General features: G+C 40.6%; 1 long non-coding RNA gene across 1 annotated transcript; it reads left to right on the top strand.

Moving 5' to 3' along the window:
- Positions 1–42887: 42887 nt before the first annotated feature.
- LOC146581741 (uncharacterized) lies at positions 42888–59906 on the top strand. The gene is made up of 3 exons (XR_014893827.1): positions 42888–43001; positions 59172–59361; positions 59811–59906. It is a non-coding gene; the product is annotated as an uncharacterized LOC146581741 (long non-coding RNA).
- Positions 59907–72089: the final 12183 nt, after the last annotated feature.

Below are 72089 nucleotides of genomic sequence, written 5' to 3'. Positions count from 1 at the left end.
TCTGCTGAAGTGAGAGCAGTACATAATCAACTGGAAGAAGTGGGAAAGGAGGTAAATGAGTTCTTGGCTGAATTGATATGCAAATGAGAGACATTTACATGACCTGCTCATACCAAGCGAGAAGAAGACTTACACCACAAACAGACACTTTGTCCAAGAATTTTTCTGGGTCACTTCAGTGATTAAACACAGACAAGCTGCTCAGCTGCAAGAGGAATCACTTTAATATCTTTGTGTTTGTCACATCTACAAGCATGCATCCATTCATGTACAGTAACAAGGATTTGTAAAGGTTGCGGTTATCGTGACCAGGTGTTCCACCTTATATGGAACCGCTCAGTGTGTTTTTCTGCTGCTTCTTGCTCCACATTTTGATGTTGCAGATTCTGCCACTGTAATTTTGCTATACTGATATTTTTCATTTTGATATACTAATATGAACAAGGAACAAAGAGGGTGGAGTGCTTCATTACAGCCTGCATCCAAACCTGTATGGGTGCAACTTACAGACAAAAGTGCGTGCTGAGTAGAGCTCAGTAACAAACGAATAAACCATTAGAACTGAAGGGTTATGTTAGCTATTGATGAAGACATGTTTATTTCTATTGTGAAGTTGGTCCACGTGGACATTAGAGGAACTGCAGTTTTAGACAAACTATGACTCAATGTAAGTACGGGACAGTTATTCTGTTATTAGAAAAGAATATGGATACGTTAGTGCAACCTAACAATCATAAAACCATGAGAATAATTTTCACTAATAGTTTGACATGAATGGAATCCACCACTGATAAAGTACGCAGACATTAAACACAGCACCATCGCTGCTTGATGAGATCTCCGCCTGAACTTGAGGATTTGTTTGTAGCAAAGTAAAAAATCCTTCTGGCCTTGTTTGAACACTCTTGAGTGTAATATGATTCCTTATCAGAAAACAAGGCCCATTGCTGGGAGAGTGGCTGTAGCTATTTAGCATCCCCAGAGAAAGAATCTACTTTTTGTTTGTGACATCAAGATTTTCACTTGGCACTAATAGCACCGCTAATCAGAGCCTGCATTTCTGTCCCAAAGCCCCCTTCTGGGTTAATCAAGCCTTGTGCAGATTATGTTTTCATAAACTCTCTGACTGTTACAGCATGTTTGACAAATTATCAAATTAAATATTACAAATGTATCCAAGAAAGGTCTTATGGAGAGTTTTTTTGTTTATTTTTTTTTCTTGAAGGCTTTGTTCAAATGAAATATAGACAAGATCTAAAACACTAATTTGGGAGGTTAGTGTCGGTTTTTGAACAGAAAAGGTTGCTTGTACTACAACATCTTTTAGACTCCAGTCACACAGGCCTAGAGATCGGTCAGTGACCTCCATCTCCTACCACCTGATCACCACCAGTTGCTAAGGAACCCGTCATTTCTGGCAACATTCTGCTAGCTAGCTAGAAATAATGTGACCGTTTTTGGTCCAGCACCTTTCTTTGTGACTGATTACATGCAGCGACAGTCGGCAACTACTCACCAACTGGTTGAAGATTTTCCCTAGCAACCAGATGTTGTGACCAAGGTCTTAGCAATAAACCACCCACAGTTCAGGCTACCTCAAGTATGCAAAGGTAACCTTTCCAGGCGACCTATTCTGCTTCCGTTTTGTTATATTTATATAATGTCATGTGCCGTAGGAGTGCATGGGTGGTGCCCCTGTTTGTGAGAGGATTTCCAGGTTTTCATCCCCCAGGGTGGGGCCTTCAGCGCCTCACCTGTTCCTTGTTTCCAGGGCAATCAGCAGGGTCCTTAAGCCAGCACAGCCTACCACGCTCCGCCAGTTTGTCCTGCTACCATTGGTGGTAGGTACGACTCCTTGTGTTCCTCGTTCTTGCTCGTCTGTCTCGTGTGTAACTTTGCCATGTAGATTCTTCAAATCCATCTCTTGTTGTTGTCAGGGTTCCTGGGTCGGTGACCCAGTGTTTTCAGTTTTGTTCATGTTCAGTTTATTTTGCCACTTCCATGTTCTCACTTCCTGCTTTTCCTGTGTCAGCTCGTCTCGTGTCATTAGCCAGATTATGTTCAGCTGTGTACTCACCGGTCTCTCATTATCATCCTCATCAGTCTGTGTATTTAAGCCCTCTGTTTCTACTCGTTCACTGTCGTGTCATTGATGTTATGTTGTCGTTTCCGCCTGCGTTCAGTCAGCCAGCCATTCAGTCAGTCAGTCCTTTGTTCATTCAGTCAGCCGTCCAGCCAGCCATTTCCTACCTCTGTTCTGTTTGTTCACTCCATCGGCAATAAACACCCACCTTCACCTACCTACCTGTGAGTCCAGCATTTGGGTCCTCCTCCTCTCATCCACGACACAAATCTGGACAGTTGTGCTACTCAGCAGCGCTGGTCTGGTTTTGTGGAACTACACCAATCAGTCTATTAACCAAAGGTTTCCTACTCACCTGGTTCATCCTGCCTGTGTGTCTCTCTTAGATCTCTCCTCCCTCTGGGCCCCTCCGTGCGAGCTGGTTTTCACTTGCTACGGCTCCTGTTAACATTCTTAATTGAAACCCATGTTCTAGTCTGAGTTTTGCTCCCTTCTATAAATAAACCTTGTAAATAGTTCATAAACTTTTTTGAGTCTGCTTTTGGGTCCAAACCTCTCTCGAGCCTCCAGTCTGTGACACATAGGTGCGTTAGGTTTGTAGTTGTAGTTGTAGTTTTTAGATAGTGAATAATTCTTGTTGTATTTTTGCCTCTGTACACCACCACTGAGAATTTCAATTCAAATAATGACAATCCAAGAATAAAAAAAATAATATGGAAATGGTCATTTGCAAATCAGTCCCACTTTACCAAAACAGTTCCTCATTGGTTTGTTGAACGACACTAAACATTTGTAAATCCAATATCATAACCATTTATTTGATAGTTTCCTATATTCAGTTTGAAATTTTACAGGCTAAACCTACTCTATGATGTTTAGAACATTATAACATTTAGTTGTGGATGAAGTATAATCCCAGCTCAACAACTTGTATTAATAATAATAATAAGTGGATGACATACAGTCATAGGACTAATAATGGCCACTGTTCTGCTCTAGTTTTACTTTTAATACAGTTGGGCAGGAGTGCAGACTTATAAGCAACATGTACTTAGAGTGGCCATTATGGATAGCAGGTCTAGCAAAGCCTTTATTGTTGTTTGTTTTTACTGTATTCCATAAATATACCATCTATAATTCATCAGAAGAAGAAAAAACTATTTTGGTGTTTTAAAGGTCTAAAGGGATGTCTGAATAAATATTTAGCTAATAGATGTATATGCATAAACACGCCTACGCACCAGCTCACTATATGCATATTTGTTTAAGCACATAACACTCAAAGCTCTGAACGTTATTCTCAAAGCCTTCTGCTCCACCTGCAACAGTTTCTGCAGTAAATCTTCTCATAGACAGGTTACCTTACATAAATATCCCAGATAAGGCTCACAGAAAAGGAAAGTGTTTTATGCCATAAAAATCCTGAGACAAAAAGAAAAGTCTATAAAAATGAGGGTTGGGTGACCTGAGATAGTTTATTCTCACACACAGTCATCTGAGCACACTTACTGCTAAGTCTGGAGTTCTAATTAAAATCTAGAGCTGTTCATAGTTTTTGCTGTATAGGAGAGGAAGCTGCTTTTTATACAGCGAAAAAAAGTTCCCAAAAAGTCAAACTGAGCCCGACTTCCTCTTGTGTCACCTTTGCAGTTTTTCCAAGGTGGTGAAGCGCAGGTTAAAAAGTTAAAAACAGCACAACAAACAGTCGTCACTGGTGCAGCTAATTAGCAGGTTCCCCCCAAAAAAGGGCTGATATTGAATGAGACGAATGGCTGCCTGCGGGACTGGGGTGATAGATGGATGACACCAACTCCCTGCGGCAATGGCAGACGCTGAGTTGAGCGGGGAGGGGGGTGCTGCTGTAATCCTGAGGACAGCGGGATGGTAAACAGGTCTGTAGGACAGCCTCTGGATCTGCAGCTGTAAGTCCCCGCTGAGTCGGATATATGGAGCACGGAGTGGCTCTGAATCGTTTGACTTTTGGGTATTCGTGATTTACCTTCAAAGTAATGAAAGGACTTTTGTATAAGATGGTATTACCAGATCACTTCGCTGTTTCCTGCACCAACCTCATTGTGACCATATACAGCTAGCGAATGTGCAGATATACAATGAAAGTTAAGGGCCAAAGAAAATCTAACACCTGAAACTCAATTTTAAATATTAGAAGAACATTGAACCTTATGCAAATGTTAAGAATGCACATATCACTAAACCGGTCATTAATGCTGACTTCATGCATTGCACAGAGTCTGCATGTTGCCTTGAACAGCTCTAAGAATTTCAATCACAACAAAATGATTGTGACTTGTTCAATCTACAGAAACACTGCTGAACAAAGAAGTGTGGAAGTCAGCAATTTTAGCCATGCCAACAATGCACGTCAAAATTCTCATAGGACCAGGTGATGCCTGCTCGGGGTAAAGCTTTGAGAACTGTGTGACGTCATAGTTGTGAAATTTGAATTGCTTGGAATCCATAAATATTTCCATATTGCTTCCACTGTGTGATGCCGCAGTTTTCAATAATCTTTTACTTTAGCATTATGTTTCACTTTTTTGGTTATACTTGTTATTAATGGTGAAAGTATTTTCCAAACCCTCTGACTCTCATCACCTTGTGTCAAATACTGTCATCCTGTCAGAAGCTGCTGGCATCACAGAGATAAGCAGCAGGTGTCCCTTGGCACTGGCTCCTTACAGACTGGGTGCAGCACATTTGAGCGCAGAGATAACTGTAGCTCTTTGAAAGAGGACTAAGTCTGCATGGCAGGAGACTGCAGATCGTAGTCTGTTTGAGAGCTTTGTGCTCTTATTTCACTGTTTTGCACTTGCTTCTTGCTTTTCCTTTTTCTTGGTGGTTAGGTTTAGACCTTTACCTCACAGTCTAATTCTATGGTTTCGCCATCATATTAAGCCTGCACAGTGAAAAGTGATGTTTAGTGCATTCAAATGTGACAGCAAGGAGACTTTTTCAAGCTGACAAACTGGAAGTGAGACCACTTTTAGAGGTAACCTTTCTATACATGAAAGTGGCAGTTTGTGAAATGTTTTTTCTTTTTCTTTAAGAAAATAGTTTCATTTTACTTTAAGTCTAAAAACATTTCTGTTACACCTCAGCATGATGGGGCGTATTTAGCTTCTTCCATGTTCTTTCACAATTTCAGCAAGAGCAAAGTATTTTGAAATAGGTCAGTCATGCAGAGTTAGCCATTTGTTAACTGCAGCACGACGACTTGTCTTCGTTAAATAAGACAAAACGTGAAGTGGAGGAGAGCAGAGCAGCGACATGAAATGATTGTTGTCTATTTCAAAAGACAAACTTCCATTTTGATTGCATCATAACAAACTGGTGCATCCGCTTTCTCATTTGAAAGTGTGATCAGAGAGGAAACACACATGTCTAAGCTCCTCATTAAAAATGGAGCTGTCAAATAAATATATGAAGGGGAGGTACTCAATCATTAGGCAATAAACACAATGTTAAATCCACACACACACACACACTGAGTCAGTCTTGGGGGGGTCTTTCCTCAGCAACCTCTGACTGTAAAGCTCTTTTCATGGTGGTGAAGCTGAGAGCGGCAGGGTGGAGGTTTGGTTCATCCTCCCGTGGAATTGGATTATTTCTGGATGGGGAGAAAATTCCCTTTCCTCCCTCCTCCACCCACAGCCCCCTCCTCTCCGCAGAGACGGACACGTGCAGTTCATCATGGAGATACACCCGCGCTCTGCTGGCGTCTGTGGGCAGGAGGGGAAATTCAGCTTGTGCTATGACCTCTTTGTGATACCTGCAGGTTTGAAAAATCCGAGGTAGTAAAGAAAAGAAAGGTGTTGAGGATTTATACACACCCAGAAGCCTTCTATTCTTCTAGCCTTCAACTATAAGGAAAGAAAGACGAAAATACAAGCTCACTCAATGAATTAAACTGGGAATTTGTTTCATATTGTAACCCAGAGCTCTCAGCATTTTCTGCTTGTTGCCATAATTTTACACACTGCATCAGGTCACATCTGCAAGGTGAGCATTTACAGTTGACTTCAAGTATTCCTCGCCCTGGTTTTTTTAATTACTTATCAGAACATTACTTATGTCGACTAGCCTGGAAACAGCTCAGAAGCTGGAGTTTTCGTCTTTCGTGTGGTAGATTCATAAATAGTCGTCCATGAGAAAATCCATGAACGTACTAAGACTAAATATTGAATAACGTCAGACAAAAGTAGCACCATGTGTCAGTGTCTGCAGCTTTGCTGCTGTTAGGGATCATTTTATTGTTTTGTAGCCACATGCTAAATAGCCACATTTGACATCACCTTTAAAGGAAAGTGTTGTAGATTTTGGGAGCTACAGATTTTGTCTAAATGGTACAGTTTGCATTCCAACCAGGTGAAAATCTAGAAAAATAAGGAGACATTAACTGAAATGAAACCTCAGATGGGTCAATAGTGACTGGATGTTAATGATTAGCGCTAGAACTAAAGGAGGGGTCACACCTTTTGACCCCATGGTATTTAAAAAATTGTGAATCTCTTAAATTAAAACCCCATCATCTCATATTTCATGGCTTTTCCTAAAATGAGCTTATTCATCAAATACTGAATTTGGGTGTGTGTGGGATCAAATACATACATACACACACACATATATATATATATATATATATAAATGAGCCCTTATAGAACTGCTGAGGACATCATTTTGACCCCACACAAATTAGTGTAAAAACCACTACTACAGCACACTGCAAACATTTTAACTGAAGGCTGACGTTTTTCCTGGGAAGTCCAAGTATCTTCAAGCAAGACCGTGCTAAACCGCATAATGCATCTATTCCAAACAGCATGGCAGCTAAAAAGTTTACATTTCTTCTGGACTAAAAAGCTGAAATAAGGCTTTTTTGTCACTGGTCATTTTGGGACAGCGTAATCTGTCTGTGGACTGGTGTGTAATAAAAAGACAAATAATACAGAAACGATCACCATCAGTTTTTCATGGGAAACTGGTCTCACTGACTGATAGAGCTGTGCAGGAAAGTGTGACTTTATCATGGTGGAAGCAAGACAGTAAGACAAAATTCATGACAAAGTTTTCCAAATATCTTCTTTTGCTGCTGGTTCAGTGAATTTTGATCAGAGATGTGATGAATGAGGAGTTTTGGCATGTCCATGTCTGCCATCGGGTGAACAAGGGCAACGTGGTGGTTGTTGAAATGGTTTTGTGAGCTTTTAGCTGAGATTCTGATGTATTTGTGGATACCACACGTGTCTATATTTAAATAACAGATCTGCACAGCTGCAAACATGGACCTGTGAACTTTTAAAGAAATGTTGCTGTCATAAAATTCAAAATAAGCTAATATTTTCCTAAAAATGGTCAACTTTCTCAGTTTGAACATTTGACAAGTTTTCTATGTTCTATTGTTAATAAAATATCGTTTTATGTTATATGCATATCATGACGTTGAGTTTTTATTCAGATTTTATATTTCATCCAAAGGTATTTGGAATTAAGGGCGTTCAGCATATGAATGAAAACGCAGTCAACTTTTATGTACCGTATCCTCTTTTAGATCATCGCTTAGATTCTCATTCAGGGCTCTATATGGATCAGTCCCTCAGCATTTGACACGGCAATTTGATACTCGCTGGCAAACATAAAAAGAAAAGAAAGAAAGAAGAAGAAGAAGTATCCAATATCCAGCAGAGAAACACATATTAGCTCAGGTTTGGTCATATTAGTGTTAAAAGCTTCACAAAGTGATGGCTCAGGCTTTTAAATCAAATATCCTTAGCATTTCAAATGTTCTTCGTACTAGAATTATCATTTATAGCTTTATGATCTAACTGAGCGCACATCACCATATCTGATATTGGAAATGCTGTTGTGTAAACAGCAGGCAAAACCTTCCTCTCAGCAGAGTAATGAGCTGGGAAAAAAGAAACTCCTGAAGCCTTCCTCCTGTTGTGTATTCAGAGCACGTTGGAGTAAAATAAGTCAGACAAGTGTAAAATGTCACTGTACAGCTTTAATCTGAGGCTGAAAATGATCCTAACAAATGTCAGCATCAGCTAACCTTCATGCTGAGTGGAAACTGCCATCTGATCAATTACATCCTCAGGCCTGCTGACCTTTCCCATCATTTGTTTAAAGGAGAATGCCATTTGATTAGCCCTAATTGGTCTGCTTTAGCTGGCTATCGTTACGTCGCTGTCGTTAACGAGAACGTCCTTCGCCTTCTTTATGCTGCGACTTGAACCAACAGGTGAAGATTGATTTCGGAGAAATGACCTTAAATGACTCCATCTGATTGGTCAATTCAGAGTATAATCAAAGTCAAACATGAGAGGAAACTGCGGCGCGTTGAGTAAGTTCAATGCTGTTTATGAATGTGGGTCCCCACAAGCGAAAAATTATCATTTACAATTTCATTTAATTATATTAAACTAATTTCAGCATATTGTGGAGCTGTTATTGTATTATTAGATTAGTTCTTATTTTTATGTAAATTATTGTTTTTATGAAGTTTAGTTTCAGTGAGTTTGCAAAAGCAGATTTTTTGTTCAGGTTCAGTTTTTGCTGTTTAAAAATGTTTGCTTTCAAGTTCACATGTGCAAACGTTTTTTATTGTTTTTTTATTGATATAATTATAATATGCTTGTTATTGTGCAGGGGCGAGTTTAAGAAGTTCAGAATAGATATTATAACACAAACAACTAACTCATTTTCCAGTCTCAGTAAAAAAAGATGAAGAACTTCCCTGATACAACAAATCTGTGATTCACCAATGTTTTCAGACATAAATTTGTTACATTATGAACAACTTGTTCCTCAGAAAACCTGTAATGAGTAATTGTGAGAAATGAATTAAATGTGTAACAGTATCAAATCACATGCAACTTTTTCACACTTGATCTGTTTTATGGTTTTTAATTCGGTGAGTTTCTCTTCTCTTGACTTTTTTCATCTTTTGCTACTCTGTAACTCAAAATGTTTTTTTGTTTTGTTTTTTCATATTGACTTTGATGTTCAGACTTGTCCCACAGTGACTGTCTCACATGAAACTGTATTTAGACTCTTTGTTATTTGTATTTATACTTCTGCTTCATCACTGTTTTCTCCACTTCACCTCCAGGTAGACATGTTGGAGCTTTCAGAATGTAACTAACAGACATAAAATGGCAACAACTAGACTGGCTGGTGCATGCATTTCATGGATCTGACACAAATTTAGAATTTTGTGTGAGCACTCGTTTTTTTGAGCACATTTTGAGTACATTTCTACTTTTGTAAATGGGGGAATAAACTTTCTAGTCTAGACTTTCCCAGCAACCAAGTTTTCAAATGTTTGCTGGCTTTGCCCCAAAATAAGAATTCACTAGCTGGGCCCCCGTCCTCATTTTAGGTTTGACAGCATTTTAGTAGGTAAAGTTAAAGCTTTGACATAAATTGAGCTGCGGTTTGGGGAAGGCCTCGAAGGGGACTGGCAGATTCCCATGCACTAAATAGAAATGAAGAAGTTAAAGAATTGTGAACAAGGAGGGAGGGTGGGGCACGTAAACGAGAATGAACATCTTGCAGAACTGGGGGAACCTAGATGACAACCGGAAGGAGCGTGTTTGGAGGCGTGGTCCTGCTCCTGAAATTCCGATACATAATCTCCATTTAAAAAGAGTTTTTCCTCTTTTTATATGGAGGGGTCGGTGCGTTGGTGGTTCTTGGTGTCCGGGGCTGGGCGCTCAGGTATGTACCAGCTCACTCCCGGTGACTACTTGGCGGGGCCTGGTGCCTGTTGCTCGGTCAGGCCTCTTCCGGGGCAAAGGGGGTCCTCGGGCCTCCGGCTTCTGGGCCTGCGGCTCAGTTCACTCTGGCACAGCTGGCAGCTGGCAGAGCCGGCGGGCACGCCACTGCAGCCCCCTCTGGCTTCTGCTCCGTGGCTACTGGGTGACCGACCCCTCATCTGGGGCTCTCCTCAGCTCTTCCCAGGAGGGTGGCACGGATGCTTCTCCAGTGGTCCCCTTGGGCTCTCTCTCTCTGGGGCCTCTGGATGTCTGGGGCCTGGATCTCCTCTATGCCTGCTTCATGCCCTGGGGGACAGGGCTATGGCTCTCTACATCCTCTAGCAGACCGTTACATGGGGAAACCTTTTGAATACAAGTGCGCTGATCCACACAGGTGTGCACACGGGTGTTCACTGTTCATAGACATAAACTACACCTTTATTGGCTGCTATTTCCAAGCACATTATGCGCTGTCGGTCCTACGTGCTGCACAACAACATTCAACATTTCGTATTTACTGCTGTTTACACTTAGCTAGATTAACGTGATGGTGTTGTGTTTAGTATGTTGCTCTGTTTTTTTTGCTTGTTTTCTCTTCTTTTTCTCTCAATAGGTGATCCAGGAGATTTTTTTTTCTTCTTTCTCTTTTTAAGTGCCCTTTCTCACTGTCCCTCTTCCCTTCTGTTTTTCTTTTCCTCCATCTTTCTTTCTCCCTTTCCTATCCCTCAGTCATGTCTGTCCTGTCTGTAACAACTGAAAATAAAATAAATAATAACAACAAAGGTTGATCAAATGGACCAATACGGCTGATCATTCTGTAGATGCGGTTGGAGTGAGTCTGGGGGTCGTCCAGGGAGAAGCCGGAGGACAGCAGTGCAGTTTCGAACAGCAGGATGATGAGGTCCTTCACAGCCTTGTCGTTCTTGTCAGCCTAAGCCTTCTGCCTGAGGATTTACTTTGCCATTTGGCAAAGTAAATCCACTGGGTATCCTTGTTGGTCTTCAGACAACAATTCTGACGGCTGAAAAACCAAAGGGGACAGGCAAAAAAAAAAAAAAAAGAAAAGAGTTTTTCCTCCCTGGCATGGACAGTTACACAACTTTCCCACTTTGTTACCCACTCAACATGATCAACTTCTCATGATCAATAAACACCTAATTCACCGAATGCACACAGTAAGCCAAGAAAAAAAGACACCTGCCTACACCTTTATTAGATCGATAGTTAGATGGATAACTTGGTTCTTGGCTCTTTTATAGTGTAGTAAGTGCCATGTCTGCCCCTTTTATAAGGTCTCTACTTCAGCAAATACAAAATCGGTGACACAGAACTAAAATCTAAACCAGGATCATCTTGGTCCGGAATGTCCTGCTTCCCACACTTGTCAGCTTTCTACTGTCTACAAACTGTTAAAAGCAAAAAACATTCCTCCAAATGCTCGAAAACGTCACGTACGTCTCATGTGTCCTCTGCAATGAATGAATCCTACTGAAATACAAGCAAGAACCTCTGTGGGTTTACAGTGTCATGATGAAATTGGTTGAAAGACAACAAATTTACCCTTGTTTGTCCAACTGCCACGCACGATATCTCAAACGCTGATAGGATTAAGACTTTCATTTTTCTTCATTGTAGCGCAGTAATGCTATTCTGCGTTGTCTCCAGATGCTTCTCTTCAGAAATGTCGTGAAACAAGCTGACTTCATTTGGAAACAGGTTGAAATACTCGAGTGCAGAATAAATGAATGAGCCAAAATGTTTGCTTGTTTTATTAAACAAGAATTTTACAGTCTACGTTGGAAAAATTGACATGTTGAGATAAGGAATATGATTTGGTAAGATGCACATTTTCTCGCAGTGTCCCAGAGATCTGTGTTTGACAAATTTAGGGAGTTGATGCATCTCATTTCAGCTGAATTCCAACATCTAAAATGACTCTGATTGGCCCAGTGGGGAACACCAAATACAAGCTCAAAACAAGCGTCATATTTGTCAGTGATTGGCCCTGGTGGTGCTGGTGAGGGGTGGGCTTGTGCTCGCTGCAGCTTGGTTTTCACTACAGCTTTTTTAAAGCCACCACGCTGCAGTTCATCCACATGTCGCCAAAATAGAAATTATTCATGTGTTGTGACATGAAATGTTCATGTATGCCCACAAAAGGTTCTGCATGTGATGGCACAGATGCCAAAAGCAGGGGTAAGAAAAGAGGGGTTCTTTACTTTGTACATAAAATCAAAAATATAACAGGGCCCTTTCACTCTGAAAAGGGAAAGGAAATGTCACTTTATGGAGGGAAATGTGCAACTGCCAAAAGGAGAAAGTACACGCTCCTTAAATGGAAAAGAAAAAGGTGTGAACTGAAAGACGAGCAGGCTGACATTTGCAAGTATTTATTATTATTTAGAAATAGATCAGAGACGATAGTAAGAGAAGAGGAACGGAAGCCTAAAAGTAAAGTAAATTATTATGAACAAGGGCCGTAAGGTGCCAGAGAATAAAGTAAAAGGCTAAAAATAGGAAGCAGGAAGGAGTAACTGAGAAACACTATCAGTATACCCAGATGGAAGAAGATCCCATTCTCTCTCTCTCTCTCTGAGGGTAAATGTTTAAATTTTATGTACATGCTCAATGTCAGCTCTGAGGTCACGAGGGCTAAAAATAAAATCTAAAGTCAAACACAACTGCATGAAAAAAAAAATCAAGAGTTTCCTCCAAGATGTCTGCATACTTATTTACACTAAATGCTATTCATTGTCTGCTGTGTGTTTTATAACGTCACTCAGCGCTGGGGTCAGGACCAAAGTATTTGTCCCGTAATCTGTCTGCAATCTACTTCAAGCAGTCAACTCTGTGTCATACACACTAATGTGATTCTCTGTGATCATCTCAAATACTACATACGACCTCCCGAACTACCAGTAAAGCTGCTACATTTCCTCCCATCTCTCATTTTGATGCATTGCAGCCTCCCGTTTAAACTTCTCCAGCACCTCAACATCCAGCTGCATGCTTCAGGAGGACCATACACAGTGTAACAGGTAAACATAGATACCATGATAACACTGACAACATCCATGACAACAGTTTCATTTTGAAGCCTCGTATTTTGCCATCTTGGTTTTACATATGAGATGTGACAAGGAGGGGTGAACCTCCTGCTCACTGCACAATGATTTTTCAGTTACATGTTGTATTTGAAAAATATGATCATAACCAAGACTTATGTAACCCAGGTCCCACGTAGCTATGGTAAAGCTAGAGTATATAGTACAATGAGACTGGGCCTGGGTTCGTAGTGCTACTAATAATGATAACTGATAACAAAAAATACTGTAAATGTGACTACATGGATTATAAATAAAGATTATCCACACAAAATACCTCTTTCTTAGGTGCCAACTGTTATTTCAGTTACAACAGCTCACACCTTTAAAATGGATGAATTTCAACCTTTGATAATAACTTTGATTAAAACTACACACTTACTCAAATTAAACCAAATTTGTAACAGTGACACACACACACACTTTAACCTGTCCACACTACACCTGTAGCACGGTGCTTGTTGCAGGCCTGATTCGAAGTTCGGGTGCGGTGAGGCCTAAAACTGATGGCCGCTTCACTCAAACTGAGCCATAAACAAAATACGTGCTCTTTAGTTCCAGTTAGTACTCACGAGTCCAATGAGTTTGTTAGTGGGGCAATCAGAAACGGGCAGTTAGTCCACCAGTAGTGAAGACAGTCAGGGGTAAGAAAACAGTCAGGGGCGAGGAAACAGCCAGGGGCGAGGAAACAGCCAGGGGTGAGAAAACAGCAGGGTCCATCCGGGCAGAAACCTCTCTCTCCCTCTCCTTTCAGAGCGTCCCTCGGCTTCTAAACATATTTAAACACTTGAGCTACAATACCAAATGCTATCACATAACGATTTAGCATTAGCATGCTTTGACTGAAAATCACAGAGCTAAACATACAGCATGGCATCACAGCACATAACGCGGTAAGCTGCGCTAATTAGCAAGCCGCTAGTTAGCATCACATATCACGCTATTTTATCACTATAACGAATAGTTACAGTACAAATGTCAAGGCACACAGTCTCATTTACCTCTTGCAGATCACAAATAAGTAATATCAGGACCACGGGTAGTCGACCTCAATGACACACTTAGATGCAAAATCCACACCACGTTTGCCTTACGACATCTCTCTCTTCAGACTTAGCTTCTGTGTCCGCTCCCACAGATTCACACAAACATTACCACTCGTCCCGCCCCCATAGCAGAGAAGAGTGACGTTGACTGGCTCGTCAGCACAACAACCAATGACAATACAATATTGAGATAACTGACATTAGATGGGTAAATAACTTAGGTTACACCCCAACATATTTATTGTGCACAGAAAATGAACTCTAAATCATGAAACCCTTATATTTATTGGACTCTTAACTGTAAATGAAATACATTTGTACCCAAGCATATGATTTTTAAACCTTTTATCAACTATTTATATTTTAACCATTTCTTATAACAGTAGACTTTTTCTTTATACTGCAAGCCCGAATAATTGCAGACAGGGCTACACTTACAAAATAGACAATTTCTTTTATTCAATATGACCCAAAGTGAGTGACTAAAAAGGAAAGAGTTTGTAGAGATCGAGACAGCGAGCAGTTTTCTTCTACACTTCTAAAGGAACAGAAGTTGTTTTTTTTTTTTTGTACTTCAAAAAGAATTCAGCTCAAGGGCACTTCAGCACTGGCTGCAGGCTTTCTCATTTCTCATTTCTCATTTCCAGAAGCAATGTCTGTCTTTTATGATGTCTATGGAAAGGATGTTACTCATCATTCCTCAATTTCAATTTTTCATTTCAAGGAATTAAGGAACTGTATTTGTGAACATGAATTTCAAACTGCGTCACTTTGGGACTCGACTGGTGACATTTCACTGCAACACATGAACAGATGAGAATGCAGACTGAAAAAAGCCTTAAGAGACCGAATGGAATAATGCAATAAAGAACGGGTGGAGGAAAGAAGCCAAAAGCAGGGAGATAACATAGGAGGAAAATGTGAAGTAAGGATGTTAAAACAAGAATAATGAAAAATGAAATCAGTTATCGTTCATATGAAACAACCTCAAGAATAATGAAAAACGGAATAAGAGAAATAAGACAGAAGTAAACATGGTTAAAAACTGAAATGTATGGAATACATGCAGAGCTTGAACTCTTTGACTCAGCATGATAAATCACCCAGGATTCAATGGGACGTCAACAACGCGTCCCAGAGCCTCAGTGCTACGGCTGCAGCATTAACAGGAGATTGATGGAGATGTACAGAGTCCTGGTGTACACAGTCTCATGGTCTTTGCTCTTCACCCCACCATCCATCATGATTCGAAACCTATACACTGCTGCATGCATGTACACACATCCATCAGGGACGCAGTCAGGAAGAGTAAAAGCAGGAAATCAGTTATCGTTCATATGAAACAACCTCAAGCTGAGCGTCAAAAAGAAGAAAAATAAATCGAGAAATGAATATTTTAAGTCCCCGCCAGCCTTCGTCTGCTGATGAGAATCATTTCAACATCATCTTCGGATAAATTGAAAGTTTTCAATAAAAGGCTGCAAGGTTATGAAAAAAGTGTGGTTAGAAATATCTGCTCTTTTTTTTTCTTCCATACATTCATGGTCAGTGTTAGCGCTGGTTGGTCACTCTCTTAAGATAATGCATCAGCTGGCTACTTATGAAACACAGGCCTGAGCACTAAAATGAAGAAAGTCATACTGACTGAACACAATACCTATAAAACATTTAAAACGCTCTCACACTTTTACAGCTATGTACTTCCCAATGGCGCAGTCACCTAGTTGTAGCTGCTAGCTTAATTAGTGCTTACATTCACTATTAGCTTCAAGCTAACTGACGCCTGAATCGTCAGCGTGGCTGCTTTTTGTTAAAATGATTGCCCAAATGCTGAGTCTAAATTCTGCAGCAGTTTGCATGTCACAGATCAATTACCAACGATGTGTATCCTAAAACTAGACGATAACGTTTCTGTTAGGATGGTGCACCAACATTTTGTGCTTCAGGTTTGACTGCTAACATGTCAAGATTGGCATATTTTAATATGTTTGGTCTAATTAAAGTTTTAGAACCACCAACAGCTTCGTCAGCTTCAGTGACTGTTTGTAGCAACAGCGAAGCTAGACATAAACTACACCTTTAATTACAAGCTAAAGTAATTTAAAAAATCTCTGTTATAACTTCATTAAAAAGCTCACTCTGGACAGGTGGCCAGCCCATCAAAGGGTCCACACAGAGACACAGTCAGCCACACACTCACTTAAAGCACCAATTAACCTGTAAAGCATGCATTTTGTTGGGGGGAGGACGCTGGAGTACCCTGAAAGAACCCACGTAGATAAAAGGAAAACATCCTCCACACAGAAGAAAGCCTTCAAGCTGTGAGTTGACAGTGCTAGCAAGCAGATGCACAGTGATAAATAGAGGCAAAATTTTGTAAAAAGTCTGTAATTGTCCAAAAATGTATTAACCTAACTTTTCTAGTCTCTACCGGAAGATTCAGACCAAGAACCTTTCTGCTGTGAGTTGTTGATGCTAACTTTTACAACATCATGCCACCCAGTCAGTGGGTTAAACAAGCCAGCAGTTAAGCAGACCAGTCGACCAAGATTTTCTTTGATTGACTGCAGACAGTAAATGTACAAGGAGGTTTCCAACAACAAACTTGCACCTATTTTGTCTTGGGATGCCAGTTGTTCTTTTTCTTTCATATTTGTGCCAACAACTTCTATGATATGTTTTTTTAAACTATCAAACTCTCACAGTGCTTTGCTGAGATTTGAAAGATGCGTATTGACTATTTGGACAGTCTCTGCAGCCTGTAGTTACCCAAAACACACTCTTCGGCATAGCTTTGCAGAAATCTTTCTGTCTTTTCAGGAGCATAATTCAAGTATAGGAAACAGCTTCTGAAATCATACAATCTATAAACACTTGTTGTTTGTGAGATGAAACTGTTACCTTGGACTGTTGTCATTTACTCTCGTTTCAGACCTTTGAATTGCTACCCACATCTCTGATTTGTTTAGGGATAGAAAGAGGCTTTTGTGTAAGTTCAATAAGAAATATCCTGTACCTCACATCTGTTTCCAGTCCACAGTGTTTAATCAAGCCCTGCTGATCTTTCCTCTTCTACGCTTCCACCTTGTGAAACCCACCGCATTCTCAAACTTGGATTCATTATTCTGATCCAGTGACCTCTTGTCTGCCTTCCCCAAATTCCCATCGATTAGGTCATTACTACTCTAAAGTTCTGCCTCTCAGACTCCCACACTCTTCCAAGACGAGAGACATTTAATGCCTTCAAAGCTCTTAACTGACAGAGGATGAACTAAGGGTCTATCAAATTCGTTTCATATCTTTTTTTTTTTTTTTTTTTTTTTGGCCTGTCCCGTTTGGCTCTTTTGCCATCAGAATTGTTGTCTAAAGGCAAAGAAAGATGCCCAACGGATTTACTTTACCAAACTGACCATCCCAGCCTTGCCGTAATGGTCCATTTGATTCACCTTTTATTGTTTATTTTATTTTCACTTACTGAATACGGGACAGACTTGACTGGGGGAAAGAAGGGGAGAAAGAAAGAGGGAAAGAGAAACAGCTGAGAAGAGGGACGGGGGAGAAGGGCAAAAGACAAAAACCAACAGAACGGGCAGAGAAAAAAAAATGCATATATCAATCACCTGGATCACCTGCTGAGAAAGAAAAAAGAAAGCAAGCAGAAGAGAACAAGAGTAATAGAATAAACAACATCACAATGATATATGGGAATATGACAGTAAATACTAAATGTTAAACATTATTGTGCAGCACATAAGATCAACAGAACACAGTGTGCTTTGAGGTAGGAGCCAAAAAGGGTGTAGTTTGTGGGTGTGATCACCCGTGTGTACACCTGTGAGCATGGACGCGCTTGTTTTTTGTTTTTTTAAAAGGTTCCTTCATGTAATAATCTGCTAGAGGGTGTGGGGGGGCCACAGCCCCGTCCTCCAGGGCGTGAAGCAGGTGTGGAGGAGATCAAAACTCCAGACATCCAGAGGCCCCCAGAACACAAGAGACCAAGGAAGACCAACAGAGGGGCAGCTGCGCCACTGTCCCGGAAAGAGCTGAGGAGAGTCCCAGATGAGGGCTCACTCAGCAGCCGCGGAGCAGAAGCCAGGGGGAGTTGCAGTGACGCGCCCGCTGCGCCTGAGTGACCGAGCCCCAGGCCGAGAGGCCGGGGGCACCCCACCTCCGAAGTGGCCCGAGCGAGCCCCAGGCTCCAGGCCCCGATAAGCGGCCGCCAAGGAGTGAGCCGGTGTGTACCTGGACGCCCATCCCCGGACACAAAGAACCACCAACGCACCGATGTCTGAGGGGGTCCGCCACTGGCAGGGGAAGTGGTGGTAGGGGGAGATAGGCCTCCAAACCTTGGAGGGCCTGAGATGTCCCCAGAGAGGTGGCGCCTGACACCCAACCTGACATATAGACACAGACATACAGGCACACACAGATACAAACATCCATTCCCACCCTCATGCTCTCATATGCACTTACTCCACACTCAACCAACGTGGAGACAGACATAAAGAGACGTTGTACACACGATCACACTCCCCAAGCGTACTCTACAAACCGGGTCTAGGTGCCCCCGCCCCTGGAGGGGGGAACTGCACTCAGACCCAGGTGGTGTTTCCCTTTTCCCTGCGGTGGGGGGAGGCAGACCGCCCCGACTCCACAGCAGCAGGAAGGCTCCACACTCCAGACCGCAGTCGGACGGCCAACTCCTCCTCCTAGTCCTAGCCCCCCTGCTCCAGCAGGTCGCAGAGAACGGGGGTGAGAGAAGACTCCGAACCTCCCTCCACCCGCTCATTGTAATGTTGATGCATGTGTGTTCTAAGGTGCATTTAAAACCCAGGAGGGCTTGGAGCTACCTGCCAGAGAGCAGCAGGTAAGCGCATGGTCCCTCCTGCTAGCCCTCAATGTCTACGTGTATTTAAAATTGAGAGGTGGGCAATGATGCCAGGGGTGGGGTGTACACCCTGATGGTACTTTGGACTCCGTGTATCGTGCCCACCCCCAAGATCCTATATGTATGTGTAATGAGAGTGTGAGTAATGTGAATGTCTAAGTTGTGGGATAAAATTGAGGCAGAGGCAGCCAGAAGGGGACAGAGGGGGGGGGGGGGGGGTAGCCTCCTCTGCACCCTGGTGACATACCCCTACTCCAAGGCCCTGCATGTGTGGGTGGTTGTGGTGGAGTGGGAAGAGGGAGGCAGCTGGAGATGGGGAGGGAAGGAAGGGAGGGGCAGGTGACCCCTCCCTGGGGCCAGCTCCCCCGCTGACCCCAGTAGGCACCCCCATACTCCGCGACCCGCCAGGGAAAGGGGGCCCAGGCCCATCCAGACCGGGCCCAGTGCAGCAGCGCCGCCCGGCCCCACAGAGCCCGGGACAGTCCACCCAACCCCACCACAGAGAAAACTGCACCCACCCCACCATCCACTCATCTTCGAGACTACATAAGACAATAAACACCCAGGCTGAGATCTTCCTCCACCTCTCCTGTGTCTCCCCCTCCTGCAGAGGCAGCTCCTGAGGAGAGGAAAGCTCCTGCAAGATGTGACAATCTCCCCCACCAGTTGAAGAGCCCCCCAGGTGGCTCGACGCACCGGCGGCACCCTGCTCCAGGGCTGGGCCCCCATGCACCCACCCGCCCACAACCCCGGCAACACACCAACCAGGACCCAAGCCCCCGAGGCCCGGTCCGGGTCCCAGCCCAGAGACGGAGCGCCCCCAGAACCTCACGCCCATCCCGGACCCACCCAGGGGCAGCCAGGCTACCAGGTCAGTAACCCACGTCCGTCAGCACAGACCCTCCCCTAGCCCCGCTGCACGCAGCCGCGAGGAAACAGTCACCGGAGAGCCAACAGAGCCCCTAACCGGACATGACCGCTACCCCGGGTTGAGCCCCCCAAGGAAGATGCCTCCGGGGAACCCCCCGACGCCCTAAGTCTGTCCCTACCCCCACACCAATCACAACAGTGAAGGCGGGACCAAACTATGACCCCCCACCCCCACTAGGTGATGGAGCTGATCAAAGGAGCCCAGAGCAATTGATCTGATGTGGTGGCAGAGGCTGTATCAAGACTAATGTAATCTAATAGATAATTTCTATATTGGTTAGAATTAAGATTATTTTTATTTTTCCAGTTCATGAGGACTGTTTTCTTGGCTATGCATAGGGCAGTGAAAACCATATGGGCGATATTCTTTTCTGAAGTGACATTATCTAAGCTGCCCAACAAACACACTAAGGGGGAAGTTGGAATGTTACATTTCAGACACTTCGATAAGTCTTCACATATCTCGCGCCAAAACTTCTGAACTGGTGGACAGAACCAAAGAGCGTGGATATAATTGTCCGGTGAATTGGTTTGGCAGTGTGAGCAGTTGTTGGTAGACGTAAAGCCCATCTTGAACATCCGATGACCTGTATAGTGCACTCTATGTAATATTTTGTATTGAATTAATTGAAGACTGGGATTTCTAATTAGATGAAAGGTTTTTAAGCAAATCTGAGACCAGAAGTTTAGGTCTAAGTTAACTGATAAATCCGCTTCCCATTTTGCAATAGGAAGTGATATTGATTCATCTGTTTTAGAAAGCATTCTGTATATTTTGGATAGTAATTTGGGGGGTTTAAGAGTAAGAAATTGAACCACACTTGGTGGTGTTTGTAGTTCAACTTGACCCGGTTTAAATTTCTTTTTTACTATGGATTTAATTTGTTGATATTCTAAAAATCTTTTCTTGTTGATCCCATATTGTGTAACTAGTCCGTCAAATGAAATAAATTCTGTTCCTTCTAGTATATGTTCTAAATATTTGATTCCTTTATCACTCCAATCTGAAAAGTTTATCATATTATTGTTTTGTAATATGTCAGGGTTGTTCCAGATAGGTGTACGTTTGCATGGGATTAATGAAGACGCCGTCAATTTTAGAAACTCCCACCATGCTGTCAGAGAAGAGCTGATGTTGATGCTTTTAAAGCATTCATGTCGTTGGATGTTTGAGCTGATAAATGGTAGGTCTGAGATCTCTAGATTATTGCAGAGTTCTTGTTCTACATCTAGCCAAGGTTCATCTAAGAGGGTATGTTTTAGCCATCCTGAGATAAACTGAAGCCTGTTGGCTAAGAAGTAGTGCTGAAAGTTAGGCAGTTCTAGTCCTCCTTTATCCTTGGTCTTTTGTAGTGTTTTTAAGCTTATACGTGGGGGTTTATTTTTCCAAAGGAATTTGGACATACATGAATCTAGAGATCTGAACCAATCTTGTGGCGGTTTAGTTGGGATCATTGAGAATAAATAATTTATTTTTGGTAAGACTATCATTTTTATAGCGGCAACCCTTCCCATGAGTGATATGGGTAGACATTTCCATCTAGCCAGATCATCTTCTACCTTCTTTAAAAGTGGGATATGGTTTAATTTAGTTAGATCTGCAAGCTTGGGAGAAACATTAATACCTAAATATTTTATATTTCCCGATTGCAGTAGTGTAGAAGAGGAATTATGGAAGGAGCAATTAATCGGTAGGACTGTAGATTTTGACCAGTTAATTGAGTAATCTGATATTCTTGCAAAAGAGTTTATCAATTCAATCACCCCAGAGATATTGGTTTGTGAATTTTGGAGAAAGAGTAACACATCATCCGCATAAAGGCTGATTTTATGTTCCACGTTCTTGCATTTTATGCCCTTAATTACTGAATTCTGTCTAATTGCTGCTGCTAGTGGTTCAATAAAAATTGCAAATAATGAAGGGGAGAGTGGGCATCCCTGCCTGGTGCCCCTCAAGAGACAGAAGCTGGAGGATGTCTGGTCATTTGTTCTAACACAAGCTGTTGGGGAATTATATAATATTTTTAACCAGTTTATGAAAGAGGATCCAAAACCAAATTTGTGTAAAGTTGCAAATAGAAATTTCCAGTTAACTCTGTCAAATGCTTTTTCTGCGTCTAAAGAGAATATTGTAGTTTCTAGGTTTTTACTGTATGAGTAGTCTATCAAATTAAGTAATCTACGTGTATTTGTTGATGAGTGCCTACCTTTTATGAAACCAGTTTGGTCAGGATGAATTAAGAGGGGGGTTATTTTCTCCAGTCTCTTTGAGAGAGCTTTGCAGATTATTTTAAGGTCTACATTTATAAGGGATATTGGACGATAGCTTGAGGGATATACAGGGTCTTTGCCTGGTTTTAGCAGGAGATTAATGTTTGCAGAATTCATATTTGATGGAAGTCTGCCCTTTTCTTTAATTTCCAACAACGTTCTGTAGAAAACTGGTGCTAGAATCGACCAGAATTCTTTGTAGAATTCTGCAGGAAAGCCATCTGGACCTGGAGCCTTATTATTGTGCATACTTATCAGGGCTTCCTGGAGTTCACCTGGTGTCAGTGGTGAATCCAGTGCCATTGCTTGAGTGTCCAATAATTTTGGAAGAGTTATGTTGTCCAAAAACTGATCAATTTCTTTTTTAGATGGGTTTATTTGTGGTGAATACAACGTTTTATAGAAATCCCTGAAAATGTTGTTTATTTGTATCGGATCATATATTGTGTTCCCAGATGAATCTTGAACAGCACATATAGTTGTTTTTTCTTTATTTATTTTTAGCTGGTTTGCTAGAAATTGACCGGATTTATTACCATGTTCATAATTTTGTAGGCGTAGTCTTTGTACTAAGAATTTTGTTTTTTTTATCAATTATCTAATTTAATTCTAGTTTTGTTTTGCGTATTTTGTTCAATGTTTCCTGATCTTGGTGGGACGCGTAGGCTTCTTCTAGTGATTTGATGTTTTTTTCTAATTCCTGAATATTTTTGTTTTCTTTTTTCTTTTTATGTGATGAGAAAGAAATTATTTTACCTCTCATCACAGCTTTCCCTGCTTCCCATAGAACAGAAGCTGATGTTTCGGGAGTGTCATTATAGTTCAAATATGAAGTCCACTCTTTTTTAAAATATTTAATAAAGTCTTCATCTTTAAGTAGTGATATATTAAATCTCCAGTTTTTTCTTGGCGTAGTATTATTCTTGTGCATTAGTGTTAAAGATACAGGACCATGATCGCTGACAGCTATAGGGTGAATCTCAGTGTCTGAAATGTCGTTCAGCAGTGAGCTGCTGACCAAAAAATAATCCAGACGAGAGTAGGAGTGATGGACATGTGAGAAAAAAGTATATTCCTTACTGGTGGGGTTTCATATTCGTTTCATATCATGGGCCACATGAGGCCAATTTGATCTTAAGTGGGCCAGACCACCTAAATAAAGTATTAGAAAACATAGTGGAAAAAACTGTTTCATATTTTATCTACTACATACTACTGCATAACTGACAATGGGTGATGGCTTTGTAAGGAGACAAACCACAAAGCTGACCAATATACAGTCCAAAATTCGTTGGCAGGTTAAATCCTTTTGGAGGGGCCAGTTATGGTCCCTGGGCCATATATTTGACACCACTGTTCTACACTGTCTCTGAATGTCTGAAATTTAGACAGCTCTTGCAACATTACCCACTTCACTAGTGCAAAGTCTTGAGAGTTCTGCATTTCCAGTCTGTAGGATTGTAATCAAATCAGCCAGAATGCCTGGCAGAGTGTGTGTGTGTGTGTGTGTGTGTGTGTGTGTGTGTGTGTGTGTGTGTGAGGAGTCATACAGCGCAGTTCGAAATGTCAGGGCTCGATTGATTTCTTCTCCCTCTGATTAATTCATCTTGCACTCTAATGTTCTGCATAGAAAATTGTTGAATGGCATTCAGCGAGATTAAAACCACAAACAGCGCTTTTCATAATTTGACAGGTGATTGGCAGGAGGCAGACTCCTGGTTGATTGCATCATTAGGGGATTTTTTTCCCCCAAAGGGGAATTAAAAGCACCATCAGCCTTTGCTACATCCATGTGGCCTCGTTGAAACACTGCTGCTCTGCCTGTCAGTTCACTTAATAACTCTCTCACACACACTGTTTCCGAGTGTGAACATGGACTGTGAGTGCTGACTGATTGTTCTTTGGTTGTTTCATCATCTGAAAGAACAGATACTCTTAAATTTAAAAAAAATAAATCATGAGAATCGTTAAATAAGTCATTTTTTAGCCATCTTTGCAAGATGGTCCAGATTAAAATCTCAGCAGCTGTTAAATGGATCACTATGCAATGTACACTTGATATACATAGCCCTAATGAATAAATCCTACTTACTTTTGTCAAACCATGATTGATTCACTGAATGATCAATACGCCAAAGTGATATTTTTAGAGAAACATTTAAATACTATTAAATCAATACTACTTGATTGATTCATTAATATGGCATTTAGGGCTGAGATTTATGTCCCCCTTTCCATCCATCCATGCACATACACAGAAAGCTAGACAGAGAGCAAGAGACAACATATATCAACAGACATGAAAACAGATATGACACTGTGAAATGCACTATACACAGGTACACACACACTCAGGTCTTTATCACCAGGTTCCACATTTATTTACAGTGTTCCCAGACTGAACACAGTCTGACAGCTGTCGGTCCCAGCTGATTTCCCTCTTTTCCGCTCCTCTCCGTCTCACTATAAAAAGGGAAGGAAACCATTATCAGTCCAAATCGCCATCAGCTGTTCTCACCGGCATCTCCAGCACCGCCCCGTTGAGCCCACTGCACCACTCCTCCCCTGCAGCCGCGCCCAGGACCACACCTCCGCCACAGACACCAATTAAGTCATATAGAGCATGAAAGGATGCCCTGCAGTGTAGGTTGGTTGTAAAGCAGCTTACAGAGCTGGATGCACAGAAGGGTATCAGCTGAACATCCCTCTGTTTAGCCCCAGTTACAATGTTTTTGTAATAACTGAATATAATAACCCATTTAGAGACCTATGTACACGGTCTCCTTTGGTGTCCATGAAATAATACTATTACATGACAGTGGTCGAGTCGTCTTTAAGACAACAGCAAAAGTCTGCGTTAGGTTGGAGAACAGTGGAATTAGCAGGCTAAAGTGGGGTAAAGACCTTTAATTTAACAGTTATGGACACCTATTTTCATCCAGGACACTTTTTGTTACTTTCCCACATCCCCTTGACCTTTTAACCAATTATAACAAGCGGGGGCTTGTCCAGAATCTCTGACAAAGGGAGTTTGGAATTAGCAGTATTTGGTTTTTGACTAGTTTGCTTGTAAGTGGTGACATAGTGCTACCTTTGGAAAACAAAACTTCCCAGTGAAGTTAGGTGAGTGTCCAGCTGGACTCTTAAGTTCTTCCTTCGGGCGCTCTTTTATTGTTTTGCCTTTCTTATTTTTGGAGTAATCCTGGGAGGGTATAATATATCTTCACTGATTTAATGAAGGATTCATGCTTTGACCATCAAACTGCAAACTGTTCTGAAAAGTTGTATGCCAGGTTACAGTTTTCAGAACAGTTTGCAGTTTGATGGTCAAAGCATGAATCCTTCATTAAATCAGTGAAGATATATTATACCCTCCCAGGATTACTCCAAAAATAAGAAAGGCAAAACAATAAAAGAGTGCCCGAAGGAACATTACGTTGATGCAGTCCGCAAGGACTCTGATTGGCTTGACTGAATCTGTCATTTCCCCCACTACATATTTCTGGATACTTGGCATTATGGGTGAGGGGTAAAAACAGATCCATCAATTAAATAAAGCTTTTGCATATGTAATAACATTGTACATACTGTTGTTTTTGCTGATGCATGTTTGCTGTGTTTTACCATCGTCCTTGTAAACTGATCATTTGCACTTTGTATTAATTTTTGCATGACTTCCAAATGAGTTCTGGAGTGATGGTGGTTGTATATCTAAAACACTAAAAAACATATATTCCTTCTGACTAAGCAGTACAATTAAATAGGGCCAAGTGGGTCCCCTAACAAGCACTCATCTGTGATAATTTGGGATCATGGGTAGTTAGTGGATAATCAGAAGACTTAGTAGATAATAATAGGGCTGTTCGATATAACGATATATATCGGATGACGATATAAAAACGTCTATCGTTTCATTTTACGCTATCGTTTGTTTCGTGGTGTCGTAAAATAAACTGTTTATAGCATTATTTTTATGTATGATTTCTATACGTTATACATCAGATAAAAACTTTGGTTGTAAGATTCAGATAATTATTTAATAAAAGCTAGATATTTTAAATGAGATGCCCCCCTCTCCCTGTTAATGCCCCACCTGCCTCCCTGGCAAAGCTTTGCTAGATCCGCCCCTGCACAGTTACCAGCTCTCAGCTACACAGAAAGGATCCTGGTGTTATTTGTCTCTCAGAAACAGTTCATAACTTCCCTTCAACTCATCCATGTCACCTAAAATGTAAACCTGTTTCTCCATCACGTGTTCAGCTCTGATGATTCAGTAAGGACATCTCCTGGTTTCATCTTCATGTTTCCCTCTCACCACATATCCAAACCGATATCATGACCAGCAGCTTAACAGCTGTGGCTCCAGCAAACATCAGCTGATACTAGAAATTAATATTAAATAAATTCTAACAACAGCTGATCAAGCTTAAACGTGCTGCTGTTGTTTAGCGCGACAACTGCTGGTTTCCTCTTTCTGGCTGGTTGGCAACTCTACTAACAAACCTTATGAATAAAATAAAGTTCACTATCAGTAACATAGCACCCACCCAGCTGTAGAAACTCCGTCATGCTAGCTAGTACGCAGTAACTGATGGTAAAAAGTCAGCACAACGAAAATAAACTACACCTAAACTTGGTTTATATAAGTTCAGTTCACCTGACACTCGGCCGCCTCGTGTCTCTGTTGTTATAAAAATAAATAAATAAAAATATAATAATCGGCCCATAAAAGCGAAAAATCACCATCGGCCCACCGGGCAAATGCCCGGTATGCCCGATGGCCAGTCCAGCTATGCCTGTTTTTATGGGTTGTGGTTAGCAACAACGACGCTTGTTTATGTTCCACATAAACCTTTCACAATAAAGCTCAAGATCCTGTTGAGGCTTTTCAAAATAAACTGAATCACGTGAAAGAACAGATTATTTATGGATGAGAAGTAAAAAAGAGCCACCAGGTGCTAATAAATAAACCTTAGGCTCAAACATTAGAACAGGCTATTCCCCGCAGCACACCGTGTAATAAATACTCACAAAGAAAACTGCGGCCGTTACAACTTATGTCTAAAAATGTATAGTTTCATACATCGGTTAAAACACTCGACTCCAGCAACATGACACACAGCTGGAAACACTTCCCGCAAGTCGAGATTCACAGAATTTACAGAAAATGTCCCATTTTTGTGATTTATATCGTTATCGGGACGATCGAATTCTTATATCGGGATATGAGATTTTGGTCATATCGCACAGCCCTAGATAATAACTAGACAGTTTATTCTCCTACAGTTGTTAAAAAAAAACATGATTTGGAAAAGAAAAAAATTTGACAGCAAAAGGACAATTATTTTACTGTCCATGTATATACACAGTTCAGGCATAACATTACGACAACCTGTCTAATATTGTGTTGGTCCCTCTGAGCCATCAAGGTATGCACTCAACCCTTGAGGTTTGCCGTGGTATCTGAAGCAAGATGATAACAACAGATCCTTTCAGTCCTGTAATCTGTGAGCTGGGACCTTCAAGGATACTCGAGTGGACTGAAATCTGGGGAATTTGGAGGCCAAGTCACACCTTAAACTAGTTGTTGTGCTCTTCAAACCCTTCCTGAGTCTTTTTTACCTTTGTGTCACCTTACACAGCAAACTGTGATGTTCTGTGTTTTTGACACATTTCTTTCAGAAACAGAATCCATTTTTTCTGCAGTTTGAGCTACAGTAGTTCGTCTGCTGGATCGGTCCTCACTCTCCAGGTGCACCAGTGAGCCTTGGCTGTCCATGACTGTGTCACTCATTCACCTCTGTTCTTACCTAGGTCCACTTTTGATAGATACTGTCTACTGCAGGTTCACAAAAACTGCAGTTTTGGAAATGCCCTGAACTGGTCACCTAGCCATTAAAAATTGGCCTTTTTTCAAACTCACTCAAAACCTTACGCATGCCCATTTTTCCTGCTTCTAACATCAACTTTGAGGACAAAATGTTCACTTGCTCCCTAATATATGGCACCCCCAACAGGCCTCATGATGAAGAAATAATCAGTGTTATTCACTTCACCTGTCAGTAGTCATAATGTTATGCCTGATCGGTGTACGTTGAGTAACTGAATGTCGTCAGGACTTTGAAAGTGTACAAAATTTTTATTAATTTAAATTTAAGCTTTGATGGAGCCATAAGAAAGTGTGTTCTCACTTTGTGATGACAATCTTTCTAGCCGTAACAGTTGTTACTGCATGAATTTATCTTCCAGTGTTTGATCTGTCTCACATCATCTGTTAGATTTTAGACCATCAACATTAGATGTTACACTCTAGAAAGTCACAGTCCAGTCGAACATGTTCATAGTCTCAGTGATGACACCAGCTTGTTTATTTAATGTCACATGGTACCTTGTCCACATGCATAAGCATTCTTTGAAGTTTCTAACAGCATTGAATACTGAAGGGTTACCCATTCACATGCACATTTACAACTTCAACACTTTGAAACTGAATCTTAAAAGAACTTTCTGGCCTTCCCAAAGTAACTGGCAAAAATAAAAAGAGGATATATAAAAATAGAAATCAAATGATGAATGAAGTCTGAAACAACAAGATGGGATGAAAGAAATAATGGTATTAATAAGTTTATCACCAACACTGTGTACATCATTCATGAGATCATGGCTTATAGAAATGTAATCCTAAAAGCAAACCTGAAATCCATCTTGCTTCATGCCTTTTTAGGCATTGTCTCTAGGAAAAATATAGCTCTGTTGCCTCTTGTAAGTGCAAATTTGTCCAATAAAACAGGCTCAAAGGAAGAAATCAATTCACTGAACTTATTAGAGTTGACTGAATACAAAAATCTGCATTTATTACTTCATTCAGAATGCAGCAGGAAATTATACAGGTCTCATCGTAGCAGCTTCATCCATCATTTTTAACCATTTCCTCCAGCATGGAAGTAAAAATAATTTAACACACACACACTATCACATTTATTATCTTTAAAGGAATAAACAAGTCAAGCTGTTTTTGCGGTGAATGATTGATATCATTTCAAAAATCAGCTGTAAATTTTGCGCAGCGAAAATCTTCACAAAGAAATAATCACTTTACAAACATCCTCATTTCTTAAATGATACCCAGCATGCTTTGCTGAAACATTAATATATATTCAGAGCCAAACTGCGATTAGGGAAAATATGATATGTCTATAAGAATAACCTGCAATTTGTAAACATCCGCTCAGACGTTGTGCAGCATTCTCATCTATACTGCTGCTTGTGTAATTCCTCATTTATCAGTTTGAATAAGAACATGATAATACGGCCCGACTGCCACCATCTTTAGGAAGTTTAATCATTCATGGTGGGAAAATTGCTCCTTTATGTGCCATAAATATTGATTTATGCCTCATGCATATCTGGATGTGGCGAAGCTCACCAGGTCGCCCTCATTGTCCACATTTCAACGCTTTGTTAGCCACTCCATCTCATTTCTCCTTGTTATCGTTTTCGTTTTCTCTGGGATTACTGCATCATATTTACGGCAGCTCTCCCACAATTCTTCACTTCATTTTCAGATGACGAAGATATCAGCGGACGATGAGGCAGGTAATTCTGCCATCTGCTGTGTGCGAATGCTTTCTGGTCACTTAACTTTTTTCCATCCAAAATGAGATCACCATCTCTCTACTGGTGGAATAATTCTCTCCTTCTGAACCAACACACTCAAAGGAGGAGGATGACAAACACATGCAGGTGAAAATATAATAACCCTTCTTTTTATATCTTTATGAACTTTTGATTTGTTTAGCGATATATTTGATCATAGACCACTGCCTTTAATATGGCTGCCTTATGGTACCTCTTTTGATACATAAAAGGGAACATCTTTTGCTTTGCTGGCGCTCCTTGAGGCATTTCCACATACATTCTTATGAAAAATAAAGTTTTCACAGGATTGTGCAGTCCTGTGAAAAACGTACTGTTTCCATAGAAATTAAGAGTGTAAGCAGCAGTTCCAGCTCAGACTCTATAGGTCCCAGTTAGCAGGTGAAAGTTCAAATTGCTCATCTTGGCAAGAGAGCAAATATCCAAAATGTCAGAGTGTTCCTTTAATCACACGCATGAATACACACAAGATGGTTTTTAATTATGAATAACAAATGTTTAGAAATTCTCTGAACTTACAGACAGATAGCTGCGTCCTGGCTGCTGTTGTGAGCATGCGTGCTTAACAGCGTGAATGTTGAGTAAATACAGATTAATTCCTGTAAAATCCTACAATGGTTTAGTGGAGCTTTCTACATCACCTGCACCTCACTGCGTATCTTCAAAATTGTAGCAAATACGCATAGTGTATATAAAAGATGGCAGTAGACATTGTGATTTGAAGTGAGCATATTTGGACAAGAGGGTGGATTGTTACACACTAAAAACTGCTGGGTTAAAAATAACCCAAATTTGTAACCCAGTGCTGAGTCAAATTTGGGCCGAGCCAAGCCAGAGTTGTTTCAGTTCAACAGGGTTGGGTTGTTGGTTTGACCCAGCATACTGGGTTAGGATAACTATCCAACAATTGGGTTCAATTCACCAATGTTTAAAGCTGAGGTTACCAAAAATTGGGTTGAAACTCATAACCCATCACAGGGGTTATATTACAATTAATATTTGGGTTAAAACTATAGATTTTTTACTTATTAATTAAGCATATAAAAACTGGATAAAAAAAACTACTTTTATTACCATGTGATACATAGAATATAGACAGTGGAAATAATACAAAATATATAAAACAATTAAAGTAAAATAAAAGTTTAAAAAATACAATTATATAATTTGTTATATTATATCCCTTTCTTCAAATTTTTGGTTACAGCTCAAGAAGTACATGTTAATACACATGAAGACAACATTTCATGTAAGTCTGACTGTTTTAGAACAAATTACATGTAACACGTCAGTCAATTAGTGACTTTGGATTATTTAAGGATTTAACATACATCAACACTTCGGAAAAATGGCAACAAAGAAACTCTCTCTCAGATCGTTTCATGCAGCTTTATGAGCAACATTTTACCCTTCCATCATTTGGTTCATGTCATGTCATGTTTGACAGTTTGAAGAAATTCCCAAACCTGGGCACATGACTTTGGATAACTTACATGAAAAACAAAAAATGCTTTGATGCAGCCATGAACAGCACCCAAAAGAGATTGGTGTTCCATTTAAGCGGTTCCATTTATTATACAAAAGCTTGGGAACAACAATGCCTGTCCCCCAGCGTAAAGACATATGGGTACACTGTTGTTGAACTGTGTAGGTACTCCGCCATGTTTGTCCCAACCTGATGGTGAGGGAACAGACATAAAGCAGGTTATTAGTGAATTTAAAGGTAGAGCTGTACATACCTGACTGCTAATTTTCACCAGATTCTTGTTTGATACAAACCCTCATTATAACACACTTATTCAAACAGATGTCTGCTTTTCATTGTAATTGTGCACTGTACTTTTACACATTACTTTTGAGGGTTTAACAGATCCTTAGTCTATGACAGGGGTGTCAAACTCAAATACACAGTGGGCCAAAATTCAAAACTGGAACAAAGTCACGGGCTAACATTAATATTTATTGAAAAAAAAATCTTCCTCCAGATATAAGGATGAATCTTTTCTTATGGACTCAAATAAGTTTTGCTGGAAAACTGAATATGGAACAAGCAAAGCATAATACTAAACAATATATATATTAGCTGTATAATACCAGTAGGCCAGCTCTAATAGTAATTTGGTATGGCTTCGCGCCAAATTTGGCCTGCGGGCCAGAGTTTGACACCTATGGTCTATGAGATGTTCCAACAAGCATGGAAGCTCTGCAAAAATTTGCTGAGTGGAACTGTCCCATTTGATCAGACCCATATTGCTCTATGGATGGCATGTACTGTATTGTGTTTTTAAAATAATATAACAACAACAACAGAGGAAAAAGAGACACAAACAAATGTAGCAAAACCAAAGGCAAACAAAACAATAACATTTATAAATAACTTAATAGCATAATCTTATTTAATCCCACCCCCTTCCCACTATTTAACAACTACACTCAAAAAACAGATTCAGGTCCTTCTTTCAAAGAACACATACAAATATTGTTAGTTGTTCATAAATGTAATTAAAAAATACCAAATTAATTTGGTTTTCTTTGTGGACAGGTCTTCTCAAAAGCGCCTTGTTTTAGAGGACAAATTATGTAGCCACCAACTTCTAAGTACTCGGAGCTTGTGCTAGCTTGATAGCAGCTAGCCAGCTAGCCGCCATGTGCTCAATGAAAGATGATCTCCTAAGGCTAACTTCATTCTTACTGTTTTCTTTTTATAATCTAAAAATGTGGCATTCTGTGTTTATTATTATATAATGCCATATTCTAGTAGAAATTATTGTTTTGAGGTGTCTTTAACAGCAATGTAGTTTACTGAGAGTGCTACCAAAAGTGAACCATGTGGCCGTAAGAGTAACTGCAGTCAGCACAACGTGCACTCCCGTGACGTTCAAACCTATTTATTATTAGAAATGATTTCTTTATTTATTATTCGCTACCGCCTAGATTACAAGAAAATGCTGTGTCAGGGGGAAGCGCTGGAAGGAGAGGCCGATGATAGTCGCCGGGTTAGTAGGGGAGGGCACTGGACAAACAGTGAAGTTTGGCAGTGAGTTTTGCATAATATGTTCCCCTCCAAGTGACAGAGCCCTGAAACCACCTATTTCTTAACCAAGGTATTGTTTCTGTTTTTCAGACCTCCTCCACTGAGGATGAACGGTTGAGATCCACTGCAGCAACTGTCATGGGTATTTACACCATCACAAGAAAAGGCATTCAGGAGCCAGAGGATGTGGGAGTTGTCATTGAAGGTACTACAGTTATGAATAACTGTGTGTTATCATGACATTCATCGTCTTCTTTGGACTGATTTATGCACTTGATCTCAGCTATCCAAATGACCACAAGTACACTTTGGAGTTTTGTCAGAAATTCTAAATGAATCTGGATGGACAAAAGCTCAGTGCAAAGATGCAGCAAATGAAAATGAAGATGTTTGCTTAGGCAAACAAGACTCCAGCACAAAATTCGATTTTGGCCTTTTTATCTCTTTTTTTCATAGCCCCGCAGGGGACGTGGGAGAAAAAAAATTAAGACGGACTTTTGCGAGATCTCGCAAAACAAATTCGGGATCTCGCAAAACAAACTCGGGATCTCGCAAAACTTTTGCGAGATCTCGCAAAACTTTTGCGAGATCCCAAGTTAGTTTTGCGAGATCTCGCAAGATCTCGCAAAAGTCCGTCTTAATTTTTTTTTCTCCCATGTCCCCTGCGGGGCTCCGTATTTTCAGACTGTGACCTTTTTTTAAAAAACAAAAACAAAAATGGAAGTTTTCAATTTTTGTCTGCTATTTTGTTTGAACATCTTAGATGAACATCTTATTGTGAGTGATGTAACCTTTAATCTATACTAATATAGATGGATAAAAGGACAGTGGGAATTTAGCTCAAAAGTTGTAACCAGCATTTTCTTTTTAATTGCTTTTGGGATTTTCTAAGACACAAAACAAATGTTGACAACTTTGGTGTCTTCCAGTGTTTTTAAAGTTGGTGTTCCCATTTTTATAAGCTTGTAAAAATTTGACTGTCATTGGTTTTAGAAAAGTAAAGTTGAGAGGGTTTTTTTTTAATTAAAATACATCCGCTTTGGTAACACAAAAATGTTCTTAATGAAAACCTTTTATATATACATTATATTTGTATTATCATTGCGAATTTGCTGAAAAGCTACCTGCAAGTGTCACTTAAATATATACAATAATTCTTAAGTGAAATCTGATTTTACAAATTGCAGTTTGAAAAAGCAAGAACATACGCTTTCTTTTATACTGAAGGGACAGATTTGTTTTCAGTCTTGCCTAGTAATACAAAGGTGTGTCCTATTCAGATTTGATATTCATTTCAAATGTAAGACAGCACTTTATTGTTAGCACTTTGATTTTGTTAAGGTTAATTTGACCATGTGACATGGATGTTTATTCACAAAATATTCTGTTTCTGCTGTTAATTCAAGTGATTAAAATTGATTTGAAAAAAGCAAATTCATTTTGTTATTATTTCAATAATTCAATAGTTAGTTGAACTTCATAAATTCAAATTAACAATGGAAGGTCACCCACTCAAATGATAAGACCTTAGATTGCTGCAAAAAGGAAAGGGGTTTAGAAACAAGTGTATCTTGTAGTACCAAGAAAAATGAGTCTGTTTTCTTGGGGTTGCTGTGGTGGTGAATTTTTCTTCTTGCCAGAATGAAGCCTCAGTTCCAATAAAACTCAGGTTCTAGTGCTCGGCCCAGACTGTTTCACTTTTCTGTGAGGGGACAACAGTCGCCTGGTTTGAGCCAAGTCTCAATGACAAACTAAATGTCTCATTTTTGAGAGGTGACAAAATTGTTGAGTATGAATGATTTAATAGATAAGGAACTAATGTTAATTGCATAAGAGAAAGGCTTAAGAGTAATTAGATTACTGAGACTGGGTGTATAAATAAGGACAACATGGATATTTATGTCTTGTAATCACCAGAACTGGTTATGCAGTTTACTATTACTACTGTTCTAGTAGTAATGGTAAACTGGTAAACTGAAAAAAACTATTTTTTTATTAAGTGTTATGTTTTTTGCCCTCTGTGTTCAGTGCAGTAGGATGCAGAAACTGGCTGCTATTATGAAAATGAAATGTAAAGCAAGGCTTATTTTCAAAGTTTGACCTTTTGTTAATATGAATTTTATTATAAGGGTATTACGTAATCTGCTTCTGACTCAGTGTTGTGGCAGAGAGTTCAGTGACTGTTGCATTTAGCAAACGGAAACTGTGGGAAACTAAAGTTTCTGCGAGACTGAGCCATGAGCCAGAGTAAGCGAGTATTTACACGCACAGATGATGTGACTGTACATCTCAGAAATATCCATTTTCATGCAACTATTTTCAAAACATGATATAGAGGAACAACAAAGTTTACTTTCAGGGAAGAGGACTTTCATGTTTGCCGCTGCCTCTAACTGGGACTTGCTGTCTTCCAGTTTTGTTGAACCAGTTTAATATTTAGAAAATTGGTACTTTTGTAATTGAAGTTTTCCGTTATCTATTTCAAGAATATACTCACTGCTGCTCTGGTTTCATATTCCCTGTGATAGAATATTGCCTGCATTTATTTGATCAATTTTGCATTATCCTTCTGATCTTATATGCTTTGATCATTAATTGCTTGCTTCGTTTTCATTGCTTTCATTTTAAGTTTGTATTATAGGCTTTGTAACCTCTCACTGCTCCATGCATAAGTGCTGTCTCAGCAGGATGCTCAAACCCTTTGCTGCAAGACAGGTTTATTTTTTGTTTGACCTTTGTTTGGTTAATATTTCCCATAAGTTAGGTGTCCGTATTTGTATGTTTGTGTGCTCACAGTCTCACACACACACCCTTCGACTGATCACATGTTTTTAAGCCGCAGCGGTGAGTGGTGGAAGGCCCACCAGGTCGTCAGCAGATGGGCGTGATGGAGGTGAATGGGAGCTCAAACCACGGCTGAACTGCAACCTGCTGTGTGGAGACAAACGGCGCCCGAGGCTTCGTGTTGTCTGTTACCGTCAGCTCATCTCCCAGGTGACCTACCTCCTGTAAACCTGCTGTCACGTTTATTTGCTCCTTTCAGTGACAGTAGCAGCGGCGAGGGAGTTTGTCCTGGACGGGGGGCAGCGAGCCAATGAGCCACAAAGAGGAGAATGATGGATTCCCGGCCTCGGCTCAAACGGGGGCCGCTGTCACGGGGCTTGCGCGGTCATTAGAGCGAGTTCCAAACACCGGCAGCATCAGGATGACAAATCACAACAAAGTCCCAGCACGCCAGAGCTCCCTCTCTCTCTCTCTTTAAATCCACGACTGAACCAATGTATGTTGGACAGTTTCTGCAGAACTATGATTAAGCTGTCACCGTGGGGAGGCCAGTTTGTCAGCAGTTGGGATCTTTGCAGCAATTTCTTTAGACAAGTCTGGCTTAATTGAGTATCCAGTCCCAGAGCTCTCCTGGTTGGTTTCACTCCTGCCCGTTCCCTCGAGGCTAAACAAACCGCGGTGCTAGCTGGCTCTGGGTTTCTACAACAACATCAGAATTTGGCTCGCAACCACAGCAGCAGCAGCAACAGCAAGGCAGCAACGTCATTCTCATTCTCTCACAAAACGACCATCTGTAAGACTTTCTTGTTTGCTGTTGTTCTGGGAGGGGAACACAGGTCCTGCAGTAAACAGGACAGGTGTGGATAGCATTTGATTCACAGCAGTTCGGCATCACTGCTTTCAAAAACTTTTCTGCAGCGTGCTCGCATACTTTTTTGTCCCTGGAGGCCCTCCCCCCTCCCGCTGTTCAGTTGGATAAAGTGGAGGCGCCAGCTGATTGGCCAACCAGAACTCTCAAACAAGTCAGTGTTCACCTGTACTCTACTCTAGCCGGCCAATTACCCACAAGTCTGTGGGGTCCTTCGTTACCCAGAGGCCCAAGGCCAATGTCCTAATGAGCGAGCAGAAAGATGTGTTCCTGCTGCAGCCGATACTTCACCCTCCGAACGAGGAACTTTACTGAACACAGAAACCGAATCTGATCTGGCACAGAGCAGCTGCATGCATCACTTAAAGTAGAGAAGAATGTGTTACCTGAATTGTGCTGTCCTGATCAGTGCAGTTACCTCGAGCTACTGTGTGTTCATCCTGCAGGCACAAACAACCCACCTGCTTTCAATGACACTGTGACACGCATCTATAACATTCTTGGGTGAGGGAAGGAAATCTGAACAGCTGAATATATTTTAAGGTTAAGCTCAGTTAAAATGAACAATGTTAATATTATTCAGGGACTGCACATTTTTTTCATACTTTGCTACATTCCAGCCGTGCGATGGTGTCCTTTTTAGGAGGTGATGCATGATGTAAAATTACAGATAGAGGCTTTCTCCTGAAATAGCAACCTGTGGGCATCAGAATGAAATCATTTTGACTCTGTATTAAATATACTGGTACAACATGAAAAGGTCTGCAACATGTGCACTGCAATTACTGTTTCTTAACCCTGTACAGCCTGAACTGTGAAATAAGTGCCACATTTTTTAAACTTGACTGTTTATTGAACATTTTTTTTAAATGTAAAAAGGGAAATAAACGTGGATTTTTGCCAATATGGGTTTTAATTTGTATCATTTTTGCTACATCCAGTATTTCTGTGCATTACACTGCTCACTATAGCCCAACATGTACCTGATAGCATTAAAAACAATCACACTGATGTAGAGGTCTCAAAAACTCATGTGTAAAACATGATGCACTTTGCATTATAGAGTTAATATGATATTATATGGTGAATCTCCCTATCCAAAGACTTACATATGTGTCACACACACAAGGTGCCCTTCGGAATCTGGTTTATCTCAATTGAGAGGTCTCTCACTCATAAAGGACCCCTGAGTATCATATCGTAACACACCGGGCCAGTCTGAGTTTTTACCTTGCAGGCTTAATGGTGTGCACGTGCATGCTTTCTTAAACCTGTTCATGTTGTTTTAGAGCCTTAGTAAAGTAAAAGGGGAGTGCAAATGAAACTACAGTAATCAAAGTGGGTCATGAACAGCAGTTTCCTGGTTGGTAAAATTGTATTTTACTCCACCACAACATCCCTTAATGCAGATTTTTGACCCTTTTTTAATAGACAACCGCTACCGCTACAATATTTCTGTGCAAAAGGACACCTTGTGTCTCTATTCTGGGATGCCGGAAGCATCTGACAGAATAGAGATATTGACACTGTGGGATGAAAATGGGTTGACATCTCCAAATGCAACCCTGCATTAATGTGGTTAGAATTCCTGAGTTGGGAAATTGTTTTGTAGCTGCTTGTAGATTAGAATGTGAAAACAACATAGATGTTACACACATGTATGACATTTAGTACTTTAGTGCACAGCTGTGTGGTGTATAGTTACTTTATGCTTCACAGGATTCCAGCCATTCATCCTCTTATCAAAGGGTAGTGGTGCATGTGAAGCATGGTGTACCCTAGTTTGTTAATTGATCACAAAGAGACAGATGACCACTCACACATACATCTACTAATTATCTGCTAATTGGAAGGTTGGTGGTTCGATCCCTGGTTGCTGCAGTCTGCATGCCAAATGTCTTTGGGAAGGATGCTAATCCCAAGTCACTCTCTGAAGCGTCCGTCGGAGTGTGAATGTCCGATAGAAAGCACCTGACCTTGTATTTGATATGGCATGTTGTATAAAGTGCTTTGAGTGCTCAGGTAGAGTAGAAAAGTGCTATATAAGAACCAGTCTATTTGACTAAAGGCAATTTAAAATCACCAATTAACCTAACATGCATGTGTTTGGCTGTGGGAGGAAGTTGGAATACTCAAACCCATGCAGCTACACAGAAAGACCCCAACCAGCCCGTGGATTTGAACCAAGGACCCTCTTGCTGTGAGATTACAGCGCTAATCACTGCACCACTGTGTTGCCTTACCAAAAATGTGTGCATTCCCACGGTGTTTGAATAATTTGGAAGAACAATCACCATAAGTATTGTAAACAGGTAGCTTTGCAAAACAACTTGAATGCTGATTGTCACATCGAGCCGTGAATTTCACAGTAGTGAAGTTTCTTCACATTAACTGGGGAATTTGTGTTGCTCTTTACTGATTTGGCCATCCATCCATCCATCCATCCTTCCATCCATCCATCCATCCATCGCTGATGCTTATCTGTGTCTGAGAAGCCCAGGCTTTCCTCTATCCAGCCACCTCTTCCAGCTCTGCTGGTGGGACACCAAGGGATTTTCAGGCCAGGTGAGAGATGTAATCCCTCCTGGGCCTCCCCTCAGACCTCCTTTCACTTGGACATGTCATTTCACCTTTGAGGCGTCCAGCAGGCATCCTGGATCCTTTTCATGTGGAGGAGTAGCATCTCTGAGCCACTCACCCCATCTCTAAGGCTGATCCAAGACACCATACGCAGAAAACTCATTTCCACCACTCGTGTGAGCAATTTCATTCTTTTGGTTGCTGTCCAGAGTTTTAGCCATAACTGAGGTTGGGAATGTTGATTTTCTGGTAAATTGACACTTAAGCTTTCGAGCTCAGGTCTCTGTTCACAACAACAGATCAGTACAGCGTCCACATCACTGCAGTCTTTGCACATCTCCCTCACTTGTAAAAGAGATCACTTGCACGTCCACTTAAGTTAAAGCAGCAAACACATTTTCCATACATTCCCAGCAGGTCTTATGATCAGGGCTTGCTGGCTGTGTGGCCAACAAGGCCGTGAACTAAAGCAGATGGAGCTTTAGCCACAGTGGTCCTCAGACTCTGGAATTTCTACCATCTGTGGACTCGCTGGTTTCTTTAACAAGCAGATAAAAACTCATCTTTTTGATCTTGCTTTTGGGTAATTGTTTGTTCTTATCTTTTATCATTTTTTGTGTTGAAGCACTCTGTGATAGTTATCTTGAAAGGTGCTATATAAACAAAAAAAACGTGCTTACTTTTTTACTAACTTAGTTCCCCAAGCATTAAAAATTCAAAAATTTCAACTGCAAAAATAATAAAATTTGGCCATGCATTGTGAGCTTTTGAAACAAATGGCCAATAGATTCAGAAATAGAAGAAAAGATAAATGTAATGAGGAAACTGATATGCTGATACTGAATGCACAGTAAGTTAAACATAACCCCCTTTTTTCATTGTTAACTCAGATGTCTTTCTTAAGTTTAGGGAAAGATCTGGGTTTGGTTCAACACAGAGAAGTCAAATTCAAATTCAAATTTTATTTGGCACACACACACAACCATACACAGTATGACATGGGGGTGAAATGCTTGTAGCTGTACAATGCCCGACCATTAAATGACAGAAGAAAAGTTTTACAATATTTACAATTTACTACAAAAATTTACAAATTAACTTAGGAATTTACAGTAAAGAATGTGCAAATAGCAGAAGAGATTATAAAGATAAGGATTATAAATTATAGGAATTATAGGATTATAGGAAATGTGTGGTGGTGCGTGTGGTGACGTGTGTGAGAGTCCAGTCTTATAGTGACGTGTTTGGGAGAGTCCAGTCCTACACCTGGTTCAGGCCCCGAATAGCCTGGGGGAAGAAGCTCCTCTTCATTCTCTCTGTTTTGGCCTTAAGGGAGCGGAAGCGCTTCCCAGACCTCAACAGTGAGAAGAGTCCATTGTTGGGATGGGAGAGGTCCATCATAATCTTCCTAGCTTTGGACTTGCACCGCTTGGTGTAGATGGACAGCAGGTCAGGGAGCTCTGATTGAATGATGCGTTCTGCCGAGCGCACCACCCTTTGCAGATCTCGTCTGTCCTGCTTGGTGCTGTTCCCAAACCAGGTGCAGATGTTTGACGTCAGGACGCTCTCGATGGTGCAGGAGTAGAAGTTCTTGAGCACCTTCAGTGGCAGATGGAAGTCTCTAAGTCTTCTGAGGAAGAAGAGACGCTGACGGGCTTTCTTAACCAGGGTGTTGATGTGACAGGACCATGACAGGTCCTGAGTGATGTGGACACCCAGGTATCGGAAACTGTCCACTCTCTCCACTGGCGTGCCACTGATGATGAGGGGTTTGTAATTCCTCGCCTGCTTTGTAGTGAAGTCCACGATCAGCTCCTTAGTCTTGCTGATGTTTAGGAGGAGGTTATTCTCCTGGCACCAGGTCTCCAGGTTCCTAATCTCCTCCAGGTAGGCCGTCTCGATGTTGTCGGAGATCAGGCCCACAACAGCAGTGTCGTCAGCAAACTTGACAATGGAGGTGGTGTCGGATGTGGCTACACAGTCATAAGTGTACAGTGAGTACAGCAGGGGGCTTAAAACACAGCCCTGAGGCACTCCAGTGCTGAGTGAGATGGAGGGGGAGACTTGTTTTCCTACCCTCACTGATTGGGGTCTGTCTGTGAGGAAGTTGAGGATCCACTGACACAGTGATGAGCTGAGTCCTAGATCCGTCAACTTGGTGAAAAGCTTAGAGGGAATTATTGTGTTGAATGCTGAACTGTAGTCCACGAACAGCATCCTAACATAATTCCCTCTGCCAGTGTCCAGGTGACTCAGGGATGTGTGGAGCAGGTGAGATATGGCATCGTCTGTGGAACGATTAGTCCGGTAAACAAACTGAAGTGAGTCGATGGTGGGAGGAAGTGAAGAAGTGATGTGATCTCTCATCAGTCTTTCAAAACACTTCATCACAATTGAAGTCAGTGCTACTGGACGGTAGTCATTGTGGCAAGCGGGCTGTTGTTTCTTTGGAACAGGTCCTCTGTGACTTCAGATATAACAGAAGTTCTTGCCTTCGCCAGATGGTGAACCACACCTAAAATTAGTTGGGAAAACAATTAAGTTGTATATTTCATGGAGACAGGGATCCTTTGTAAAGCTGAAGAAGCCAAAGTAGGGTTTGTAGGGTGGAACGGTGAAGGATGGGAATGCTTGTTCTTGCTCTGCTCAGCAGCAGCGATAAAGTTTAAACAGAACAGATGCATGCTGGGAGAGTTTATCACAGCTGCAACTGCACCATCTGTGTCATCTCACTCTTCACAGGAGGTTTTCCATTATTTATCCTGATTTAAAGAGTTTCAGTGTCGAGCATCCCTGAACGCCGTACTCGCAATCCTCTGCAGCAAACAGTTTTCCATCTTTCCTTGGCTTTCATTTCATCCGTTTCTGGAAATGTGTGGATTTTCAAAACCAGATATGAAGTTTTCTACTCACATTAAAAACTGAACCATCTTCGCTTCTTTTGCATATAAAACTTCCTATGGCATAAATGATGCAGTAACTTTGTAAGTTCTATCATCACTGGTCCAAATAAAGGGAAATATTGGAGCCTGGGAAAAAAATATTCTTTGAACCATCCGTGTTTGCTGTTTCATCTGAACTGCCCAGGTCATTAACCGCTGCTCACATCAGAGAGAAACACACAGCTCTGACCGTTCCTCCGGCCGCAGAATGGCGACCGCGCTGACCTCAGCTCCTCCTCCTCGCCTCCGCCAATGTGTCATTTGGTGTCTGCTGCCTGGCGAGGGAAGGAAGGAGTCAGCAGTGGGAGTGAATGAATGTGTTTTGGCACAGGGGGAGTCAATAGTCTTGATTTGACCCGATCAATCTTTGCAGTCTTGCAGTCAAATTACCCCTGGACAAATTAAGCGAGGAGGAGTTTCCCCCTCTGCAGACAGGAAAAAAATACTGGAGAAAGTGTTGAGGAAGCAGATAACTGAGGAAGAGAGAGGAGGAGGAGGAAGGGTGAGAGAGAGGGGAAAGTAGAGAGGGAGGGGTGTGTTCAGCGGCTCCAAAGCTTTGACTCGCTCACATTATCACCACAGTACAAAGGGCCAAATATATTCAGTGGCTTTTCCGTGGCACAAAGCTGATTAGCAGAAGGTAGCCCCCATTGTGAGGAAAATCACTTCCACGGCTGTAAAGCAAGTGATTTCATATCCTTTTTTTATTTAAGATTACACAGCAAGTGCCTAATCAGCTGATCCTTAATCATCAGCATTGTGTCTCTTTGTGTTTCCTGTAACCTCTTGCCTCCCCTCTGCGCGACTGCCTGGCTCTGCCGGCTGACGACCGGGGTTATGAGAAACCGCCGAGAGCCGGAGTAGGAAGAGAGAGAGAAAACGACGAGAATCTCTTCCAAGATAATCGCCTTAAACAGCCCGGCTCTGTCTCCATCTGCAGCTGCAGTCTTAGTTTCTTCATCTGTTCGCATATCATATTAGAGCTCGTAAAGGCCCGCAGGAGGAGGAAAGAGGGGTGAAGATGTCAGTAAGAAGAGGTAAGGAATCAATTATCAGTTCCTCCCAGCACAGCAGTTAAGCATCATTTAGGAGATCCTCCGACCTGCAGACCACTGGTATCACCTTGTTGCTGTTCTTACCACAAAAACACGTCCCATTTTATAATCCTGTACTGATGGGAGTGGAAACATGTCTGAACTTTAAACACATATGTGATAGAGCAGTCATCGTCAGGTTGCAAAACCTTTCCTCAAGCCAGAGGAGTGGAGACTGACTGCGGAGATTTACTTTTGTACTGCAGTGAATGAGATTCTCGGTTTGCCATTAAGTATTCCCTTCTGTTACAGATGGTAAAAAATTAGAGTGTTTCCCATATTAATGGCTTGTAAATGTTGCAGCTTTTAAGATTGGAGAGTCTGATTATGTTTGCATTTAATTATATGGTCCAAGAAGTTTGTCTGCAGTGACACATGGGCACTTGTTTGGCTTTCGGGGGCCAAGAAAGACTGATGGGAGCCTTAAGAAACATTGTGCATTTTATGGTGCTTGATGTGAATGAGTTCTACAAGCCTGAAACAGAAATAGAGCAACTCCAACATGACTTAACTGATAAATCCTGCATAAGGCCCAGGACTGTATATAAAAGATGAATGTAAGCACTGTGGCATCACCCACTGGTTTGTGTTACATTTTTTAAATCTTAAAACTTGCGACTTTTGGATTTTGTCATCTTAAATTTTTGAAACCAGATGTGACGAGCAAGGAATGCAGAGACACATATAATAATGTCACATATAACAGCAAATTCTATCATCCTTTTTCACTAAAGGGTGGCGTAATTTATCAAATGGGCATCATGTTTTATGTAATACAACCTAAGATGAACATATGAGCCCAGAAGCTCATCAGGAAAACATTTGCTGACCTAAGAGGTAAAAGGAACATTGGGGTTGTTTTCCCTTTTACTTCTGTATATTCTCCACTCGCCTTAAAACCTGAGTAGCTGCCCCCTGCTGGCCATGAGAAAGAATGTGGATGTTTGACACTTCTTCATTTGCTTTACCTTTCAGGTTAAACCCATCCTGTGAGTTTTTATGAAAAACATGGTTTCAATCACAGGGCCATTGTCAGCCATAGACAGGAGCAGACAAACACAGTTGGAACACAACATCACAGATAAAAATACTTTAATGGGAGTGCTTCCTGCTTTCTGAAAATAAGAATGTATTTGCCTTCATTCTAGTCATAGCTGACCTAAAAAAAATAAATGATCAAGTTTATTCAGGCATACTAGACTTTGTCAGGGAGATTACAAGGAGCTCCTAACAGAGTAAATAGTCGTCTTAAAGCATACAAAGAGAGAAGATGATGTCATTAGTGGTAAAATGTTTATCACAACCAAAAAAACAAAAAGAAAGAACCTACTGTAAAATCCGCATTAACATTTAAGGCCTGGATGTTTAGTAGCCTTTATTTAATAAATCCAAAAGGCTTGCCTTTCAGTTCAGTTTCTTTTTTCTGCCGCTGGATGAAAAGTGGGACGTGGCCACTGCCAAAGGCTTCTGATGTGGATGGGTTATTGTTGTGGAACTCCAGGAAGCATCTTGCCTTCAGGTCGTTGACATTATCTTTGCGAATGGCATATTTATGTTCTGCTCATCTCTCTTGCAAATGTCTTTTTGTTCTCACGGTGAAAAAAAACCAGGTTTTTACAGTAAAAAGTCTTCTGAGAATAAAAATCCAGAAGGATTGTGGTCTGTCAGGATTATAAGACCAAGCCAGTTTTAAACCCTGGTTGTTTGGTTGGAGATGGCTGTGTCCCACTTCATGGTGGTGTTCCTGAAAAAGTGACATAATTGCCATTGATTGATTTGGTGTTAAACTGGTCCTGGTCACAAAATCTCTGCACTTAGTCAAAATGTAGATGCTCTTGAATGGCCTTGGATATATATGACGGAGTATTATTTGTCAGGTTGATTACTGGAATGCTCCTGACTCACAATTACTTTCACATGATACAAGAGAAAATAATTGCAACTGTAATTTCTTCATTAATTTATGAACCACTTGACAACAACCTGACATTACAAGATAACCCCACAGATATTAATACTCAGAGCAAAATAGCACAAAGGAATATGATTGAGAGGTTTAATCCTTTAATCAATAGTTTCTATGGTTAAGTATGAAAAAAAATCCTCATATTCACCCTTGTGTTAGATGTAAATTAATGTAAATTACCCAAAAAAACAGAAATTGTGTTTGTGTGACATTGAAAGACAAAACAAAGAGCTCTGTGGATTGTTTTATAGGAGTGTTGTATAGCAAATCACTGATTACCTGATGTTTATTAATGGTGATAATTGAAGGATCCCAGCAGAAGATGATTTACAGCTACATGTGATAGATTAATGATAACACGGGTGCCATAAATAGGCGCAGTTATGGGAAAACGTTTGAAGAATTTTCAGGTCTTTGAGACAGTTTTCTTTATTCAATGGTCTAATTACAGGCGAGGCTAGTAAAACAAATTATATACAAACAAGTTGCTCCAGATATATATTTAACTCACCACAGTAAAGCATAAGTGGAGAGGCAGCAAGACAGCAAATAGCATACTGCGCACCTATTTGTTTATGTTCTTGTCAGACCAAAGTTCCCTCCTTAAGATCTTTCCACAATGTTGTACATTTAAATGCCTTTAGCCTGCAGTTACACATGCTACTCAACTGTAGAGGTCAGAGGTAAGCAGAATAGAGAAAACAGAGAAATGGGGAAAGGTTGTTCATGTCAGCCTCCATGTCCGACTCACAAGTGGAAAGGGAAATAGGTACAGAAGTCCAGTTAAAAGTAAGCAAACGTGGATGACAGCCAAAACAAGTTTGGAAGCCAAGTTTCATCCAAGCCATCAGCAAAGTGAAACCTTCCAAGCTGTTAGACTCTCCCAGTGATGAGAGACGCTGTAGTCCTATTTAGACAATCTGCAAGCAGGTGATACCACAGGTGTATCTGCACCCTTTAATACACTCTCAGAAAAGTACCTTTTTATAGCTTAAGTGCCACAGCGGCTTGTCACTGGGTTGGTACCAGGAGGTGACGGGAGGTACGCCTACTTGGTTTTGTTGCGGTTTGTACCTTAATGAGATCAATGTCGAATCTCTGCTGCATATTTATACTGTATTTTCATTCTGACAGGCAATTGCATGCTGCTTTTTTCTTTTCCGGCTGATCACTTAAAGTGATATCTCGTATCTGCACCTATGGCTAATTTAGAAACATCAAGTAACCTACCATGGCACATATTTGAGCCTTATCATTGTTAAAGAATTGAACACTGGTCAGATATACGAGAAGGATACAGAATACAATTTCTGAATGTGCATTTCCATACTTTTTACTTAAACATATATGAAAATAAGTAAAAAAAATAATAGATGCCCAATTTCATTTTCCTGATCTACTCCTTAAACTCTGGAAGAAACAGTATCCCGGTTTCTATGAGTACAGGTCAGCCTGTTGATGGAAACGATACTTGTGCATATGCATCAGGTTGAGTAATGATCACATTGTAAAACAGAACCAATCAGCTTCCAGATTTGGATTTTTTTTCTTCTACTTCTAAATAGATACAGTAGTTGTAAACATGGTTTTATTTACCAGTACGTATTGTTTGAAATTTTTACTTCTTAGTAGGCATAATAAAATATTTCTGACATATTTTGGCATCAAAGAGTTACCACCAACTTTACATTTCAAGCCATTTCACACTGATCAAGCCTGTTCTCAAATAACATTTAAAGACAAGGCAGAGTTAAAAAAACAAAAAACAAAAAGAACACAAAAGGCGAACAATCTGTCAGCGCATCACTTCCTGCAGCTGCAGCATCAACGACCTCTGTAGTCACAGCAGGCTTATATGTTAATGCTTTTTTTAAGTCGTGTGTCATAAACAAAACATTAAAAGAAGGAAAAAAAGAGAATGAAGCTCTCATTCAACAGATCTTATTTTTATCTGGCGGGGCTTTAAGAGTTTCCAGCAGACGAGTTCTAAGGGTAAATGAGAGTGCGGCAGTAAAAATCAGTTTCTGCCGCTGCTGGAGAAGAGGGATTGAGGAGGCCACCAAGAAGGGGAGATAATGGAGAATTTATGTTCTCTCTGAGAGGCCCTCTTAGCTGGATTTAATTCTCTTAATAGTGGCAAGATCTCAGCCGGCAACACTCAGGCTCTAACCTGCCCCACAGTTTGAAAGCCAGGCATGGGGGGGTTGGAAGCAACAGATGCATAATAAATGAATAAAGCCCTCTGGCTATGAAGAGACATAATTGCTCTCAACACCATTAATGTTTCACGATTTTAATAGCTGCATTCAAGCGATTTCTGAGATACTCTGTGAATGTGCTGATGTCACTAGGATGATGATGCGGTTGAAGAGGTGAGAAGTGAAAAGGCTTTTCCTTTGAGTGGACTTACACAAGGTTACACAACATGAACCAATTTAGGCAAGGCAGCAAATTAAAACAAATCTGAGACACAGGATGTCCCACCATAACAGGTTTTTATCAGCAAATAAAATATATTTTTTCCAACTTTGATAAATAATTGACCTGGTGAAGCAATTTAAGGAGCTCTGACAGAAAAGCGTCTGGACTTCAAGTGTCTTGAAGACGTTTCATCCGAGAAGCTTCTTCAGTTCTAAGACCAATTGGTGGAGAGTCCTAGATTTTAAGTCCTATTGGGAGTGTCCCCGGGAGGGTCTTTGGCCCACTATGGATCATCTGCCTAATCACATCAGCCAAGGTGTGAAAACGGGTGTGGGTCACTATCAGCCAAGGTTTCGGGTGAACCCATTGTGACATCTTGCCCCACCCTATCATGTGACTTACTGAGATCAAATGACCCAAGATGTGAGTGGGCGTTAAGAAGTCTGGGAAGGGATCTCAAAACTGGATTGCAGAAGACAGACAGTTTGTGTTGTAAGCCCCGCCCTCTGTTCAAAGATGGTCGTTCACAGTGGACATAGACGGCTTCTTTTCCGTTTGAAAGAGGATGAAAGAAGACATTGCCAGCTCAGCTCAGCTCAGCACACAATCTCAGCTCTTTCTACACATCTGCATAGACAACATGCTACTAGCGCCCAGAGTTGTGTTAAAGCTTTTTCTGTTTGTTTGGTTGTTGTTGGTTTTTTTTTTTTGCTTTCTCAGCATTTATAGAGTCCATTTTCCTTTTCCAAGATGAGCTTTATAAGTCCTCTATAGGCTCCTCTTGTTTCTGTATTATTTTAACAGTTTTCTATTAATTCATTTCTGTTAGTGTTATTTCTGTTATTACAGTTTATGCGTAATATGCTTAAGCTGACAGGCAGGAGTAAAAAAGAAAAGAGAGAGAAAGAAAAAGGAACAGGGAAAAAAGTAGAAAATATAATAAAAGGATACAGCACAAATAGTGGTTTAAGTGTATGCAGACTTCAGCCCCGCAGCCAGAGCCTGAACTTCAGCAGGCAACAAAGGCAGTGACGAGTAGCCAGACTTGGAGTATTGAAGCCTAAATGTCTACCTGTCCATGTTATTTTTCTACAGTGGTGATTGCTTTAGAACCTCTTTGGTCTGGTTTTGATTGATTTGGTTTGAAAATCAACATGACATCCACGGTGTGATAAGTAGATATAAACTTCCCTACTGCGACTGTAGCTCATGGGAACACTCTGGTAAGCAAGGTTATATATTTTTTCTCCATGATGATAACAGGGTGATTCATAAAAGCAAAATAAGTTCTACATTTTAAAAAAGTTTCCAGATGGCAAAACTGCTGGAGCAGCAGAAAAATTCTGAAAAATATATATTTTGGTGCTTTTCTTTAAACCTTATAGCACACATTTTGAACATCATTTTCTTTAAAAGTATCCCATCACTTCTTCTGCCCTCTTGGCTCTCGACTCATCTGCTTCATGCCCCACTTGACTCTGATGATATGAGATCTCAGTCCCTATGGCAACCAGCGGGACTCGTAACCATCAAAACATTCCTGTCTCTAATTCCTGCCCCTTTCATTTGCATAGAAATAACATTTTGGGATGAATGAGTGGTCCCCTCCAGTCTCAACCTGTGTCTGTCTGAGCTCTTCGAGCATCTTATTTGTGTTCCTGCCTGCCTGTATCAGTGCGAACATTTGCCTTGTGATGAGAATGACAAAGCAGACAGTGTAGAGGAGCCTGATCTGAGCTCTCTGAGCTCTGGGCCTCATTTTAATATCGCCTTTGGCCATGTATTTTTTATTACACTCATATTTTATCAAACAATCTTACCAACAAGCGGTTAATGACATAATTAACCTACAGGGGGGAGTGCCCTCATCGGCAGGACAGTAGGTTTAATTGGGGAGGCTTCAAAGCAATATCGGCCAGTGGAAGAGGTTGAAAAGTGGTGGGATAGCAGGCACAGCGTCGCCACCGTGTCCTGAAAGAAAAGACAGCAGCAGGCAGCAACAATGAGTACAGAGCTAATGAGGTTTTAATGACATTAACTCGAGGTCCAGCTAGTGCTGAGCTCTGTGTTTTACATCTAGGTCATCACTACAACTATTAAAGGGCTTCACTTTCTACAAAAAACCCCCAAATCTTTATTTTAATTTCCATAAATTTGAGATCGAGGCAAGATTTTGAAATCAAAAAGGAAATTAAGATGATTTCTGATACTTGTAGGGTTTGTTTCCTTTCTTCTCTAATAAAAGCTTATTATTCAAATCCACACACATGGCTGCTGCTGGAGTTTTTGCCACATGCACTCTAAGTGGTCGTAATTCTTCCCACTTTTCCCTTCGGTGCTGTGCTAATGGACTACCTGAAGGGCCTTTGCACAGTTTCCTGTTTAGAATCAGATTACTTGCACCAGCGGTAACTAATAATCTAAATGAGCTTTATTTGTTGCGAGTGGACTTTCTGTACTGGTAGGGCTTTCTTTTTCTTTTTGCAAAGGGGCTCAAGGGTGGTCATTAGTTCATCCAAGCTACCTGACAACTCCTAGTTAGATTATACAAGCTTATTGCAGATATTTTTGATCCCTGGAGGAAGAAAATAATGACTATGATACCCCCTTATCCTCCCTTTAACTAGATAAATAAACATGCATTCTCTTGCACTTAAATATCCCTACTATACAATATTGTAAACACAGATGGTCCCCCCAAAAATGCTGATTAGGTTAGAATGATCCTAAACCTTTCTCCAGAGTTATTTTGACCTCCTACAAAAATCATTGTAGGGCGTAGTTGACCTTTAACATCCACCAGGTCAATGGCAGTCCATTGGGGGTTTGGGTCAGTTTTAGGGGTAGGTTTTCTGTTCGGTCAACATCCACCCCTTTTTGTGGAGTGCTAACCTATTTTGAGCACCCAAATGGACAGAAAACAAAATAACAGACGTAATGGCAAAATTTATGATTAATTTGTAATGTAACACTTTCTAGTTTCTGTCTATTCAACATGTAGATAGACAAAATCCAATCCTAAACCTGACCTTTGATGGCTTGTTAGGGGCCTGGTGGATGTTCAAGCCTCTACAATAAATGATGAGGATTTTGGACTTTTTTTGTAAACTTGGAGAAACAGGCTTTTTGCCACTTAATGCTAGCAGAAACAAAGAGCCAAGACACGTAGCAATGATGCTATGCATTGGTTAAATGCAGACTGGTTGGACAGAAAATGGAGCCATGCTGGTGTTGGTCACGCAAAGAAGATTATAGATTAAAGAAAAGAAACAGAGACAACGACTGTAACGGAGAAGCTCAAATTACCAGATGTTCCACACAGTTTTGACACTGCTCCCGAGCAACAGTACACTGCTACAACAACTAGATGTTAGTCTGCAAAGCTCGGGGTAGCACCTTCAGATGCTATGCCGGGACGTTTTAAAGGTTTATTTACTTATTTACTATGTAGGCACAAATTCTGTTAAGGTATTAAGCCCTGTACAGCCTTCACATCAGTACCCTTCAGAAAGGAATCACTGTCTACAAGATGACAGAATGCAATGTGTAAATTAGGCTGACATCACTAACACTCAACACACCTTTTATTGTAACCCCAGTAACACCTAAGAGATCTTTAACACTCATTATTTCACTGCAGGTAAATAATTTTGCACATTGTAATTGTTTTTATTATTAGCCTCAATTATTCATCTTTTTAGAAAAAGAAGGTGCCTGTACCTGCCTGTGCTTTTCATTTTTTAATATTGTTTATCTTTAATTGGCTCCAACAGCTTTATAAAGGACGAAACGCGTCCTTTATTAAGGTTTTTAAACCTGAGTTTTTAAAGCAGCTGATAATCCCAACCTCTTCTTCACGTACTACTCCACTGTTGCCGAGGCCATTTTGGCCAGCCTTCAGAGCAGATAGTACGAAGGACTCGGAAACCCCGCAGGGTCACACTGCCCAGACTTAGCCTGAGTGAAGACAGAGGCAGAGGAGAAAGAAGTCGACTGTCTAGCTGCCTAAAAATGTCTAATCTCATAAGCAGTCTGGTGCCTGCTGACTGGGGAGCGCAGGGACACCAAATACAACTTTAAAAGGCTTTTTCTTTCTTTTGCACTCCACATCCCTTTATCACAGACAAGCCATGTGCTGCTGGCTGAAAGGCAAATGCCTGGCAGGAGACCCCAGTGGAATCATGGGAAGAAAAAGCATGTGTGTGCATTTGTGCTACATGTTTCTTTTCTTTCAGCATTTTTTCGAATAAAACAACACTAAATATTTCATGTTATGAATTTCCTCTAGAATAATGCAGCTTTTGTTTTTACATGCTTTCCCCACCATCGTTAATATTAAAAGGGAGGGCCTCTACAAAAATGTCTAAATTGATGCATTGTGTAGGCTTAAGGTCTGCAGAGCAATAATTCAGAGAGGGTCGCGCAGCCGTGTGTAAAACACAGCGATGCATTCAAGAAATAGAAAAAAAAAGATGTGTTTTCTCTAAATATTGAATATTTAAATGGCAGCAAAGAATGCTGCTGTCGCTGCGGGTGGTAATCATGGACGGTTAAAAAAAATGTGCTTCACCGTTAGCATGAATACTTACTTTAAGTGCATTTTTTTGTGAATTTAGAAAACGAAAACAAAACGTAAAATGCTGCAGTTGCTAAATGTTCACCTAGAGGCTCCAGCAGTGAACAGAACAGCTAATATACTGGTCAGTGAGTCAGATTTATCACCCAATGGCAACTGACAACACAACAGTGGGGCAGACTGTTGCTGTTACATTCTATAAACACATTATATTTTTGTCATGAATCGGATTAATTTATTGTAACTGAAAGTGTGATTTTCCTTATTTTTAAGATTGCTTCCCTCCATTTTCCTGGTGGATGCAAACACACCCAGATTTTATAAATACTAATCGAAAAAAAACTGATGTTTCAGACTGCACTAAACAAACTTCTTCTACTCCTGGTTCTTTATGATGTCAGAATGATGTGTTAGCCTGAGACAAACTATATTAACCTCAGGCATTAAAGAGTGCTAAAGCCTGAATGAAATGAGGGCCTACACAAAGAATTTAGGATTAAAGGTGAATTAAATTGCTGGAAATGAGGAGAAAAGCTGCCTTTTTAGTTTTTGTAATAAACTTTGTAATATTTTATGGTATTTTAATAATCAAGTCTTAGAGGTCAACTGATGGAATTGCAAAGTAGTTTGTTTGTTTTTCAATTTTCAATTATATAAACAATATACAGAGGGTCATTTAGGAAAAACAAAGAAAAACATACAATATAAAATAAAGCTAAATATACTCTGATATCATTCCACCAGTTCACATATTAATGAGGAGTGGGAAGACATTCACACTCATGGAGACGGTGCTGTGATTAGATAAGTTATCAATTAAATTAAATTTCATTTATATAACACCAAATAACAACAAACGTCACCTCAAGGTGCTTTATACTGTAAGGTAAAGATACCACAACAATACAGAGAAAACCCCAACAATCAAGCGACAAGTAATAATACATATATTTCTAATTACACAGAAAATATACATGTAAATGCATTTTCATATTATCTTATGTTTAAAACCTCTCAATTTTATAGGCGCACTTCAAAGCTAAGCCAGGCCTTTGGCACGTAGTATCTGCTTAAACAGATACGACTCTTGCTGTGGGATCGTTGTCCAGAGCCCTGACAGCATTGCATCATAGATATGAATTTAATGATCTTAAATCTGCAAAATCTGCACAGGAGTGTAATCCTAAAATATCACACATACATAATACAATAAAGCAGGAATATAACCAGAGCTGAATGTGAACTGGTTCTCACTGCGTCTGCAGCTCTCTGGGTTTATTTGTCATCTCAGCAAAACCCAAACCAGAACCACTTTATGGAAATGGTTTTTGGCTCGGGGTGCTCTGGCTGCAGATGCAAACTGTCTTTATTCTGAATTATTATAAACCGAAACGCTTAGAGAGACATGCTTCGACATTAATTTTCTTTCTGCTGTGGGATGCTCTGCCTCATGCCTTTGATGCTGTTCCCTTTCAACGTAAAACAAGACATGAATTTAACATCGCCACTGTTTATCTCGGCTAAGGCTCGTGCAGCTTTCAAATGCAGAAAATTTCCTGCGGCCATGTTGCTCAGAACAATTTAACAGTTCAAAGTTGTTTTAATACATCTCTGTGTGGCTCTTCTCAAAGAACTTCCGAGCACTTTTTAAAGACTAACAGTAGAATTAACATCAAACACCTCTGTGTTGCTCCATCTTTGAGGTTCCACGGCACTTGAAAGCAACTGCTTACCATCTTTTTTTATCAGTCATCTTTGAAGAAGCTGTGGAGATTTCTGCGTACTGTACAAGCATGCGGTGTTTGGTTTGGTGGTGTTGTCTGTGATACATCGCACTGCCTGGGGTCACACTGATCTCTGTTTGTTCGCTCTTTTATTTTTTTCCTTTCCGGCTATTCATCAGTTCTCCCGGACTCATTGGTGAGTTTACACCACGGGGAGTAAAGCGATTCACCTCTGAGGGGGTGAAGATTTCCTCTCAGCTCAAACAGAAGCAACGCACGCTTTCATCTCTGCAAAATGTCTGCTGAAATATTAAAGGCGCTTTGAATGTGTTGTTTCCAATAAATAAGTCATCGCTTAATTTGGAGACACAAGTTTGAGAGGTGGAAACAACAACTACTCAAAAACACTGCATTTAAACACGTTTAGTGAAATGTGTTCAGCGAGTTGATCAGCAAACCAGTGATGAAGAATATTGAGGAATTATTACTATTTGTGCTCTTTGACCCTTATGCACCCTGTTGCAATATATTGGTAAAGTGGACATGAAACACTACATGTATTAAAAGCTCATTTACACCACGGAGCCCTGATCTTAAAACTCTCACAGATTTAACACCGTGTGTGGATTGGGTCATTTGTGTTTTTATTCGTTTTTAGAGCATGTGCAGAGCTGTGTCGTACATCATGGGACATCGCTGGGTTGGTTGGTTGGTCACTGCTATTAGACTTAGAATGGTTTCTGTTAGCTAACTAGTGACAAAACTGATAACTCCGTGAAAAATAAAATAATAACACCAAGGATATACTGCCCACTTTTACCATTGGCTAACTGCACTGAAATAGGAAAGTCCACCAGTTAGCCGTAATGCTGGGGTTTGTGGAGCACTTTGTAAATGAGGACAGTATGGAGGAGAACCTGTTTGAGTCAGGTGACCTGGTGGTTCACTAGACTGACAAGCTGGAGTGCTACAATCTCCGGTCAGGTGGACAGACTGAGGGGCACAATCAGCTGACAGAGCAGATGTCCACAAGACGCAATCAACACTATTTTATATACCAGTTATATCAGGGTTAAGACTCTTTTCCCAAGTACACGCACTTTATAACATAACTTTGTACTGCATGTGCATCACTACACACACATAACTGAGTTTCTCACCAGATCAGGAGTCCTAACAGAGAGTGTTAAATCCCCAACTTGTTTTTAGAGCAGGGCTCCATGGTTTAAATTAGCCTTAATATTTGTACAGTGTAGCGTTTCATTTCCATTTTAAGTATACTTAGTAACATGTAATTATTAACCAGTTAGTACATATCATTAACCACCCTTTGTTTCTTAACAGTAAACTGCTTTATTAATTAAGTGGAAACATGGTTCAAAGAATATGGCCAGAAACTATGTGTCAGCTTACAATCCAAACCCACACTGTCTGTAAGCTCACTGCATACCTGACTACTAGCTCAGACAGGAGCTAATGATAATAATAATAGTCATGATAATAATAATAATAATAATCTGACCCTGTTCTAAGATCTACCATACACAGTAAAAAACGCGGACATAGTTTGTAGATTGGACAAATAAAGCCAATGTCAAAATACCTTAATCCTTAATTCTTCAGTCTATAGCTGTCTGCAGAGCTATAGCTGCAAAAGTACTTCTGGTCTTATGGAGTCTATGACAAAAGTCTTGCTTTGGACCTCTGCAAGCAGTTTGCATTCATTGTCTCAGTTCATTGTCTTAGTTACCAATTTTGGGTCACAGTGGATAAAAAATAAAATCTATTTTGTAAAACTTTGTCATGACAAAAAGGCATATTTTCTGCTTACTCATTGGTTAGTCAATGAGCAAATGGTTGCACAGTCAGATCATACCCCTCCCATAAAATCTGTTTTTTGCAATCAAGATGAAAACGATAGAAATGATAATCTCTTGCTCGTGCTCTCAGAACAGCACGATGCAAAAATCATTGACAAATGACAAAACAGTGACTCAGTCAGACACAGCATGAGAGGGTGGAGGTGGGTTGCAATGTGGCTTGCAGATGCAACAGCAGCTTTGTGATGTTAGCTGATCTATAGGGATTACTGTGAAATTGATGCTAATCTTCAGTAATACACAGCACTACAGCAAACCTTGCAATCGCAAAGACTTCTTCATCATCCATCCACTTTCTTCCACTTACCACAGGGCGCATCCTGGACAGGTTGTCGGTTTGTCACAGGCCTAACACAGAGAGACAGACGACCACTCACTCCTACGTTCACACCTACGCCCAATTTAGAGTCAACCCAGGCATGTTTTTGGACTGTGGGAGGAAGCCAGAGTGCCCGAGCATGCAAGCTTCGCCCAGGAGATTCCTTCTTGCTGTGAGCGAAGAGTCCCAACCGCCATATCACCCCGTTGCCATCAACATCATCAAAGCTAAAACCTGCTGAGCTTCTATAGCATTCACTGGAGAATACCAGCTGCATTAATGATCAATGATGAGAAAGCTGCTTCAGTGGTTATCTACGATCTTTTCAAACCATTTCGGGGATGACTTGTGGCCTGTTGTGTGTTATATTTCAATCCGGAAGGGAGATTAGACTGAAAAAAACTGCAAGGTCACAAGATTAGTAGGTTAACCTGTCAACAAAAAAACCCAACTTTTTTTGAGACCCGGCATGAAGCAAATACATAATTCAGAGAGTTCCAAGGCATCTCTAAACTTCTGACTGTCAGTGTTAAACATGACAGATTCTTTATATAATCTAATTTCTGAGGGCATGCATGCGTATTAATAAAATATCATGGGGTGGTTTCCTATGAGGCTTTGGGTTAAAAAGTTAACAACCTGAAATTATTTTTATTCATCTTTAAAGACACACGCTGCAGATTATCTCAGAGGAACCGGACAGATTCAGAAATTCTTGCCTCCTGGTCACTTTGTGCTCCACAGAAGAAAAACAAGTCCTTAATATAACACTGTGATAATCACAGGCTCCCCAGCAGCTGAGTGACAGAAAGCAACAGAGGTTGCAGGTACGAGTCCACCTGGACATTTTCTATGTCGATCACCTGTCAATCAAAGGGATGCCATGTTCCACTGGACTGTCTGCTGCAACCGTCGGATGGTGCCGAGGGCAGCGCTGCTCATAGCTGCTGCTGTTGATGCCGGGTGAGTCTTGGAAACACTTTGTGGGAGTAACACTCTATTAATTTAAAAAGTTGAAATATATTTAACCTCTGCTGCTCTGTGCCCCGAGTGCGAAGCCATCTGGAGCTGCGATTGATTTAGAAATGATATTAAAGAGAAGTCTGAGACTTTCCCCATAGGCACGTGACCCAAAGCAGCGCTGCAGACGGAGAGTCACGGCTGTCATCGTATCAAAGGGAATCTTTATCTCACCCAGCTCCAGAAAACTCCATCACAGCCGCCTTTTTCTCCCACTACAATAAATGTTCAAGAGTCTGAGTTTCTAACTGATCACACGACACGCCTGATTTGAGTCTGTTTAGTTGCATCACTTCAAGCAGCGCTTCAGTATCAGAATAAACACAGTCTGAAAAGAGAGCTGCTGCGTCTGATCTGGTCTGAGTACAAGTCAGTTGTGGTCGCAGTGCAAACAACGTTCAAACACAAATGATGTGTGTGTGTGTGCTCAGCTGGTTGGAGCTTCATGATAGTCTTAGTGTCATAAGTAAAATGCATACCTATTTTGCAACTGATGCTCAGATGATAAGAAGTTCTCAGGAATGCTCTCTCTGGGAGCGTGTACCTAAAAGTGATCCCACATGCTATACATTATGTTTTGTCAAGTATGGTACAGTCACAGTGGAGGAAACAGGGGTCAGAGTCCGCAGCAGGACCAACATTATTGAATCTGTGTGTAATGAATTTGCGATCGCATTGCTTTTGATATGGTTGCTTCAGAGATGTGGAAACATGTGCTGTCTCCAAAGCAACTTAGTGTTTCAGGGAGTGATAAAACAGCAATAAGATGTCAGTCTGCTATTAGTTTGTGACTCAACGGATCAAGTGGGCAATTATACACAGTCTGTTTGTGGGAATATATCGCGATTAACTTAATTTGTTGTTGTCTGTCTTCCTGGGTATTTATATTAACTGGTTATATTTACAGAATCTGAATAGAAAACAGAAACAGAAATTCCTCGGCAGGTGGAGGTTTAACTGCAAAATGACCATTTGGCAACCAGATGAGTAAATGTCCACTGTAAAGAGATACATCACACTGTTGCTGTCATTGGCACAGACTGGCTCAGATTGCAGTCTGACTTAGTTTCTATAACCAACAGCAGGTTTTTGCAAACCTTTGCCAGCCTGTCTGAGAGACTCTGAGTTGGAGCACCAATGCCTCTAACTTAAAAGCATGTGCAGTCACTTTGTAATGGACTGTGGTCAGCTAGAGATCATCAGAAATACGCTCAATTGGTCACCAAAAGTGAAAAAAAAAATCACTGCATTCACCGAAACCCAAGGTCATGGTCGCAGGAAGTCTGCTGTCCTATTTTTACTCTGATGTAAGTGAGCCATTAGCTGGGATCATGCCTGTGAAGGACTAGGTATTGTTTCTTTGGGCTTTTCTTAGTGTACTGAATTCTCTCTACAAATACAAAAGTCGGTTATTTCGACTGACTGATATGCCGGCACAGCTGTCTCGATGGACATCTCAACTGTTTTGTGCAGTTGGTGCACATTTATTGAAATTATCTGACAAAGAAAATAAAGTCTGCGGTGAGGTACAGATGACAGAGCAGTGGTTTCGGTGAGCAAAAGTGTCGCATTTTATCAGTCTTTTACTTTGCACTAAAGAGCACGCCTGTCTGTGCCTCTGCACCCAAAAGCTTGCTAATGAAGCTTTATAACCAAGCTGCTAAATTTAGACGATCCCACCATCCAAATATGTCAATGTTGTTGAATGTTGGGAGAAAGCTTCTGAATCGCTGCACCTTCTGTTTTTAAACATAGACCATCACGGGAGGCTGTCGTGCAGAACGTAGTTATTGCAAAGACAATATTAACCCATCTGTAGATCAGACTGTTACAGAAAACAGGGGCTTTGAATTGGAGTAAAATAATATTCATTGGGATTTTTTTTTCCAGGTTGTTCTTTGAGTATAAGTGGCATACAAATTAGTTTATTAAGTTGAATTTTGTGTGACCTTGACTGTTGCCGAGCTTCTCTAAGCGATCCCGCAGTCATTTATGTTGTTAATTATGTTTCCAACCCACAAATATTTTTCTTTTTCAGGTAATTTATCCATAATCCTCTGTTTGCATCCCAATGGGTCAAGGAGCTTTGAGGCGCTGTTATGTGTGATTGTATCTCCATCAGGGTCACCTTGCACTTGCATAAAAACAGGGTTTAATTGTTCTCTTCCACCAGTCTCCCATCATCTTTCTTTTTGTTTTCTTCCAAGGGATGTTGAGTGGAAGGCTGATGAGAATAATCTACATGCCGGAGAGAGAAAGAGAGTGAGAGAGAGAGAGACAAGAAAAGAAGGAAAGACGGCGCAGCAAAACTTTGAGATGGGAGGTGATGATGCAAGTCAGAGGCAAGATGCCTAATACCCCCGGCTAACGATCCAGCAACTGGAATGCAAACCCTCGGTGAGTTCAGGTGGGGAGGTTCAGTTGGGGGAAGGGAGGAGAATTCTTCCCTTTCTTTTTTAGCAGGGACGTCAGGGTGTCACTCTGCTCCGAGGCCTTTGGTGCCATTGTCACTTCCTCTTCCTGCAGAAATAGCTCAGTGGCAGCAAGCGATGATCAAGGAGGGAGATTTAACATTCAGACAATGACTCTACTCTGAAAAGAGGAGTTTCATCAAAATAAGGAAAAAAATACAGCGACAATAGCTTCTAATTTTTACACACTTTGTTACCTAGCTACGGTATGAAAAATGATTTGATACCAAACTGCTACAAAAATGCAGTCATTGAAGGTTAACAGGATGTAAAAGGAATTAATTAAAGAACCACAAATGAACACTGTTATGTAGGTTTAAGGAGCAGGTCGTGCAGGACCGAACCTTTACCCCAATAAACTACTCTATTTGACAGTCTCATCAGAGTCACTTAAACACATGCATCAAAGAAAGGAGTCAACAACAGTTATGATACCAGGAGATGGCTTCAAAGCAGTGACGAAGATGCTGGATCCCGATGCTAAACAAAGTGTGGTCTGACCTTCACCTACACTTCAAGCACAGGAGAAATAAGGTCAGCTCAACACACACAGCTGCCCTCAAACAAACGGAAAAACTGAAACAGAGATTGTTTGCAGATCTGACCTCATAATTTGAAACTTTGAGTATCCATCAACTCATGCACTTTCCCCAAAAGACGCTCTCTACAGTCACCCAGCATCTGAACAATTACACAATCGCCTTTATTTGCTTATAGATCCATTTTTATTGATGATGCTAACATTCTCGCTGACGTCTCTCAGTGAATCCTGTGTTTTATGTTTACATTCAGAACCTATGACACGGTTTGTACAGTATTGTAATATATTGGTTTAACTCAGTGACCTGCATCCAGATTAATCACACAGTGTAAAGTGTCTGCGGTCACTGCTTAATGGTTTAGAAAATATCCAAAAACATAATCCTCCTCATACTCAGCTTCATCGGGCATGGCTTCTTTTTTTTTTCTGCCATTTTCTGTTTCTGTCATCAGAACCCTCCAGTATCAAAGGCAGTGCCGCTGCACTGTGAACCTCCCACAGAGCGCTGCGCCATCGTGTTACTCTGACAGGAAGGCAACGTAAACAGACGTCTTCATCATTCGCTGTGCATAAATTCAGATGAGCCTTCACCAGAAGTCTCAGAGGCTAGGCTTTTTATTAGTTTACAGTCCGGATTGGATCAGGTGATAATCATGAATGATTAAATGCGTGTTGTGTAAATTCAGCTTTTTGGATGAAAAACATCACAGCAAAAAGGAGACACCAAAAATAATAATAATAAAAAGAATCTGCCAACATCCAACAAAGTTCTAAAAAACAGATTTTCTCTCCATTGTACAGCTCAATTTCCTCCATCCTCAGCTTTAATTATAGCCCCGATCTGCAGTACCTGGTCTGGGCTGCTGCTTCTCCTCAGCACACAATGAACACATAAAAACACAGGCGAGCTTCCCTTTTTATCTCCTGACACTTCAAAGGCAATCCATGCAAAATTTAGCATGCCTATTTTACCACCAGCACGGCAGCTCATAGAGTGTCCTCTCTGCATCAGAGTGAAGACATCTCACCGGGGAGAGGTGGGCGGTGGGTGGAGGTGAGGTGGGGTGACAGGTGATTCTGCCACACACACACACACACACACACACACACACACAAACACGCGCGCACACACACACACACACACACACACACAAAACCAGCTCAGAAACTTATTTTGCAGCTCTCCAGCCTCCTGAACCTTTGAGGGAGACCAAATATTGCAGAAACATTCACATTTCTGTGAAAATACAACCAACAGAAAAGGTATATTTTAGAATATCATCTTTATAAAACTGTGACTGTGGCTTGTAGAGGTCTTTGTATTTTTTTCTTACATGCAGAGCTACTAAGTCTAAACCTGTGAAAACACATATTTTATATTTATTACAATACAAAAATTCTCTTGAAGTTGCAGAGGTACAAAGCTAACATATACTGGACAGAACTGAGCTTAGTTTCACTAAATCCAACACTTAGTGTCATACTAATTCAATGCATCATTCAGTTCATTCAGTTTTATTTACATAGGACCAAATCGAACAAATTCCCCAGTACCTACAAGGACATCTAGGATAACAGAGTATTTATCGTTATGAAGTGGACTGCTGAATTATAAATGAAATGTAACGATTTCCACATTATTTAAAGAAAAAGTGTCAGAAAAAAAAGGTTTTTCTCATGTGCCAGTATCCTCGATAGCCAGTAAGTGCTCCACAGGGCCTCCGTCTTTCACTCAAATTCAATGTAGCTCAAAAACATTTCAGTGCAGACAAATCTCTAAACTTTCAAGGTTTTGCTAATCTTTCATGCAGAAAAAAAGTTTCCTGCAGAGCTGAAAGAGTTGAGACTCACTTCAGTTAGAATAGTGATCAAATCTTACTGAAGTCAGTCTTAATGTAGACAGGTCAGGAGTCAGACTCTGTCTGCCTGAAGTGTTTTTGTTCAATGGGCTTTTTGTCTCAGTCTTTCTGTATGAGGCAGCAGGAGGTCAGGGGACGGCGTTCCGAGGGCTCCGGAGAGAAGAACACGGAGTCTAATCTCACATCACATCCTACTGAGGGACAGCACAGCTAATGGAGTTTCAGTGAAGTTGCGGAGGAGGGGGTGGTGTGCAGAGGGCAGAGGATCCTTCTGAGGAAAAAGTTATCAGAGAGACTAAGCTGAGACAAACAGATGCTCATTTGTGTTCATTTAAGACCTTTTTTAACTATAATTTTTCGACAAACCATCATCTACTTTCTAAAATTCAGCATCTGCGCATAAATTACATTTAACTAGAATCAAGAAAAAAAGTTCATTAAATTATGAGGTACTTTTGTATAGCATGAACTTTTTAAAAGCATACTTGTCTTAAAAAAGAAATCGTGAGTATTCAGTCAATAACAGCCCAAGTCCAAGAAACAACCATCAAAGGAAGGAAAATTCATAAGTTATTAACATGAACATGAGGAATGAAATTCAATATTAACATGAGTACGTCTGTGTTTACCTGGGGTTGCACAGGGGGCTTTATAATTGCAGTGTGTGGAGTTTGTGTGCAATCATTTCTATAACTTTGCAAAACAGACACGTTGTCATCGGTCAGCTGTGTGGGCAAGAAATGAGCCAAATGCTGCCCACCTGTTTTTACTCTTTGTGGCACTTAATGTCGCGCTCAGTGTTTCCATTTTCTTGATAAATGGTCTGAAAATGAGCAGCCATATCCCCATTTTCAAACCTTCCCACATCTCCATCCTCTCAGCGGTGGCCAGCTTTTCACTCCGGCATGCACTGTGGTCATTTGCACCCATGTAAACACGTCTCGCAAACTACTTCTGACAGGCCATTAACCAGCCTTAAGCATGCCTCAGGTCGTGTTTATGCACACATAGCAATAGCAGTATTTATTCATATATGGCTCTTTTCACAAACAAGACTCACAAAGTCCTTTAAAGACAATACACAGCAAACAAAATAAAAAAACAAATAATTACAAATGAAGAATACACAGCTCACAAATAAAACTTAAAAGCACAAAGATAAAAATGCACAGAAGCAGATCTAATGCAAGCCCAACTCATGTCTTCTGCTGGCTCTTCTACAAATCAGGAATTACTGTGCTCGTGCTCGATTACCCGGGTCCAGGAGACACATCCGCAGCATTCAGAAGAGTCCATTTCCCGCCTCAAATATTTATGAAAACATAATTAATAGAATTTACTATATCAGAGGTTCTTCTAGTTAGTCTGACTGTGGTTACATGAGTTTTCTCCCACCATCAGGAAAAGAAATTAATAAATAAAAAAACCCTCTCACAAGAGACCCTACAGATGTGCAATAAATATGTGAATAATAAAATACTGATTTATTTATTTTAATTTGAATGATGAATTTTTAAAATCATTGGCATAATAAAGTACAGTGTGCATAATAAAGTACAGTGATTTATGTAGTTTTAATTTAACTTTTTAAAATTTGATTAAAAAAATTCACTGGCTGGTATGCAGAGGATTTGGATACGGTTTTTCCCAACTGTTGAGCTGTTTTTGGCCCACCGGAGTCAAATTTATAGTTAGGAAATCCATGTTTATGTGACGTGTCAGTGGATAAAACTTAGGCTACATCCACACGTACGTATTTTTGAAAACACAGATTTTTCTGTGTGTTTGGACATTTTGTCCACACGTAAATGCCATCTTGGATCACTGAAAACTGAGATTTTTTTAAAACTCCTGCCAGGCTGGAGATTTGCCCATAGCTGGGTTTACGCGTCGACAAGGAAAACGGAGATTTAATCACACAACGTATAGATGTGCATTTACATGAAATGAATTTCTACAATGATAGAGACAAAATACTGTTGCTGTTAATGTTATATTATCTGCAGTTTTTACATGCTTACTTAGACACATGCAGTTACTGTCCCTCCATTTAGAAAGACCGCTTCTACGTGCCATCTTTGTTTACTCTTTCCCACCCAGGCTTCTAGACTTCTGATTGGCCAACATTTCTACATTAGGATTATATTGCCCCCTGTTGGTTTGGTATGTTTTGACAGCGTTTGACTTCGTTTTTTGCATTTACACGTGGACGGGATTTTTTTAAAAACTAAAACAGAAAATCTCAGTTTACAAAAATACCCGTGTACATGTGGACATAGCCTTATATTCACCACTAATCTAGATTAATCTAGATTCTCATACTTTTTAAAATCGAACTGACAATTTTGGTGAAACAGTTAACAGTTTTATTTAAACTTTATTTTGCCCAGCGTGAGCAAGCACATCAAAATGAAACAATAGAGTTTACAAAGTAACATTCCTGAGGACAGAGGACAAAAAGGACAAAATAAAAGGTAATAATAATTAGCAGATGGAATGTATTATCAGCTGAAACTTGTGCCTCAAATGCTGCATCTGTAAAAGTAACAGAGCCGTAAGAAACAGCTGATGGCCACAGCTTTGATCTCCTTAGTACAGAAAACCCAGGGTTAACCCCAAAGTCACCTGGATAAGACTATATTAGAAGTCTACATGATGGTGTAATAGTTCAGAGAGGAGGGCCCAAACACAAAACCCTGGTATGTAGTGCAATCTTTCATCTTTAAGCTGAGCTCATACACAGAAAAGTCATAAAGAGTTACAAGTTATCACACAAAAACGTAAAACTAAGAGCACAATGAAGCAGTGCATCAGTGACTGACAAAGACAAACTGGGATGTATTTATATACAGTTAGAAGATTGATTGGTTAATTTGATGCAGTTGACACCGATGAGTGCAGGGAAAGGAGAGAAACAGGAAGTGAAGCTGACAGGAGCACAAAAAGAGCAGAAATTACAAAATAAAACAGGAAAGGACTTGAAACAGAAGGCATGACACGTGTGCTTCTACCCCCCCCAAAAAAATAAATAAATAAATGTTACCCCAGTGGAAGTAATGGACTCAGACTTCAGTGAGCGGTTTAAAAATAAAGTTCCCCGATGTGTAAATTCACTAAATGCATCACCTGGATACTCAGATGCTCCATTGTCTGACAGTTTATTGATGTGCTTGGGAGATAATTTTCCACCAAAAATAATAATAAACAAGATGCAAACCCCAAACTGTCTGAATGTTCCAAACAGGAGCCTGTCAACAGGTAAATCTCTCCTCTGCAGCTTTACATATTCATAAGCACAGGCGAGCGTGTGCTGAAAGTGACGAGTAGAGATAATAAATTCAATAAAAATATGGAGCCGCGCTGTACGTAACACTCCGTTTTCTCCTCATTCAGGCTGTGGAGAGTCTCTGCGAGCTGAATTTCATCCTCCTGTTTGTTTACTTTATTACCTTGTTGCAAGTTTTTGAACAGCACTCCAAGCGATGGCTTGTCAATTATGCATATTGCATATTAATACTTAATTTTATTTGATTTGCCTTTCCTTTGCTGTTAATCCATGCACAAACAAGCGGCGGATCCGTCAGAGCGGAAGAAGAGCTCTGGTTCCAGCGTCTATAGGAAACTGAAATCGCCCCAAAACCACTAAATCTGAGTAATTAACTCCTTCCTTCACGCTTGGCAGAGAGGGGTTTTTATTTTAATGATTTGATTCACTGATCCTTTAAATTTAGCCCCGCAGGAAGAGATGCAAATAAAACTCTGTCTTCATTTATTGTCTTTGCACCCTTTTATGCTGCATATTGAATCAGGCAATAAAAGCCTCATTGAATTTATGAAACACAAGAGCCAAACAATGCCCCGGGCTGACTCGGTCACTTGGCTGATGCTTTCAACAACAACTGTCTCCAAACGACTTCCTGTCACCTGACACGCCTCAAACCGGTGTGTGTTTGGCACCGCGTCCTGACATCAAGATGGAGCTTCAAAGGACAAAAGTGTAGTTTAAACCCGATTACTCAGGCATGAAATGACAGGGAGAACATACAACTGTGTGTGTATCGGTTTCTGAAGGTGGAGATAACACCTAGAAACACCCACGCTGATGCGCCTGATCGATATCCAGTCGAACTGTATCGCTGACGCCGCGGATAAGACATCAAACGAGGTTCCTGCCTCCACCTCGCCTCGCTTTATCGAAGGCAGCGCTCATCCTCCGCCGCTGATGGTTGTCATTCATTAGATACGGCTGAGTATGAATATGAATGTAGAGTATTTGACTGCCTCAACATTAACACGCTGAAGTCGACTGCACACGTTAATGTGAAGTGAGAGGGGATTCGGGCAGATCCTTTAGCTGAGCTGCTCTGAGAGATTAAAAGCTAGCAGGAAGTCAGTGATGTCAAATTAAAACCGTCACCGCTGATGGGACTTTTTATTTTTAAAGAAAATGAAGCCATTTCTGAGAGTTCTGCACTTTAGTGGAGTTTAAAGCTTCTGCTACTTCACTTGAGTGCTCCCCTTAACTTAACTACACTGTTGTACTCGCTTACACTTATGTGACACACACTCACCAGTAAAAATCTCTTCTAGAAGCCCAAAATCAGCATTGTTTAATCCAGCAATGCTGAGATTTCATCTGGAATTTCATACTGTACAGTGCTGTGAAAAAGGATTTCAGTTTCTGACATATTTGTCACATTTAAATGTTTAAATTTAATGGAGTACATACAAAATCTGTATTTTTTGACTATCATTAAGATGCATTTGTGCTCTGTTTGGGAGCCACAGGAGAGTTCTCCTTGCTTTCTTTCACATACTTTGTTTTTTCTGTGAAAGTTTGTTCTGATTTTCTGTCCTTGTGTTTCTGTGTCTCTGATTCTCTTAAATGCCATTTTCCTTCCTTCTTTTTTGTATCCTTGCCTCATCACCGTACACATACCAGCTGCTTCCTCTTTCCCTCGTTGATTTATTTCTGTCCTTTTCCATAATTCCTTCTTTCTTTGTTCCTCTTTTCTACTTTTGTCATCTTTTAATCAGCTTATTTCTTAAACTCTTTCAATCTCTTATCCTCTGTGTTTCATAACATAATTTCTTCTTTTTCTCTACTTTTCGTGCCCCCCTTTACGTTTCTTTCCTCTTCTCTCTCATTTGTCTTTTCTTCCTTCCTGAACCTTCTCAAACCTCCCACTGCTGCGGCTTTGTTTCAGTATAACACTATTGATGTGTGTTTCTGGACACAAATTGTCTTTTTGTGTGTTCATAGAGAGAAATTTAGACATTTTCAATAGTGATTTGTGTCAGTGAGTGAAAAGTCTTTTGTGTAAAAAAACAAAACAAAAAAACAATGGTAGAAGTTTCTGGTTGCACACCAGAGATCAAACTTTCCAGTCCCGCGTGGAACTGATGATTCTTGTGATTTCTTTGATATTACTTTTAGACCTAAGTTTTGTTTTCATTCATTGTTTGGGGAAGTTTAAGCAAAAAAACTTCTTGGTTATATTTAGCCAATAAAACTGTCTGATAAGCGTTACAATAAGATCCTGTTTTGGGTTAAATTGTTGCCACATTTCAAAGCTTCATTTTCTCGGTTGCCAGGGTGACGCATTGCCGCAGGAGTCTCAGGAGAACATACATGTTGTTCCCAGTGTATTAAAAACACTCTGGTTTCAAATTCATGCTGAAAAACAAAAAGAAAAATGATCCGTGTATCCGTGTACATCAACAGATTTACTGGATTACCGTCATTAGTGCACATTTTGCACATCAGGCTGGTCTGCCTGCTTTGTTCATCTTTGCTTGCTTTCTTTGTCCTTCTTTAGATCCTTGCCTCTATTTCCTTTTCTATTGTTTTCAATTCCTGCCTTAGATCTGTAAAGACCTGAATCCCCTGTAAATTAATATAATTTTTTTATTCAGTTGAACTTCCTTCTGGCTGAAATCTGATGCATTCTGATGTCATGAAGAGAAAAAAATGGGTTAATGTTTTTCAGAAGGAATGCTTTTTGATCGTGTGTGTGTGTGTGTGTGTGTAGTACTATCCTACTTTACCTCCGCTAATTGCAATTACCAGCGGTGGCCAGGGCTATTATCGTTTGACAGTTTACAGAAGTTTCTTTATTGCAGAGCTGAAAGCGTCTAAGTGGGTTAGGTGTCTTGAGCTTTTGCGTTGGTGCTCTTGACAGACTCCCTCTTCCTGCTTGTTAATTGCTTGCACCTCAGCAGGTCGGAGGCGAGGCACGAGCGCTTTCCCCCACCAGCGTCCCACCAAGGACTAATCTCGCACCGGTTAATGAAGCTCAAAAAACAAATCCAACGAAAAATTAACTCCTGTCACAGGAGGAGGGGGACATATGGAAGCCAAGATAGGCTGTCAGACAGACTGAACACCGAACCGCCAAACTCAGTCACAAAATGCACGTTGAGATTTACAGCATGACCACATTTCTTAGTCTTTTTGTTTGTTTGTTTGTTTTTTGAGAATTAAAGTTTTCTAAATAAATACATTGGATTTGCCAGAGAAACTGCAAACTGTTTATCCAAAAGTATGAATTAGGTAAATTATTAAAAAAAAAATGGATGGTAAGTGGAAAAAAAGGAAAAACCCCAATTTTTGAATAAAGTGAAAGTATTATTTTATTAATGATATTTTGACAAAGAATTGCAAAGTAAAGACAGAGACTTTATTACACGCAGTCCACCTATTAACACAGCAACAGAATTTGTTTTTTTGGACAGCTGGTACGTTTTTCTTCCCTCCAATACAATCATCATCTTCTGGTGTCTCCACTGAACAAGCATCATAGGTTAGTTTCAAATGTTACCTGGAGCATCACACTTTTAAATTACAATACAGTTACTTAAGGCTATAATGACAATATAAAGGTCATTAGAAGGATTATTTAATTTAGTAGTGGTGCTTCACAGCAGGTGCCCAGCAGTACACAAAGGTGCACTTGTTGAGTCACAGAAATATAGAGCCTCAGCCTTTCTGCGCAGTTCACCTTTCACAAGCAGATATTTAAAAAAATAAAATAAAATCCTTTTTCCATGGCCTTTCTGTAGAGATTAAGCATGGCAGCAGCTGCTGCTCTTTGATGGACATTTGTGCCACATTCCTGCAAATGCTGCAGCTGTAGAGGGCAGTCACACCCCTGCAGCAGGTACACGCGTGCCCGTGCACGTGCTCGGGGGTCAGCAGTGGTTTATGGAATAATCTGTTAGACATAAATTAATTGTCAGAACTGTCAGCCGCTGGAGCAGCAGCTCTCGAAGAGACAGCTCTGGAAAAAGATTTGAAAGATGATTTGAATATTTTTCTGTCCTTCCCCTGGTGTCACATTTGATTTGACAGAACTTAATGGCTGCCAACATTGGAAATTCACCAGAGCTGGAATTAATGCTGAAATGGAAATCTCCTCTGCTGCTTTGCTTTTCCTTTTTTTTTTTTTACGTCTTATAAAAAGGGATCAAGAACTTTTGCCTTGTTAATACTTTCTTTTGTGTCTTTGATATTTTGTTAAGCCTCAGTGCCGGATACTTCAAATTTGTACAACCAAGAGAAGCTGGAGGATGGAGGGCTGTGGGTGTATGTGTCTGTGTGTCAGCATACTGTATTACACATTCATTGTTTCCATATTCACCTCTCCACCTGTGAAAAGAAGCCTCTTCCTCTTCTTACCTTCATTTTTTTTATCACGTTTCTCATTTTTAATGCAGCACCAGATCCACGGGTACTCCTGCAGCTCACTGTCCACAACATACATGCAGCAGTGGAAAATAACATTTACATTTCTGCTGCGTTCAGCTTGTAGGATCACGGCTTCTATTTGGGAAAAGCACTTTTTTGACAACTAAAATGACTGATGAACATATCAAATGTAATCTTTAATAAGACTGACCTTTCATAGTTGAGCAGTCTTAATTCTGCAGGATGCGATGATATTTTTGTGTTTTTAACATGGAAATTTGAAACAGGAGAATAAGGATGTAAAAACAGCGTAATTGCAGTCCTGCTCCTAAAACCACCGTTGATATTTTTAAGCTGGATTTAAAAGAAAAATAATTCAAATACTCTCACAGTTGTTCTCTGCACAGCTCTGTTCTCAGCTCTGTTTGCACGAGAGCACACAGGTTGTGATACTGTGCCGTTAATCTCTGAGTCATCACGCTCTCGATCTGCAGGTCTTCATGTAAAGAAACATCAACATTATGTCCTCTCTGCCTGCTGAACTGAGAGCGTCTCACAGATTCCCACACTTTAAGGTACGCTCCCACCAAGTCTGTGAGGGTGTAGGGCTGTTCCACTGTCAAGCTGTCAAGTGCATGAGGGCTCACTTGAAGATATTCTGAGCCTTTTATGCACACTGAGAGTGCATTCCTGCAGACCCTGCCTAAGGGAATGACCCACAGATCAAAAAGGGCTACCGAGGGATGACCAATGGCATTACAGAAAAAGATAAACGTGGAAGTCAAGACCGGCACTAATGTTACAAGAAAACATTAGCACAAAATAAATAGGAGTTTATTAATTAATTGGCCCTCACAGGGTGATGTCAGTACTTTTTCTCCAGGTTTAATGTTTTTACCTTATAAAATGACAATACAGGGCTATTCTTCTCTACCTGACCTACTAGCATAATGCTGAACAACAGCCAGGAAGTGGAACATGAACTCTGGTCGGTAAAACTCAGACAGTCAACCAGTATTGCATTTTAATCAAAAAACAAAGATGATGCTAAGAAAAAAAAAGAAGAACAATAATAATAATATGAATTATTAATCATAGGTAATCAATAACCAGTCATATGAAAGAATCCTTATCAACATAAGTCTGCAAATAGTTGCTTTGATTGCATTTTCAGTCATTTCCACCTCAATTTCTAGGTTTACAATTAAAAGGCCCTATCATTGATGTGAATGTGACAGTTAAATTAAATTTACAGATAAAAGAAAAGAAAAAAATCAACATAGATAGCTGACGATGATATAAGCTGCACCTCATACTGGATTGGGCCAGTGCCATTCTTACTTTTAATTGTCTTTTAGGTCAGAGCGTAGAGCAATCACTAATCTGCTGCTGGATTGATCCAGTTCAACAACTCCAGTTCAAACCACATGATTTTGCTAGTTGTAGTTGGTCCTCCTCAGCCTGTGAAAAAGTTTTGTATCACTGAGTTTCGCCCCTTCAAGTGCCGCTGCAGGTATTTCCTTTGCATTTCAGTTTTAACAATGCAAACTATTATTCTCCTTAAACTCAAGAAACGTTTGTAATGTAAACTCATTCCCTGGCTGTCTTTGAGATGATTGTGTGAGTTTATTTTCTGGGTTTGTCCACTTGCTCTTATTTTTGGATGCAGAGAAGAAAGAGAAAGATGGGAGGATGAGGGAGATTGGTTTCAGAGCAGTAATCTGGTTTGGAAGTCACGCCTGGCCCGTACACTCCCAGTAAATTTCCTGCTGTAAATGGGGGCTAATGGGGGAAAGGTCTGTGTAATTCTCTCTCCATTAGCTGCTCCGCCTGGCCTAATTGCCCAGCCGAGCCTGAACAATTTTGTTAGACGTTGCCCGGGTAATTATGGCTGCTTTGGCTAAAAATAACAGCCCGAATCCAGAGTCAGGCAGCGGATTTCTTCTTTCTTTGTCTTCCAATTCAACCATCTCCTTTCTCCACCCACCAGCAAGCAGCTCCATGCCACTGGGACAGACTGAGCTGTAAATAAAATGAATACGGAGGCGGCCGTCAGGGCTGAGGGAATCAAACCACAGGCAGTTTGTTCCTCCATGGACCAGCAGTCTTTGCTGCTGGTGAAAAGCTGAAGGACACCAACAAGGGATGAAGCTCTGATAATCCAGCTGGAGCTGCCATCATGAGGCAGTTTTAACCTCCAAAGTGATGTAACTTCTCACGGTGATGGTGACTTTTTTTTTTTTTTTTTTTTACCATTTCACCATTCAGATCAAAGAACATGAGGCATTTCCCAAATGAATCCACGTACCTGAGACATCCACGTAAAGTCCGGGACTTTTGTTTCATCACATTTATCTCTTCCTCCTTGTCAATGAAATAAAAATGTCAGAGAGTAATTATTCTTAAAATGTGATTTTCAGTGAATCCGGCAAAACACAAATGCGATAAGGCATGTTAATGATAATACAGATGAAGATCTAGTGCTTTACCATTCATTTTCAGCTTTCCTTTCTTGTTTGTTTTTTTGTTTTCTTTTTACTGTTCATGCTGTTATAAATCCAATCAAT

The sequence above is a fragment of the Mchenga conophoros genome, linkage group LG2 (genome assembly GCF_057382185.1).
Source record: "Mchenga conophoros isolate Kocher_MC1m ecotype Shallow Benthic linkage group LG2, M_conophoros_male_GT1.1, whole genome shotgun sequence".
In the NCBI taxonomy this organism is placed as follows: Eukaryota; Metazoa; Chordata; class Actinopteri; order Cichliformes; family Cichlidae; genus Mchenga; species Mchenga conophoros.
Note: the sequence above shows the minus strand (reverse complement) of the source record. Positions and strands in the feature narration are given on the sequence as shown.